General features: G+C 39.6%; 1 protein-coding gene across 1 annotated transcript; it reads right to left on the reverse strand.

The window, feature by feature from the left end:
* Positions 1 to 2,169: 2,169 nt before the first annotated feature.
* Positions 2,170 to 24,047, reverse strand: RCBTB2 (RCC1 and BTB domain containing protein 2). Its single transcript, XM_082493621.1, has 11 exons — positions 23,907 to 24,047; positions 23,276 to 23,426; positions 20,991 to 21,157; positions 20,129 to 20,287; positions 18,461 to 18,568; positions 16,165 to 16,307; positions 14,084 to 14,274; positions 9,923 to 10,049; positions 6,753 to 6,889; positions 6,011 to 6,141; positions 2,170 to 2,491 (listed from the first exon to the last, which is right to left on the reverse strand). The coding sequence occupies exons 1-11, from the start codon at positions 24,030 to 24,032 to the stop codon at positions 2,351 to 2,353; spliced, it is 1,581 nt and encodes a 526-aa protein (XP_082349747.1). The 5' UTR covers positions 24,033 to 24,047; the 3' UTR covers positions 2,170 to 2,350.
* Between the last annotated feature and the right edge of the window lie 48,042 nt (positions 24,048 to 72,089).

Below are 72,089 nucleotides of genomic sequence, written 5' to 3' on the forward strand. Positions count from 1 at the left end.
ATGCTGCTAAAGGAAGCTGTACTAATCACTGAGGGGGTGGCAGAACATGTTTGTTAGCGGTAGATGATCCAATATAGTTCTAGTGAGAGTCTGTGGCAAACGCCTCAAACACATGTATTTTACCACACCATTTTCCAAAATAATTTGCTTATGGCCCTCTTCCAAAGTAAATTCTGCTGTCTGCGTGCCTCACCCTTCCACTCACACCTGCAGGGACTGAAGACAGGCACTACTCACTACTCCTCATCTTCTTCTCCAAGGATGCAATTCTCCTTTTTCCTCCTCCTCCTCAAGGAACAGGACTGTCAGAGAAATGATCCTCCAACACAATAACAAACAGTTATTTCTACTTTCAAAATGAGGAAACGAAGCTGTGATCATTTAAGGGAATTAGGTTCTTAAAAAAAACATTTGAGGATTAGAAAAAGTCATTGAAGGATTCTGTGGCAGAGCAAGGATCTGAAGGACTGTCACATGACTAATTATATTAGTGTACTGAGCCTGGTCATCCAGCATCTTGCCTTCTCTGTTTGTAAAATACTTTTAAAGTCACTTAAAGCCACTTCACCTAGTAAAAATTTAGAGAAAAATAATTTCTCAGGATTAATTCACAGTTGCCTGTTAGAAAATTCAAGTAAATGCTTCATGGACTCAGCATCTTCTGTAATGGGGCAAACCTCCCTCTGTGCAACACTGGATGGAGTTTCATCTAATCATGGAATCATAGAATGGTTTAAGTTGGAAGGAAGCTTAAAGATCACCTAGTTCCAACCCCCCTGCCATGGGCAGGGATACCTCCCACTAGACCAGGTTGCTCAAAGCCCCATCCAACCTGGCGTTGAACACTTCCAGGGATGGGGCATCCACAGCTTCTCTGGGCAACCTGTTCCAGTGCCTCACCACCCTCAGAGTGAAAAATTTCTTCGTAATACCTATTCTAGATCTCCCTTCTTCCAGTTTGAAGCCATTGCCCCTCCTCCTATTGCTACATGCCCTTGTAAAAAGTCCCTCTCCAGCTTTCTTGTAGGCCCCCTTCAGATACTGGAAGGCTGCAACAAGGTCTCCCTGGCACCTTCTCTTCTCCAGGATGAGCAACCCCAACTCTCTCAGCCCGTCTTCCTAGGAGAGGTTCTCCAACACTCTGATCATCATCTTAACTCACTTTAGTCAGTTATAAATTAAGCATCTACTCTACCTTAGCCATCCAGTCTCCTCAATGGTCAGTGATGAGGGAGGGGCATGTCCAGAGGGCAACTCCTCTCACCTAAAACAGGCATGTAGGTAAGTGGCATGGTCACCTCACAGCACTGACCAAAGGAGAACATGAAACAATGTATTTGGACAAGGTGTCCTTTTTGCCACATGCAAAATAATACAAGTTTCACTCTTACAATTTAATTGTAAGACCCATTTTTATCACTTCAAAACTATCTTTGTCTCCATTTTTCTTAAAATGATCTATCTGGGGATAGATAGCAAGACAGGAACAAAAGAAATCTCAAGTGGAACTTCCCTTTCCTTGAGATTTTGTTTGGGTGCCTTTTTCTTGGTAACAAGCAACCACATGATTTTCTGAGTACCAGAACACACAGCACAATAATTCATGTCTAGACAAAGACTGTGAACACTTCCTGGTCCACTTGGGGTGTCAGGGAACGTGCTTGGTGTAACAGAAAGGAAGATTTATTTTTTTTTCATTCTGTCTAGAAAAATGGACGTGAGTGCCAGGAACTCAAAACTAATATCCAGCTGAAGTTCTTCAGGGTTTATGTATTTACACTCCAAATAAACATGAAGTGAAACATGTCCTCCTACCAATCAGAAAGCCTCTCATGCTAAAGAATTTATTACTTTATCATATGTTCAGAAAAACAAGTTTGTATCTTCACCGGATGATAAACCAGGCGCAAAGACGCCCACTGTGGCATATTAACTCAGTTTGGTGATAACAGTGTACTATGAAAGTTTTAGCAGCAAACAGGTCACTGTCCCACAAAATCCAAATGCAGGTTGTTTAAAACAAAAAAAAAAAAAGAAAAAAAGAAAAAAACCTTAGACAAGATAATGATAGCTTAGTTTGCGTAACTTGAAGTGGGAAAGGGTAGTTACTGCATTAGATTTTTGTTGTTAAATTCTGACCGTTGGCAATGAACTCTCACCGTACATCTATGCTGTAGCCATCTTTACAAAACCTATATGGTAGCAGACTTTTACACTTTTCCTAAGCTGATGGACACTGAGCCTTTCTTTCCAAACCTTTGCATGTTCTGACCATGGATAAGTTCTCCAAAGCAGAAGTATTTTTCAGGAGGGAAGAGGACGTGCTCTTCAGCTTGGTGGTAGACTGACCTCAATTTCGGAATGCTCCCACTCTGCTTGCTTTGCTAATGAAGTTTTTCAGGAGGTCGTGGTCCATTTCTGCAAAGCCTTGAGTTTGTGTAACAACAGTTAAATGGTTTATGCAAAATCTGAAGCAAAATTCTTCCAAGTCCTAGGAACAAATTGAGGTAATTTGTAATGTGAATGATTGTTTTTCTGTTTCAAATCTCTCAGAGATTCTGTCAGAGAATATACCAGGTTGTTCACATGTCTAATCCCTTTTCCGATCAGTTTGATTAGATCACAAATTGACAGGATGAAATTTGCTCATACAAACTATTCAATAAACCCTCTCTGAGGAAACAGGAGTAACCACCTAAATCGACTCTAGAACTCCATCACATTTACCGAGCTCATTAGAAAAATTATTAATAAGTGAAACCATCAGCTTTCCCCACATACAACTCGGTAACTCCTTTCTTTTCCTCCCTGCACTGAATTCAGTAGCGGTCCTGTAAAAGACAGCATATATCCTAGTCTTTCCGGAAATAAAAGCAAAATATGATGTAACATTTGATGATGCTCAGTGAACACAAAATAAATGTTAGGATACACACGTCTTTCATGGCGAACCTAGGAATTATGTCCTCCTATCTAGGAACTGGGATTCCTAGATAGCAAAAATGGTTCTGTCTTGTCCTGGTTTTGCTGTAACAGGATGTTCAGATATTCAGCAGTGGATGGGTACAAGGCATTAAGCCATACAACCGTGATTTCACATAGCAAATTTTGCCCACTCAAACTCCTCACAAGAGCAACAATCCTCTCCACGCACTGGGTCAATCCCCTTTAGCTGGTTCATATGCAATAACTTGCTATTGAAGGAAAATCAATCACCTTCTGCAGCAAGCAGAGCTGGAGCCAGCAGCAAGGCAAGTCTAAATTGGCAGTATGATCCATGAGCTATAAACCCTTCAAGGGTTACAGCAAAAAGAGGTCTCTTAATCCATGCCAGTTTTATTCTGTGTTAACTACACAAACATTGCAGCCAGGGATTAATAGTAGAAAGAAATTCAGCAGAACGCCTGTGCATTTCCCTTTGGAACCTTTTCCTTAGATTGAATGTTTCAAGTCTATTGCCCCTGTCAAGGTGTAACTAAAGCTTTAACAGAGGCCAAGCAGCACAAAATATGCTTCAAAAAGAAATAAGGTAGCAGCAATGCACAGAAGTAAACTGTATTTCTCATCAAAAAGTACTGGAAAGCAAGAAAAGGAATGAGAATAGAAAAAGAAATAAAAAAATGCAGAAGATCAAAGACACTGACAGTTTAAGTTTCAGAAGACCTCTGAAATGCTACTGCCAGAACCTGGGTTGCTTCAGACTCAACCTGGGTTACTTAAAAGTCAACACGCAAACTTTTACACTAAAATAAAATGAACAGCAGCTGCCTTTTCTGGTACTGATCTATGGAGAGGACCACAGATATCATGGTCACTAATTTTGCAGTTTCAAAAAACACTGGCTTTTCATTCTGTTATATCGAAGATAATTTAAAATTTGCTAAGGTGTATATTAGAAATATGCTTTCAAATAACTTGTAGCAGCAACTCTATTTTCTGAGGCTAGCAAAGAATATTTTCAAGCATTTTTAATCCTAACAGATGCATACAGTAGCCAAGTCAGTCTTCAGTTAATTTGATATGTTAATGGCTGATGACGCAGCACTATAGTCTTTCACTTGCAGTGTTCACATTTAATGGCAAAGAATTGAATTAGTTCTATCTTTTCAAACTTCCAAAATATTAGGCCTTTTTCATAATCCTTCTTTGGACAGTTTTCTACTGATGTTCTGATACACCGCACATAGTTCTCAAACCAATTTTTACTATATTAATGCAATACGCTAATAGATTCTGGCTTACCTCACGATTTCTTAGACAGAGACTATCCCATGTCTTTGATAAAGAAGTCCTTGCTGTGATTCTCTGAAGCAGTTCTACTATATCCCTTTCTGAGCTGTGGATGTAGGGAGGAGGGCAACAATGCACTCCTGAGTTTGGCACATGCTGCACCTGTGGCAGGTGAACCAATTCATCATCTGATGATCGTGTTAAAATATTACATGTTTTGAAAGAATACTAGGTATACGGAATAAAGCGTTGAATCATAGAAGGAAGAGGAAGTTAACATATATTTAATCATCTAGCCAATCCCTTTTATTGTGTTTCAGCCGTTATAAACTCTAGTACTTTGTCCAGGACAGTTTTACTGCTTCACCCGACACAGGTCAACTAAAGGTACTTCTGCTTTAAAGATGTTAAAAACTGTTGAAAAGCTTGTAAAAGGAAAAACTCCAGAGTAAACTTTTAATGAAAGCTGCTGTTAGGAGACTCAAATCATTTGGTGCTCCCTTCCTGTCCAGTCTTCCCTGATATGCTGGGCTTCTACCGCCACAACACACTGAACGTACAATTCCTCTCTGCCTGTCAGCTGTTCATGCCTTCCGTTGCAGATACCTTGGTTACAACTGCCTTGTAAACAGCATCTGATTATCATTATCTCCTAATCTGATGTTATCCCCTCTTTCGATTTACAAAACTCACTGACTTCCTGCCTCCTCTTTGCAACTCCTACACAAATTTATCTCATCTAATATGCTGCCTCCATACAGCACAGACTACTGCGACATTTTTAACTCAGTTTTTGTTTCAGTCCCTTCTTTCTACTTGCTTCCTATACCTGGAACTGTTTATCAGTCCACCATATTGTACTTCTAGCCTCTCCTCCTTTAAAACTTCATCCTACATTTCACAGCCAGGCAAAAGCAAAAAACCAAGTATTTTTAAAAAACATTGTTACCAGCTATATATTTTGGCTCTTCTATTAGTTTATCTTCTGTTTGGCTATATTAATTTTATTCTTGTAAAGCAGAAGAAATCTTGAACAGAAAGATGAGGACTTCTCAACTAAGATGCTCAGTTATAACAGCACTACTAAGTCTAAAACGCACACACAGACTTCTTGAATAACAAAACCCACTGCATCATTGTTTCCACAGTCAGCATAGCACTAAGAAGTTGAGAAAAGGAAAACATCCTTGAAAGTATTTGTCTGTTTACCTAAAAAAAAAGTGCTTGCAGTACTGCTGATAAGAGGTTGAGTGCTAGTGAAACATTCCAGAACCAAGGGCAGACCAGACGACAGGATATGGCGACAGGAATAACAATAGGTAATTTGTTGTGTGTCATTGTAAACAACTTGGCAAGAGTGGATTTTTTTTATGGAAGCATAAGTGTAAATAGGGATGGACGTTACAGGTAAATTCTCCCACTGCCTGTAAAAGGCGGTACCAGAATGACTGTATCAGACACCAACTCAGGAAGTGAACAGGCAATGCAAAATCCAAAGGTGGAGAAGTAAACGACAGTGAGAAATTTCCATGTTATGCCATGCCAGATGACAAGGCAGGAAGCAGATTAAGAATCCTGACTCACAGGTGCAAAGCAAGCCAGGAAGAAAGCACTAGTAGCTGCATTTTTTTTATAACTTAAAAAGGGAAAACAAACGTCTGGGAAGCCAGTAACGGAAATGGCAGTAATCATGTCTCATCAGTTAAATGCAGTTATGTTTATATTAAATAGTTCCACTTCTCAGATAACAGCTGTTTGCCTGAAGAGAAGTTCTCCTTACCTGAGCTTCATATTTGACAGCGGCGGAAAGAAGAGCAATGGCATTCTCTTCACAAATGCCTTGTTTGATTGTTTGCTGGCAAAGCTTTTTCAATCTGTTTTCTCTATACAGTGTTGCCAAATCTAGCAATCCTGTGAAAATTCATACAGCTTTAACTATCCTGGTGCAAAACATTAATTTATTTTAAAATTAATCAATTACCCTATTGTTTTAGGCTGAATTAATCAAAGACTTGTTATGTTTTTTCCCCTCGATGATGAGTGCATTTTTAAAAGTCCTCAAAAGACGTATAAAAACGGGAGCCTTTTATTACTAGGCAAGTGTTCTGTCGTCTTGTTCACTGTTTTATATCTCATTCCAGGCATCAATTAGTGACTTACATCCCCTTAAATTCATGCAGGAAAGAGCTTCCTTTTCATTCATGATCAAAGCGCCACAGCTACTCAAACAGAAACATTTTAGGATGGCGTTAGTGCCTTTTTAAGGAAAAAATTTCTTAATATGAGAAACAATGAGTACTTCTTGAACATTTTGCATCTTTGATGTTACTGTCTCCCCGCCACTCATTTTCCTTGGACGTTTCCTGCTACTGCATCCCTTCTTCCTGACACCTGCCAAAATCAAGATTTAAGTGCTAATAAAACTAAAACTAACAAGCCCTGCTTTCTTCACCCTGTCATGACACACACATTGAACTTTTCAGAAATAGTAACCTAGAGTTATTTCCATTCATGGCAAATACCTATTGCATCTTCGGGAGGGAGCCTAATGTTGTCTGTATACAGGTATTCCAGGAAGGCTCGGTAAACAGGATAAGAAAATTCACTCATTTCTATAATTTCGTCATCGTTATTCAGTATGGAACGAAAATGTTCACACCTACAAAACACGGACAAAGATCGTATACTGTAAAGACTCAAGCTTGAAAGAAGAGCTGCAGCAAGAAGTTGGTAAAAAAAAAATAAAATAAAAATCAGTCATTACAGACTAAGTATACAACCACACACTCTAGCTACATGATTTCTTGGTTTGAACATGTTAATTTCTTTACGCCTTATAAGGCTTATAAGCCTTATACATATAACTCAATTTTCCTTTACTTCTGTTATTAATATTTTATAGGAGGCTCTATTTCTACTTACAGTATCTTTAAAGTTGGTCCATGTGGATTTGATGTAATTTTCTTAAATACATTACACATTAACTGTGAATTTTATTACCTGGCTTGTAATAGGTAAAGTTTGCAATAAAGTTAGACAATTCCCACATTTCAACCTGCTTTCTCCAACATGATCTAGTGAGGAGGTAATTTAATATTTTAGATAACATTTATTCCAGTGTCAGAGTCCATACACAATTTAGCATTACATTCAATCATTATACTCAAGGAATAAAGTATTTAAAGTGAAGACAGTCTCACCCAGATCTTTCATCTCCTTTTTCTTATAAGCCTGAATACTTTTGTGACAGACAAGAAAAAGCACTGCCTTTGATAGCTGTACTCACAGCAACTTCAACTCACCATAACTTACTGCTCCCTACAAAACATCCTGTAACATTTGAATTGTTTTCAAATTTTTTGCTGATGGAAAACAAACATCACCACCTCAGGTAACTTTTCCTATAACAGTCACAATGTAATTGAATTCTTTTGTACTACACCACTTACTTTCTAACTCTCCCACATCAGAATTTGCTTTTGTTTCACTAAAACTTTCATGTAAAAGGTAGGTTGGTTTCCTTTTAATGATATTGGGACAAGTCCACATCGTAAAGACAGCATAACTTAGATACAAATGAAGAATAAGTATTTATTTTATCACTTAATTTACCTTTTTCACATTTGATTTTGCTGATTACTTAAAGATTTTTTTTATTATTTTTTTTTTAGATAAAATAAATAAACAAGAAGTCAAATTCATAAAGAATTAAAAAGTCATTATCGAGCTTCTGCCACATCTTGTACCACATTCCGCCATTGGAAGAGGTAGACCAAACTCCATTGCTTTGTTTCCCAGAGCCTCATATTAAGTGGTGGTGACCATGCCATCCATCCAGCTGTGGAACAGACCTTGGGAATGGTCTGTTGCCCCAATGGCACCACACAAAAGTAGAAAGTCACAGAGCAGGTGGTGCACATTGCTCTCTTAAAAATAAGTAAGTAAATAAATAAAAAGCAGTTGATACTCATCCTTCAGTCTCCAAAGTACCTTGGAGTGACTTATCCTTTGGAGAGCCACTCTCCCCCTCTCCATCTCTCAGCAGACCGACCAGACACCTAATTTTGGCTGGCTAAATGCAGAGCAGATGAATCCTACCCACATGCTCATATGTATCTGTTTCTGCAGGCAGTATGTTTCTTGGCCAGCCTCTCACCGAGCTGGGCACTGCCCTGCCATTTCACCACCATCACATGCTAATAACCACCAACAATATGATCTAGTCCAACAGTAGGCATAGACCAAGATGGGAAAAAGTCTTCATACGTAGTAAAGAAATGACTGGATAAGGAAAAGGAACTTTTACCAGCACTACATTCATGACAATGTTCTGGAACAGGCTGAATACTGCAAAATACCATGTTAAATACATTATCCTCTGATCCAGTTGCATCATGAGACTATAGATAGGCTTAAAGAAAATATTAATTTTACAGACTGTGCCTGATGTTTTATTATTCCTGTATATTTGGATAATACCATACATTTAAATCCATTTTAGAATTAGACACCTTTCCTTCCCAGAACGCCATATAATCTGAGAAAAGTAGAGCAAGAAAAAAGAAATAAGGAAAAGCTACATATAGTCCTATTATCAGGAAAAAGAACCTCAGAAACATTTTGGGGATACGCAAGTGGAAACGTGGCATTCCAAACACAGAGGGTGGACTATAAGCACGAGTGTAATGTACAAGCAGTGAAACCAGCAAAGGGAAGGAAATAGTAATATAGGTAACTGGAGTAGTAAGAGGAGAGCAGAAAAGACCAGAAAAAGGGCAGGCAAGAATTAACGAGGAACTTTAACTTTATGCAGTAATATGCAAGAAATCACTCATGGAACTCCTGAGCAAAAGTAGGAAGAAAGTGGTAATAAACAGGATGAGATAGCCAAGCATTTTGAGAAAGAAAAGAGAAAGAAAAAACTATTGCAACAATGAGAAGGATGGAGCAGAAGCAGTTTGCAAGACAGAAGAAAACCAAAGCAGTGTGTCTAGAATATCCTAGTAGAAACTGTGTCAGCAATAACAAACTAATCTCTGTGTGTTAACAGCAATCTGATTAATCTCTAGATCTGTGTATGTCAAATCTCACTGTAAAGTGGTGTTAACTTGAAAAAAGCTGTAAAAACAAAAAAAGAAGCCAGCTTAAAATTCAAATTCTGATAAGGAGGTTTAAAATGAGTAGGATAAGAAACTGACAATAAAGCATTAAAAAGATAATCTGAAGAGCATCTACAGAAGTCGCTGGAACAACTGAAGGGTCCTGTAGAAGGAAAGGCAGGCAAGAATTAACACAAAACCCTCAAATCGCACCAGTGGAGGAAGCCAAGCATGTAAGGGAGGAAAAGATGATTCAAACTACTGGGAAGGCAGCAGAAAGAAGTGAGCCTTTTCCTCAGCAGAAAATGGTTATTAGAAATCAGGGCCAAGGCCATTTAGGTAGAATGAATGAGGATACACATCAGATGGAGGGAAGTGCTGAAAAGGCTGGTAGTAAGTAGTGTGTTTTGTAATTCCAAGCAGTGAGGAAATGAGGAAAAGAGAGTAACAGTGAATAATAGCAGGTGAAACGCATTGCTGACAGAAAAGGGAGTTTGTAAGAATAAGTCAAGAATTTTGAACAGTAGTTACTCAGCACAGTGGACTACACCAAACAGTTTAGTTTACATTAAACTACACAGTTTGTGCCTTACCTAATTTTGAGAAGAACTTTATGAACATGAATGTATTTTCCATCCACTAGAAATTTCAGGTCTGCAGTTTCAGGGTTGTCAAATTCCTTCTTTAGTGACTGGGCTACTGTTAGGTGGTCATCAGGTTCTAGAATAAAAATGGGAATTAATAGTAAGCAATACAAGTATCTCTCATTATAACATCCTGGTTAAGTGTCAGCAATTAACACTCTTAATAAATACAACACCTCTTTAAGGCCAGTAAAAATCCACAGCAGACTACATATTCACTATGGTCCCACCAAAAATCAAATGAAGGGCAGCTTTCTTCAGTCCTTACTAGTTGCCTACTCCAAACAAATATCCCTATTAAAAAAAAAATAAGTTCCATTCCTCTAATTCATCTGTATAAAGCCAGAAAAAAAATATTAACAGTCTCAGAAGTTTAATGCTGCATCTGATAGGAAATGCTATCAGTCGTTACTGGGTAAATTATAATAACTAACACTATTTATTTAGAATAAGATACCCAAAAGTTCAATAAAAAAAATCACAACAAGATTTTCTTAAATACTCCCATGAAGAGACATTATCTTACAGCAGAAATAAAGCTTTTACATAACTAGTATATTGGTTGCAGTTAAACTTCCCAGTACAATATCCGTAAAGCTATATACCAACACTTACAAGTTCATTCAAAAAGTGTTTTCCCTAGACTTACAGTATTAGAAATACTCTGTGTGAAAGTCTGCATATTCCTCTTTGTGTCACATGTATGTATAACCCACTGTGCACTTGACACTTGCATTATAAAGTTACCAGACAGCCTTGAAGTCATCCGTTGTCTGCATACAAATTTTTATCTCCTGAACTGTTTTCAAATCTCCATCCTATTTGGTAGCCTCAGAGAACTGTCTTCTTTAATACTACTAAAAAATTAAACCCCCCAAACCTCATTCTTAACCCAGAAAACATTTTGTCTTCTTACCATATAAATACACATTATTGGTTTATACAAATTTTGTGGATCAGTAATAAGCTGCTCTCTACAGAAAATTACATAAATGCTAGTTCCTGTAACCTACCAAGCTAGAAATAGGAATAGTATTCTGCTGGAAATGGAAAGACCTTCACCACAAGCTCTAGAAAAAACTTAACACACACAGTTTGATACCGTTACACTTTGTTTAGCACAATTATTTTCCATTTCATTTAGCGGATGGCACTTACGTTCAGGTATACCCAATTAGGGTAATAATTATTGAAGTGCATCAGATTACAGGTAGAAGGACTGTGAGGGGAGAGAAATCCAATGTAATGATAATTTAAAATCCTTCTGAAATAATGATATTGTAAAATACTCTGCTAGTACTTATTTTGTACGTGGTTTCTTTATCCAGATATCTGCTATCCAAATAAGTAATAATTTTAACAACCAATGCAAAGCTGAAGCTCTCCTTCGAAGTTAACCAGCAATTCAGATGTCCACCAATACACATCTCCAGATGACTTCTACAGCCAACAGAGGTAAACTGAATATAGTGGGGTTCAGTTACGAAATTCTTAGAGGGGAAAATAGGTGCCTTTATTTGTTACAGCAGTGAAGGGGGAACCAGAGGAAGGAAATGAAGCAGTTCACACTGACAAGGCACAAAGCCAACAAAATTCCTTAGCAGTCAGTGCTAAGAATTGTAACAGAAATGTTAGAACTGCTACAAATGGGTAATGAATGGGAATGCCTGGGTGTGGAAACACCAGAATACAAAAGACACAGAAGGGCTGTAAGCATGGCAGATGTCCATGGCACCTAGTTCAGCAGATGTTAAGATCCTAGGACACAGCTGCCTAATGATTCTCACCACACTCAGGAGACAAACAGCAGTGAGTAAAGTCCTGACGACTCACCAAGGTGGGACAGGATGAAGAGACTAGTCACTCTTAGCTCCTAGAGCATGCAAAAAGGCACATCTGAAACCAGCACAGAATCACCCAACAAGATTAAATCCAGGAGACATGATTAGCATCCTTTATCCTGTGGCATCACAAGGAACCCTGCTCAGACCACCGGAACACTTTTTAGGGCCAGGATGCTGGACAGACCACTTGGAACATAGGAGAATGCGGGTTTGAAAGTGCATCTGAAATTAGATTTGTTTAAAAATAAAATAACCTTTTCCTCCTGTAAGGTTTCACCTTATGCTTTGGTACAATGTTGCTACAGTGTTGCAACATTATTTCCAAAGCGACCAAGAAGTCAAGGTCAAAAAACAAAAATAAAAGGAGCTGCTACAGCCAAAAATGACTCCCAAGGTGAGAAGCAGTGCAAAGAGGCTGGGTGTATTCTTCGCAGTGACAATGAAGGTGAAGATAAAAGACGTGTTGGGAAATAGTTACGAATGTAGTCTTAACCATGCTGTGTTAAAGAGAGTGGATATCTATTAGTATTAATGAGCAATATGCTTATTAATAAATGGGTTACTTGGAAGTCTTCAACGTAAAGGTGATAATTACATGAATGACCATATATGATCCTACTCAGGACTCTTTTAGCTGACCTAAAATAGCATTTGTAAAAGAAGATAAGAAAAGGTGAATTTGCAGAAAGGAGCACTGAAAAACTAACAGTTTCAGTCTCAGTCAAGCAGTTGTCTTCTCTGTGAGGAACAAAATAAGGAAAAGGCAGTTTTCGCTCCTTGCCTTCTTCCACTCTTCTTTGAAAAATTCCTCAATACTCAGTACTAAACCAAGAAGAAAAGGCATCAGAAAAAGTGGAGGGGAAATTCTGATAGCATGAAGTAATGTTTTAACTGGGCAAGAAGAAATGGAAGCTGAAAAGCCCCTGAACCCTGCTAATGTACATAAGAAGATACATATAACTGAATTTATGCTTAAGCTACATATACTAATAATGTCCCATTTCCTTCAGAAAATAACTAATTCTTACAGAAGAAAAATCTGAACATACTACAGACACTTTTATGTAGAACTTGCAACTGAGAAACAGGTAATTACATAGAATGAACCACCCCATTGATGGGATTTTAGTGCAGTAACACAATTTACATCTAATTATTAGTAGGCAAATATTAGGAATATCAAGAATTTCCACAGTAATTAAGCATATACCTTATAGTTCTGAACAAGCCACCCTAGAAAGCACAACCGCCTCAACCTAGAGAAAATGGGGGTCTTTGGACTGTGCCCTAAACATGAATTTTTGCAAAGCAGTTTCCTGAGAACAGGATTTTCCATTTAATCCTCTAGTCTCTCAAAACTGAATTATGAGCACTATTAACAGAATTTCCTTACCTTGGCATCCAGAAGGCACCAAGGGGGCAAAGAGTGTTCTACAATTGTCAGACAAAAGCATACAGCAACATAAAAGCACTTACAAAGGCAGCACAGAAGTGGAACGGAAGCATGATGGACTCAGTACAGTTCAAATTACAAATTAACAAGTTGCTGCATTCAAGCTTTTAGCTTAAGCTCCCAGATGACACCTACAGACAACCCCAAGAGTCTGATCTTTGATTAGGTCAGCAAAGCCTGACTTTATTAGCAACCAGTATGGAATTGAATTTGTAGCTGAAGAATGAGCTCTCTGCTAGACAATGCTATATACTTAACTCTTTCTAGTCAAGGCCAGCAAAACAGACCTTAATGTTAATTAAATATCTGAGATCCGGCAACTTGTCTTTTCAGAAGCCCAGATCATGATGACTTGTGTGAGACTCTAAGTGCCTGTGGCCAATTCTGAACATGGGCATTTGGCTCCCTCAATTCTTAGTAGTCTACTTAAGGGCATCAAAGAAAGCTTTAGAGTTCCTAAACTTTCTGCATGGCTCCCTCAAGTTTCCAAATTCAGGCTCAGCTTCTCCACCCTTGGCCATTGTACAGTAACATTCAGTGGTTACACAAAATGACCCCTCCCCAAACCCAAGGCATTTCACCACAGAAATAAACCACATAAGTAAAACAGACAATCATTTAGCACTGCCATGAGGACTTGGCAATTTTTACAATTCCATATCACCATTTACACATATGTAATATATGATTACAATTATGCTTCCCAGTAAAATTTTGGAAAGAAAGTCAGTTTAGGCTCCAAATACATGCAACTGTTTTATGCACTAATAATTCTATTTAGAAGATGTCAAAACATAAAATATTTAAGCTCACCTACTGATAGAAGACGCCACATAACGGCAGGGGTAGCAAAGCAAGCAAACACATCATCAGTGCAGGCAAAGTGAGTGAGGTGGGGAAGGACCACTGACTGCCCACGGCATTGGCCCCACATGTACACCTGGCCGCTCTGGGTCTTGGCAGCCGACGTGTGAGCAGAGTGGCAGGCTGCAATCTCTATAACTCTGAATTTACAAGCAAACAAAGAAAAAAAGCAAGTCACTCTCATAAGAACAAAATGCAGCGAAGCAGCTCACTACCTCCTGTCTTCCTCTGGTGCAAAACATATTTGTAAGCATGCATGCACTTCCAATTACAAGAATGTTTTCTGATCAGACACAGCAAAATCAAAAGGGCTATCAAAGTTTCTTCAAATAGCGTGCACTCAAAGTTTCTCAGTGAAAAAGCATCTTGGCACCTGCTGTATGTGACCCTACTCTGGCAGGGGGGTTGGACTAGATGATCTCCAGAGGTCCCTTCCAACCCTGACCATTCTGGGATTCTGCGAGTGAGGAGACACTGTTGCAGCAGAGCAGTGTATCTGCTGCAGCCCACCCTGTACTGACCCCCTCAGCTCCCTCAAACAAAGCTGTGATGCATTTCAAGTTTCTGAATGTCCTCAGTGGTGTTGGGCAGTGAAGTGAGTGGCTGCATTAAGCTGTAGAGAACAGGTACTTGGAGAAGATGAAGGAAATGAGGAGGCGTTTCAAAAAAAAAAAAAAAAAAAAAAGAATTTGCATTTTGGCTTATGATTGAAAGTTAAAGAAAAACTTTTTCTTGTTTGCCTGTCAGTAACAGTTATAAACCAACAATTTAAACATACTTCTTTTAATTAAAATACTGAAGTGTCATTATTCATACAAGTATTATTACTTACATTTAACAGATTTTCATTTTAAAATTAAAAATTGGAAACAAACAGCACTAAAAGCTGTTTCTAAGTGTATCTTAGCTATGTTAGACTATCTCACTAATCCTGAAGTTGATTTAGGATTTCAAAACTCCCACTGTGTACAACGTTACACAATCCACTGTTTTGCAGTCTGAACTCCTGCTTGTTTACTTGTTTTCCCAGCTGCTTGGGGACAATAGCTGGAAAACAACTTGTTTAAAGCTGTATGTACCAATCTTGCAGGCCTTTGTGAGGTAATATTCTCACTGACACCAGGAATGCATACTCTGGCCAACAAAAGGGAAAGGCAGCATACAACATTAAAATTTGTACTAAAATGTGGTAACATTTTAACTGCAGCCAAAGTGTCTGGAAAAAATTCAGTTACATTTTAAGCAAAAGCAAAACACACACATAAAGCCATAGCAGTGTTGAAAAGCAGGCCATGTCTCGTCACCAGAGAGGAGTTGCCTCTTCCCTACAATAATGTACACAGAAACAAGTTTAAGAGGGACATCTCACTTTTCTCATTATTCACAACAGGACGCCAAACCCAAGATCTCAGTAGTAAGGAATAGATTCAAATTTCTGGCCACATATATACATATATACATGTTAGCAATAGAAGAAACTGCCCCACTACTCATCAAGGACTTACAGGAAAATATTTCATTTGCAAAAATCAAAGCTTAATTTTCAGGCAAAAATACCAAGAACGAACTCCTCCCTTTCTCTCTCTCCTGGGCTATGAGCTGGATTTAATAGCAGAAATAACACAAATTGCAGATGTCCACTCTTCACTTTTTACGTGTGTACTTCTTGTCAAAAGTAGCATATTAAAATGCAATTTATATTCAGAGACAATAAAGCTTTTATTGTTGATTTCAAACAATGAAACTACACCACTGAAGAGAAACTGCAATTAAAGCCTATAAAGTGCAGCGTAAGCCGAAGCAGAAAACAGCACATTTAGGCTCAGAACATCCAGTTTCTCTTTCACAAGGATGGTTATGGGGCAGATTGAGGCACTTTCAGTGAAAATTCTGCTCACATTTAGCAGAAGAATCACTGCAAAAAATGACAGGCTATTTCGTCCAAAAAATAGATTAAAAATGCTATAATTTTCTGTAGCTTTTCTGAGAGTATGCCAACTAGCGTCTGACTGCAAGACTATAAGTATTACCTGTCCTTATCCACAATAACTGTTGTAGGGTAAGACTGGTTACTTTTATTCCCAGTACCTAACTGGCCATATGAATTGGCTCCCCAGGCATAGATCTGACCTTCATCTGTTAGCACTAATGTATGTGCATAGCCACAGGCAACCTATAAGGAATAATAAAAAGAAAAATCTCATTTATATGTAACAGTAAGTTAATACAGATAGATACATGTTATGCTATACGTTAATGTTACTGACCCTATACCAATGTAAGAATTACAAAAATTACAAATACAGATAAGTGTATTAAAAAGGGAAGCCAAGTAGATGAGGTGACATTGAGGAAAAAATGTATCAGTGAGGAACCCTGACAGATAGTCTCAACAGTACAGCGAAAGAATAGCTAGAAATCGAGAAAGAAGGAAAGCTATATGACAAACAGGAACTGTATGGAGAAAAAAATGCAGATTGTCTGTCTTGCACAGACCTTGCTCTACGGGCAACTACTCCAACGCAAATTGCTTACCCCTGTAAAAACAGGTGAGGTCCCCCTATCCGCTCTTCCCCTCCCTGACTGCCAGCCACACAAAACTGCCCCCTCCCTGTGCCAGCTCTAGCGCTCACGGGGCCCTCTGCTGAGATAACTTATATCACTGGAAGGAAACTCTCCACAGCTGGGCCTGAGGACCACCAGTGCTCACATAAGGTAAGCAACAGGAGTTGCCAGCCAGGAAAGAGAGGGAAGAGATTAAACTCTCCATCCTGATGGCAGCACACAACTGTGCCAGCTCATACCCTCTTGTGGGAACCCACTCGGCCCTGCTGAGCTGCCTCCTCAGGTACCCCACATAAGGTTGCTTGAACATCTACTTTACAATCTATACATACAGCTGCACAAACTCATACACAGTGGCAAAATTACCAGCAACAGCCGAGCTCTGCATGAGTTAATGTAACCTATTATAGCTAGACAGCTATCAGTAACCAATTTAAGTTGTTCCAAACTAGCTCATATCTCTTCATACAATCTGCAAAGCAGATACACCGTTGAGTACGTGTAGTCCACTGACATCCATGAAGCATGTGATGTGCTTTAAATGAAATGAATGCGAAGTTCTTTACTGATTGGAGGTCTACAACTTGGTATTAATCAATATCAAGCAAATGAAGTGGATGGAAATAGCATCTAAGTCAAACTTACTGGAGCACTCACTCTCTAAACAGGTGAATAAATACAGGGGAAAATAATATTAACTTCATTAAGTTATTCTTCAACAGCAATTGTTACCAGCAAAACTACTGTCTATATCCTAGGAACTGAATGTAAAACTATGTAATTAAATGAGTTTATTTCAAAAGATTTATAAAATCCGTAACTTCCCTAAATAAATATAATAAATAGGATCCAAAGTTCAAAACACTCTTGTAAATTTCACTAGGTTACAAAACCAACATTTTCTAGCAGAATGTGTGATTTTCCTGACAGTATCTTCTATTTTGGATAAACCAATTAAAAACTTTCAGTATCAGTTCTGCAGTTACTTTAAATATTTCTGATCAAAGAAGTTATCAGTTTGCTAATTACACTGATGGCAGCCCAGCTATTTGGTAAAGTGTAATAACCACCCAACACGAAGACTAACCATGGAATCATACCAACTGTTGACCAAACACAGTGGGAGACAATATGTTCAGACTCCAAACACCAGTTAGTTGCTGTGGCTGGAGTGCAATTCTAAAAGTGATATTCAGTATGCCAGAAAGAAAAAACGCTAAACTGCAGCATTTTCCCAGAACAGAAGACAGGGGCTAATGAAGGATAGGGTAGCCTGTGAAGACTTACTAAAATAGCAGGATTTTTTTTATTATGAAGTTTCACAGGGAAAAAAAAGACCATACATTTCTAATGGCCTAGTCCTCTTTAAGTAAAACCCTGACCTCACTGAAGTCAATGGCAAAATTCCCACTGAATTCCATAGGGTCACAGTTTCTCCCCTACTGACAGAGGTCCATTTTAAGGTACATGGTTTTATTCTGAAAAATGGCACTTTAAACAAAGAGATAAAGGACTATCTCCTTTAAATGTAGAATATGCCTTAGCATATTTTCAGTTGTTAAAAGGGTTTATATGTATGATAATTATAATTTTTATATCATATACATTATATTATCTTTTATGATTATCTATTTTATATAAATATATTTCTATATTACTATTACATATAAATATATAATTATATGTTATAAAATTATAAATCTATATAAATATATAATTTATATATTATAAAGGGTTTGACATGGAGCATCACTCACATACCCGCTGTACACGAATGCCTTGCAAAGCTGCTATTCGGCATGGCGTTGGCTGATTGCCGCTGCTGCCCAGTCCAAGCTGGCCATTGCCATTGTAACCCCAGACATAGACCTTAAAAACAGAGACAGGGAGTTTAACCGGCTGCTACTATCTACTTCTTTTGAAAGCAACATAACTACTTCAGAGTTACAATAATATTCTTCAGTATTTCCTGTCCCCAAAGCTTAGAATTTGTACTTTATATGTAGATACACACAAACACATAGATACATACATATATAAACATACATATATATATATACACATATATGTTTTTGTGTACCAGAAATTTTGGATACTGCTTCTGTTTAAAATACCAACTGCATGCTCACCTAAAATTCTAAACTTCCATATTCATGCTCTTTGAGAGTTAGATTATGTAAGACTACAATATTTTAATATGAAGAGTAAAAATAAGTGATTCATATGGCTGTTTCCCAGCACAGAGCAAATTCAGCATGAACACTTCCCTTTTTCAGAGCTAATTTCTCATTCAAAAATCCTCTAATGGAAAAGAAAGCACACTAAAACAAGTATAAACTGGAAGCTATGGGCAACAGTTTGAGTGGGCTGTTAACAGCTTTATGGTGAACATAAGAAAAAGGGAAAATAGTGAGCTCTGACAATTTCAGTGACATATGTTCTACTGCAAACAACTAATAGCTACTTAGGTTTAAACTGAAATGCTTGGAGCGACAGAGCTAGAGAGGACGTAGGCTGCCAAAAATCTTCAGCTCATACAAACTAAAACAACAAGAACGCTACAACCTTTTTGTATCTTTGCAATAAGTATGAGAGGGACTCAAGGGGTATTGCAAGAGAACAAATATATGCCATGTACTTTTATTTTCTGTGTTTTCTCCTGGGATAAAGTGTGCACATATAAGCACTGAAAATTAAAATAGCATTCACTGATTATTCTCACACTCCTGATACTTAAGATTCTAGTATAGACAATAATTTATTTTTCTATGAATGCTAAAGACAGTAATGGGATAACATATTAATCAGCTCTTTCAGTTTTGCTAGAATATAATACCAGGTCTGAAATCTGTAAATCAGTGATACAAACTTATTTATTTTTACATATGAGAAAACAAAGCTAGTATGAAATGCTAAGTATACGTATATAGGTTTGACATGATTTAATCCCTTAATTTATAAAGATGTCCTGACCTTCACAATGCTGTTTTTACTTCAGAATTGTATTTTCAAGTAAATTTGAAATTTGATACTTGAATTACTTTAACTGAAAGCCAACTTCAATAGTTGATACAAAGCAATGGCTGCTAAATTTTACCAATAATCTCACAAACCAAAAAGCCACAACACAAATGTTAGTGACAATTTTCCCTGTTTCACTCTACCTCCTTTCTAAAGAAGAAACCATAATCAGTATGGATAGGAAGATGTGCTTAAGTATGTCAGAATATGCAGGGCAATTTATTACAAAGGTTTTTACAAGCAGTACAAGCAGGTAGATTTGAGGGACTCTGGAAAGGTATACTTCTTTTCTGAGCAGCAGCTCATTACTCACAAGTTTAAAATGATCTACATCCCATGACATTACATAAAAAAAAAAAAAAAAAAAAAAAAAAAAATCAGTCAGAAAATTCACTTAAAATTTCTTACCTCTCCATTTTCCACCACAGCCATAGAGCACATCTGTCCGCAAGCTATATTAACTACTATTTTATTTTGTAGGCAGCTGGTAACTCTTCGAGGAATTGGTTGATTAGCTGTTGAACCAGATCCAACTTGGCCTGAGTTATTATAACCCCATGTGTATACCTGTTGTTAAAAGAATTGTCATAAAAGAAGGCTCTACAACATACAGTTCAATGTAGATATTCATGAAAGAAAAAAGTTATATGCATAAAAAATTACATTTTGAGCTCAAATGCATGTATTCTTCTGAAGATCTAGGAAGATACATAGGTTTACAATTTAATTGTTTCTATCAAAAATATGCCACTCATAATATTTATATATTTCATGCTTTTATGTTCCTCCAATCCAAGGCAAGAGGGAATATGACAGCTGCATTAATGCTGGAAGAATCCATTGCCAGCTGTCCAGAACCCAAAGTAAAAAGGCTAACTGGACACAAATGGCACCTCAAAGTAAATGACAGAAAACTTTTTACTTTGGTGGGTAGAACTCCTTACATGAACGTGATTTATATTAACGTCAGCTTTAATGCCATTAACCATTTACAGTAGAGTACAGCATAGGAAGGAACTGGCTGTCCTCTATGAAGACATTATAATTTGTTATTACAAGCAGATGTGGAACAAAAATCAGTGTTTTGCATACACTTCAAAGCAGCTAGACCCTAACAGGTTTTCCATTTTTATCAAACATTTGTGTTGCATCCGCACTGTGAGGATAGCAAGAAGCAAGGTCTAATTCTCTAGGTGCAGAATGTTTTTCTGTTTCTCACATATGTGAATTTCATTAAGAGAAAAGAGAGATTTATTCCAGTGATTCTCACCTCTCCATCAGATGTTAACACCATAGAATGATGAGAGCCACAGGCAACTTCAATGACTTTCTTGTTCACCAAGTTAGTAGAGACTTGACAGGGAACGAAACCATGATTTGTTGTACCATTGCCCAACTGACTATAAGCATTATGACCCCATGTATACACTTCTCCTTCTATAATAAAAATGCAAAAAACTGTTTTAAAATCTCTATTTTTCTAATGAGTACACAGCACAAAATTACAAACTGAAAAGTCAAATTCAATAACAATATACATATTTAAGTGTATATATATATATGCCCTTTAGGGCTCTTAAGCCCCTAAACATACCAATGCTACCTTCACGTAGTGTTGACCACAAATCCAAAAGGATAGTATCACCGTAGTCTTAGTAAAGGAAATCATACAGCTAAAAGAAAGGAGATAGTGCAATATAGAAGAGAAAAGGATGAAATGACAATCAGAAGTCTCCATTTCAATTTCTTTGATACTGACAATCAATCAAAATTTCTTGTCTATGCCCTGGCACTGTTTCCCATTTTGGAAAATGCAAATAACAAGCTTTTGTTCCTTTACAATATACATGAAGATGCTTGTAAGAAAAACCTATTATTACTTATTAATAAATATATTATCTATTTATTATTTAAACATACTATACATGTCCTATATTTTGAGAAACACGCTAGTAAAATTAAAAATGCAAGAAATGTCTGACTGGGTTAGACGGATGGTCCACGTAGTGCAAAATTCTGTCTCCAACTGGCAAGATAAAAAACCTGCTGCTTAAGGGAAACCTAAGCCTGGTCGCTTTTTGTGTTTCCCAAGCATTTACAATCACTAGAGTACCAATATTATCAGGTACTTTTGGTTCTCTTTAATGTACATATATTGGTCCATTATCCATGAAGCTAACACCTTTTCGTACTCACTTTATTTCATCTGTTTTAAATCAAGTGTCCTCTAGGTACAGTAGTGCAGGACTTGAATACTTTTCCTACATTCATTTTGCCTATTATCATCATCATAATTTTCTAAACCTATCATCATAATTTTCTAAACGTAAATTATGCTGTTATTGCAGCAGAGCTAGGCTTGACATATAGCTCCATCAAATTTCTAAAGAGATCACCAAACTCTGCATTCCTAAGGAGGGTTCCCCCAGAACTACGAAGGCAAAATGTGCTACACTAAACCAATATTTGTTCACAATAATAGGTTAAATCTAATTACTTCATCTTGTCAAAAGCAAACAACCTTCTCTTCGTTTCACAAACATGAGAATACAAATTTCAGTAAACAGATGAAACAGCCACACAGAAACATACAACAAACTGGAAATGATAGTAATTAACACAAGAATTGCGAAGTATGTAATGGCTGTCTGAAAGGTAAGATAAAAGAATAGAAATTATTAATGTGAATGGAGTTATGAGCAAAAACCATCAAGGATCAGTTCTGGACCTGTTCTTTTGCAATACTGTTTGCAATACCTGCTCATCGTCTGGGTAAGGAATATGAGCATGTCAGCAAGATCTGCAAGCAACAAAGCTCAGAAGAATGCAGGTACATATATAAAAAGCATTCAGAATGGTCTACCCTGAAGACTGAAGAAAATGGTGGAATGTAACCAAATATAAAGAACAGTCACCCATTTACAACACAATTCCCCACACCTACCTTTAGTCATCTAATCTAGACTACTCAAAAAAATTTATTCCCATTAATGGACAAAGAGAGACAAATGTTAACATCATCAGTCAGGCTCTAACAGAATCTCACTGGGAACACAGCATTAGTCATTTGTCTTGGAGAATAATGTACTTAATTATAAACAGAAAGGCTACTAGCATGATGTGGATAATAGAGGGTCAATGAGACAGCAGAATACAACAGGCTGAGAGGCAATATAACTGGTCTTTAAAGCACATCCAAAAGTAGGTACTGGAGGGAAAAAATGCATTTTAGCTGAAGGACAATGTTGTCACAAGAACATATGGGCATAATGTAGTGACTAATGCATTTCAAAAGCAATCAAACTTAACTGCAAGGTGAAAAAACTTCCAAAAGCAGTAACAAGATCAAAGCAGAGCTTGAAAAACTTTGGAAAATAAATAGCTATGAACAGAGCTAGCTGACATGTCATATTCACCAATGAAAATATGCTGGACTTGATAGCCCAGAATGTCAATCCCAATTCTTTCTCTTACGTTACCAGCACAGACCTTTCACATCTGCTGGACTAATTAAAGTGGACTATCTGAAAAAGCAGTATTTGGATCGTACTTTACCTTCTGTAGCAAGAACAACATGAGGGCCACTTCCATAACTCAGACAGGCTATCTTTTTGCCACACAGAGAATCTAATCTCCTTGGTTCAATAGTGCTCTGCATGTCACCTGTTCCCAAACATCCACTGCAGTTCATGCCAAGCACAAACACCTGTTATAAAAGAATCACAGAATAATTTAGGTTGGAATGGAGGACCTCCTCCATAGGTCAACTAGTCCACATCCCTGCTCAACAAAGGTCTAAGTAAATCAGTTGACTCAAGGCCATGTCCAGTCGAGTCTTGAACACCTCCAAGGAAAAGATCTCACAACCACTCCAGGATTTAACTGCTCTCATTGTAATTTTTTTCGTAATATTGAATCAGAATTTTCCATCTCCCAGCTTGCGTCCATTGCCTGTCATCCTGTCACTATGCACCTGCAAGGAATGTCCAATTCCATCTTCTCTTTTCCTCTGATTTTGGTAGGAAGCCATTAATTTGAATTGAAAATGTTTTAGTAGTAATCAAAATGATCAGGCATTTTTGCATGCAACTTTTTCTTCATATACTGTCATAGTACTGGTTTCCAGAATAACTTGATACATAAATGACTAAATATGTCATGTTCATACACACTCTTGGACAATTACCTCATCATTTTCAGTTGCATACAACACTTCATTACCAGCACTGCCAAACACACAGGCTTGACGAATTAACTTGAGCTCTTCTTGGGAACAAAGTGAAAAAATTGGCCATTTCCCAACATCCAGCATCTTCAGGGCTGACAATAATGTTGCCTCCAAGACCTGGTATTATAAAAGATGATATCAAGTACCTAGACAGAGAGAAATGTATACCTTTGCACAGTAAAAAAGGAAAAATTAGAGAAACACCACCATCTCCTTTTTCAACAACAAACGAGTATTTCACTTCTAGAATAATATTTGAAAGGCAGCCATTAAAATAAACAAATAAAATATTGTGATTCAGAAAGAAAGGATCTATATGCATGGAAAAAAGCACCATATAAGAAGTTAAATTGTGTATATTCATACGACATAACTGCTTGCTTATAGAATCCAATGTACAGGAGTCTAATATAAAGTGTAAAGTATACATTCAAAACTCAAAAATAATTTGTGTCTTTTCCTCTGGTGCTGAAATTACTGTTAAAAGAAGAAACCAGAACAAAAATCTGCCCAAGAGTATACTTATCGCTGAAAAATACACACATTTGTTTTCACACATTGAAAATAGAAACTTGAGAAACTTTTTCCTTTCTCCTTTACTTCTGAAATTTACTTCTGTGTTTCAACAATTACTGAATCTTTGGGAACTTCCTAAGTGTATTTGCATTTTATGTAAGTAGACATATAATAAAAGAAAAAAAGATAATTGAACATTTTCCAGCTTATCTAAGGACAAATTACAAGTTTACAGTTAAAGGAAAAGAATAACAGGTCTCTCCCGACATTACAAGTAGTCAAGCTAATGTCTGAATCTCACACAACATGTCTACTGCTTTAACATAGCATAAATCAGAAAAATGTTGCAGTATCAAAATTTAATAGCAAATTTTGCATGGAGCATGCATCAAATTTTCTTTACTGAAATTAAGACAGGCTCTGGACATGAAAGAAATGAAACATTACCTGCCAGATCAGAGGGTAAGTAAGAATAGTTTTTGCATATCACAGACATTATGTAGTTCACCACATTAACAGTGAGGATTGCATCATTAGTTTATTTCTAGCAACGAGCAGACTTACAAAGTGATCTGTTACAGAACATAATTTTTTCTACCTCTGACTGAAACAAAGATGTGAATAAATTCTAGTTTGGAGTCTGAAGCACATTATGTCAGTTGTAAGAATATTGCTTTTTTGATTAGTATCACTTCCTATGAAAAAAATGTACACAGAAACACAGATAACATTTGAAACTACAGAAATAAACCCTAAATTAATCCTGAATTAAAATCTTTGAATAAATAGCAGTTAATCACACATTTCTTTATAATATACTTCTGAGGAAGGGAAAGGAGGGTTGGTCAGCTTTGCTGTAGAGAAGTTGCGGTTATGATCACACCAGTTCTTTCCCCATCTCCTCACACCAAGTAACTGAACAATTTCAGCCAAATTTGCAAGTGAAAGGGAAGTAAGATTCCGCTAACACAATCCATTTGGCAGGAGGCAGCTGGACAATCAGCCAAGTATGTTTTGAAATATGTCAGCAGGCAAGTATGTCGAAGCTAGTCCTAGGAAATGCTGTCCTCCATGACACATAGCAGAGTTATAAGAGCCAAAGGACATGACTCCATATGGAATCAGGCTTCATTCATCTGCTCTTTGCAGAACAATTTATGTCAAGAGGCTAGCATTAATTCTATGGAGGATTTTAGGCACTTTTAAAATATGATAATAAATACTGAAAGCATCACAGACTACTCTTCCAATTGCATCAACAAAACTGCATCCCACTTTTGCTCAAGACTGATGAAGTCTAAGGTTCAAAAGGACAGTCAGGATGTCCTTCAATTGTACAGATTCCCTGTATGGAATAACATAATGGTTTCTTTAAAATGGGGGTTCTAAATTTCAAGTGCACAGTGGGTCAGAACCCATGCATCTCAAATAGAAAAGGTTTTTTTCTGTAACCTCCTTCTACAGAGTGCTCGTGTTCTACCCTCATAATTAACAGGTAAAAAACCCCATCAAACTGTAGCTTCTTAACACTAAATTACTACACTGAAGGCAAAAAACCAAACTACTATTATAAAAAGCACTCAAGGAAACAGTTATGATACTGATTTTTTTTTTAACAAAAGAAATAAGAACAAACTTTATCAGACTAAAAAATATCCATAATCTAAATCTTGTCTCTGGAATTATTAGTTGTAATTCAACTCAGTAAGAGATATTCTCTCACCTTTCACAATTTCTCCCCTCCCACATTTCTCCACTATATTTTGTCCCAAAAATATGAAAAACAGCTTGAACTATCAGCCTAGCAATATTTATGTCCCATAAGTGATCAGTTCCCTCATTACATTTGCACAGTCATGAGACAGAGTTAGAGCAGAATTTTTAGACTAGAGATTTCATATGGTCCAGCTACCTATCCCAAAGGTGTATCAGTTATGCTTCAGGAATTCCTAAAACTACTACACCTCATTTGACCTCAGCAATCAGTTTGAAAGCTGGTTATTGAGTTTTGTCATACAGATCACCTTAAAAGGCATCATCGTTAATGAAACATCATTCAGATTTTGAGCTTAAGTTTTACACACAAAGTGTTCAAAGAAAATAAAAGAGAGTGACGCAAGGAAGTTTTGGCCTCAAATTATGCTATGAAAGTTAATTCTAACAAGTTTATGTTGTTGAAACATTAGACTGGAACATGTAACTTTAGACTTAAGACTAAATTAAACCAGCCTTGTAAGGCAAAGGAGCAATTCAACCTAATTAAAATGAATATATTGCTATTCTAACATTTTGTGGATCACATAAGCAACATTTCTTTTGCTAGTATCATTTTTCTACCTATAGCTTTGGTTTCCTATTTATCTTCAAAGCTACTCGCATGTACTAAGCTACTGCTAAATGGAACCAAGCATCTTCCTTTTGAGTAGAGCAGTATGGAATTCTCAATACCAATTCACACTCTGACCTTGACACTGACTCCTTGAGAAGGTGGAGGTTCATCCTCCATATGGATTTGCACTTGTGTCCCCCTGCAGAGAGAGAACTGTGGTTAAAATCATCATATCATATTGCAGCAACAATACTTTATGGAACTATACACACTTAATATTAAGCCAGAAATATTTGCTTCTGTGGGGTGAGAAAATGAGAAACACAAAGATGTCAACTTTGGTTTTATATTCAATTGTACAGTGACCAGTAGACTCTGCTCTTCTGTATTCTTACCCAAAATAATAATACTTGGACAAAACTTGTTTGTTTGTTTTTAAACAAGTAGAAAAATTAATCGGACTGTGATTGGAAAGGACGAAGTTTTATTAAACGTAATACTCCAATGTCTTTTTATGGCAGTAAAAATAAATTTAGAACCTTGCTGACATAATTTTGCAAGACATTTTTATCAGCAAACAGAAAGCACACTGGTCAGAGCTTTCTGTTTCTGGCTTAAGCCTTCAAATGCTCTTTTTTTCCAGTTCCATTCTGAAAACCAATGTTATGTTAGAAGAACATTTGGGTCTTTTCAGGTTTACTGAGACTTGTTAAAATATTCACTTTGCTTCAGAAAATACTGCCAACCCTGTAAATTACTTGTGTAATTTCTATGACATGTATTATCAATAGAAACAGATTTTCAGATCAGATATTTCTTCTATCCTTAAATTATTTCCTAACATAAAGCCATGCAACTCCATTTTCAGTAAAACTGCAAAAATGAGTAAGCAGCTCTGAAGCTGTGCAAGCTTCTTTTACTCAACAAGTGAAAATGTTGAACACATTGTTTTCTTTGAGGTACATTGGTTCAGCCAATGATAAACATTTGTTTACTACCTACTTAAAATTAAACATCTGTAAAAGTCTGACTACAGGCAGAATAACATCCAACAAACAAGATGCTATAATTTTACTTAGTTACTTTTCAGAGGAGTATCACACTAAAAGAAGTATCAAATGTAGCTTTATAAAACTACCTAACTTACTACTAAATGTGACTCCTATGTAAAAGACTTTTATGCCATAAGACCTAGGCCAAGAATATAGAATACATAAAATTAATATGAGTTAAATATTATAAATGTTAATGATTTCACAAATATAATTTAATTTATTGAATAAACAACAATTATTTTTTTTTACTGAAAACAAATAAAAAACCAATTGCCACAGCTCAACTATACTGAATGTGCACTGTTAAGCTTATGCTTTAACAAAACCCACAAATCTATATATACACAGTGTATATAGTGTATTTTATACACTTAGTTTAAGACATTAAATGATAAATTCAGCTTATGTGTGAAAGTCCAGCTACTCTCTTGTCCATGTTGACTTTGAGCTTAAGGCTCAAACACACAATCAGACTGAAATAACTTGAAGCTAAGTTATATTCCCTTTCAACTAGGAAAGATGAAATGGCCGATTCAGTTGCCCACACATTAGCACCTACAGCTACTTGAGATGACCTTGTGGATCCTCGATACCAAACGGTGCTGGTAGATATAAACCAGGACCTATAGGGTATCCATGCCATGCTGGAGTAACAGCTAAGAACTAAACAGCACTAGACAGTTATGTACGTGCGCTGAACAGAGCCCTGAATAAGCACACATAGCTATTATCACCCTTTACAATTTAATGGATACAGGGTAACCTGTTAAGCTCTTGCTATTAAGTGATTTGTTATTTTTTTATTTTCTTCAGTGTACTTACTTGTTCAAACAACAAGAACGCAACCAGTTGATTTTGTGTACATTATCTCTAAACTAGAAACAACTCACCTAATTAAGGCCTTTGGTATGACCACAGCCTGAGCAGGACTGTATTACTGAACTGCAGTTCTGAAATGCTTAATTTCAAGTATGTGAGTAGTCCCCCTGTGAAACTGATTATCAGGGATATCCAATATTTTGCAGCATCAATTTCCAGCACATCCTAGCAATGCTGATATATGTTACCTACTTCTTGGCCATCCTTAGCCTACACTCAGCCCACAGGGCTGACATGTCCCCTAAGAGAACAACTATTAACTAATTTTCTAATTTAATTCTCTACTTCCTTCCTCAAGCCATTTGATACATAACCAATACCCTTGATTCTTCAAGTTCTAATATTTCAATTCAATTGATTCAGTTTAGATAAAAGCGTAGTTTGACTTTAAAAACCGTTAGTATAAAGAAAGATACATTAGGATCTAACCATCTCAGTTACCTAACAAAAGCTTCTCCAGCCCACTGCTTTTCAGAGTCCCACAAACATGCTGACAGTTTTGCCTCAACTCTTCAAGAACAAAGATCACTTACGCATCCTTACACCTCAAGGGTTATAACATGTGTTATCTTATATATAACTAAGAAAAAACTCAATTCTTCAAGCTGCTCTGCAAACACAGACACCTATTTTCTGAGCAGCCCTACAGGAGTACATGGGATGGCTCAAATTACACTAGTTTATTCTTTTATTCAAATTCGTGTATTCTAATAAAAGTACTCACTGATTGCCACAGGTCTGCGTCTACAAAGGTGTTCTTTCTAAAAACCTGTAATTGATTTATGACACATTCACCCTGGGATGTTGAAAATAAAGACAAAACAAAATTATGCCTGTCTAAGAATCATTCTTATCTGCATATCTTTAAAATACTAGTGAGGATTGATATTTGCCTGCTCATAGGAATTTTCCCTCCAGAAAAATAACCATTGCATATACAGAGTGAAGCAAAGGTAAAACAGTATTTTCGTAAAAAAAAAAAAGACAAAAACCTGTATATTTGAGTACTTCAGGTACAGAAAAAAAAAAAAATATTGGCTATTTCAGGTAAGTTATTGGGGTTATAACATGCGCACAATTGCTAAGAAACCTTACTTTAAAATAGCTAGCCACTACATTTAAAAAAAAAAAAAAAAAGCAATACTTACTTTAGAAAGCAAAGGTAAGCAAGAAATATTTCTCATGTATTAATACGTCATATACATTTTCACTAGCTGTGTTTCCAAAAAAATTCAAAAGTACAGGTCTAAAGGAGAAAACTTGTTATAAACATCCATTTCTTGACGAAGTGCACAGCATTTTAATACCAAAATATTTATAATAAGCTTGCACAAATCTCTTATCTGGAATTCAAGTACAATTAATAATCTGAACAGCATACCCTGGCAGTCTGAGTTTAGGTCTTGGAATTTGAATGTTCTGACCCTGGTTTCAGTCCAGCCATGATAGGCCTTTGGGTAAGATGCATTTGCTTCTGCAGTACAGATAAGACTGAGTTAAGGAACACAAATACCGGTTCTAATAGCCAAGTTCTATTAGCAGTCTAAGACCACTGAACGCTAAATATTTAAAGAGGTTCACTGACTCATTCAAATGTAAACATTCTTGTAGATTCTCTCTCTAGGAACTTGGCAAGCAAACAAAAATTTTCAGAACTCCACTTAGTATTTCCTCCCACTTAATTTCAGCATTTATGAATCTCATCTGCTGAATCAAAGGTCTGTCTGGAGCTTCTTCCCCAAGGACTCTAACCACAGACTTAGGAAAAATTAGGAGGAAAAAGTCACAGAAAAAAAGAGACTTGCTGACACCTTTAGGAAAGGAATCTAACCTTCTCTGATATTCTTGATTTCTCAGCAGTTTCCTACCGGAGTAGTCATGAAATGGTGTTAACTTGTCCAAGCGATCTTGCAGGAGAGGACAGACCAGTAATATTGTCAAGTTATTCCTATTGAACAGATCGCATTCCCTTTCTAGGAAGACTATTTTCAAAATTGTCTTCCTTGTTCATGTACAGTGAAATGTCACTACTCCATCCAGTGCTGACAATAAACTGACAGAATTCAGCTTCTCATTCATTCTTCCGTTTATTCAGCATTTTCCATTACCAAGAAATTGCAGACCTTGAGAAACAGTTAGTGGCTCTTTGAAAAACTAACCCCAACTAAAGCACAGTCTTCTCTCCTTCCCTTCTTGCTTCTTGACAGAAGGCTGTGACTTCTCAGCTCCTGAGGCAAGCTCCACTGGCTGCCTACTAACTGCTAAAGCAAATCTACACACAGTGTAGAGGCTAGATCCAAGAAACTCTGAAAGACTGGAGTATTTAGTCTGAAAAACTGACATCCTCGACCTTGCAAGGTAGGTAACTGCTACAGAAATTTCTAATTGAAATTATCTGAGATAAGAGAGCTTTATTGTCTCAACCTCCAGAGATAAAACTTTAGCCAAAAGCATCTTGTCAGACGCCACCTCTCTTTTGGCATGTCATCCAATTCCATTTGTTGGCTCCAGGGATGGACCTCCAGCAAGTTTTCAGAGGTTCATCTACATGCAGTATGCTGTATTGGAGCTAGATGCTTGAAACCTATTCGCAAAGGCCTTTTTTTCAGTAACACCATCACCCCCAAAAAGAAATTGGTTGCCAAGAATGAAAGCAACGAAGGATAAAAACACACAAAAGAAAACATGGGCACAGGAAAAGCAAGGAAGATAGTGGTTATCCTGTTCCGTTACCCATGCTTAGCACCATCCCTCATTACAGGTTCAATACCACTGCAATAAAAAGCAAATACATCAGGGAAAAACACTTGGAAAGAAGTGAGAATACAGGAAGGAAAACAGAGGGCATGATTTCTCAACTCCCCAGTGGTTTAAAAATAAGCGTTAGGGTTTGATGTGAAATTTCTGCCCTAAGTGACAAAATTGCTTTGAAAAATCATATGTAGATTCCTGGGACATCTTCCCCTCACCTCCAAAAAAACCCACCCTGGGGTTTTGGGCTAGCAAGACAATTCACAGAATCATAGAATCACAGAATTGTCTAGGTTGGAAGGCACCTAATTCAACTAATTTGATTTTTATAAAATCATCTAGGACTTTAAAAAGTCCTATATGATGGTGAGACACCTGCTCATACTACGTTTCTTTATTTCTCCCATTCCCATTCCAATTACTTTTTTTCCCCTCTTAGAACTGCTGTCTATCATCATCATTGATGTAGAATGGCGTATTGTTTACCAGCGAGCAACGTGAGTGGAAGTGACTGAAAAAATGCAGCATCACCCACCAGAGGGACAATGTTTAAAGCAGAAGAAAAAAAATCTCAAATTCTTTTCTCATTCTACAAAGCCTACAATCACCCTGAAAAAATAATTTCAAAGCTTTGGCTATCCAACTACTTGACTTTAAAAAAAAAAAAAAAAAAAGATTTGAATAAAGCAACTAACAACTAATAAGAAAGAGAAACTACATAACAAACTAATGAAAGCCAGAAATACAAAGACTAGAAAATAGTAATGAAGTTTATACTAAAATTATGCCTCTAACAGACTTACTGAAATGTCAAGGTCAGCACCTAAAAAAGCCTGATAAGAAGGTGTCAGTCAAAAAATATTGTCACTTAAAAATATTTACACTTCTTTCTACGAGTGCAAAAATACCTTTTGAAGGCAATCAAGCATTTCAGATCATGGAAACAATGCAAGAAATACTTTCAAAGCTGAAAAGCATTATAGGAGGATGCTGCAGTCATTTTCACATAACTAGTGTTTTACTTCTGCAGTAAAAGAAAAAAAAATATAATAAGCATTATCTCCAGACCCTGAAGTATATTAAAATAATCAAATGTTTTGTTAGACAGTCTCTTGGGAACAGGATGTCACTTCTGTATCTACATCTAACTTAATGTACACTGTTGTAATCTAAATCTAACCTGAGATGCTGAAAAAAACACATTTGTTTGCATTTTTTATGTGGTTGATCCAAGATTTTCAAAAAATTAAATTGAAAAGCTTTTTCTTTGCTGAATTGTGAGCCAAACTCTAAACACACTTCAGTTCCTGCAATCTGTACATACACACAAACATAAAATACAACTGATGCAATTGTTAGCTCTTGTCTATTTTAAATGCTACATAAAATTTAATTTACTGTATAACTGATTTGGTAGAATTGAAACTTATTCTTCATTTTGGCTTTCCAACATGAGAGTTCAAGGAACCAGCTTTAGGGAAACAAAAGTATTCCAAAGATTTGGTTTTAAAAGAACTTTATTAAAAATATTAACCATGTAACAGAGAAAAATAATTCAAAATAATGCAATAACTATGTGAAAGAAAAAGCTATTATATTTTTATAAACTTAAAGAATCTTAGTATAGAAAATATTAAAGCTTTAAAAATTTAAGTAACTTTAACAGGTCATAAAGTTCACAGAATCACAGAATCATCAGAGTTGGAAGGGACCTCTAGAGATCATCTAGTCCAACTCCCCGTTGTTCAGGATAAACCATGTACAAGCTTCAGATGTTAGGTGGCATTCCACCTGCACGTGGGAGCCTGACTGGACTCAGTTCAATGGTTCAATGCCATAGGAGCAGCATGTCTGGGAAGAACCGTTCTGTTACCATTCAATCATAAATACATTGCATTAACAGAAAAACAGCACACAAATGTATCCTTTTTGTTATGCCCCCCTAAGTAGATCTGACCTAAATTATTAGCAGTCTGCAGTTACCTGATCCAGTCAAACGCTGAACCATACATCAGGTCTAGCTGTTGGGTCTTTGACCTCACAGTCTGCTCCAGCAATTAAAGAAGAAATATTCACAGCTTCTAGAGTTCTAACTTTTAATCACTTCTTTGGATGCCCAAGGAAGGTCATTTTAGCCTTATTTAGACTAAAAGCTTTAATTTATAAAATGTCTCTTCTAAAACATTCTAAGCCTTAATAGAAAACCTAAACATAAGCATTACTAAACCACACCTGACTTCCTTTTCTACACTCCTTGCTTACTTCAGTTTAGCAGTTTTTCTGCATATCAGACCCTTGGTACATGATACAGGCTCCTGCTTACAGCTAAGAGGGCTACACGTTGGGTCACCAAGACAAGAGTTTTTTTCAAGATGATGTCTAGCACCGTTCCAGTGTGAATGTGGCTGTAGCAACACTTCCCTGTAACATAAGCACTTGCCAAGCACTTCCCATGACCCCAGCACGCAATGCCTGGGCAGGTGGGAGGATCATGCAATCTTTCCCTGACACAAAGTCAGAATTTGCCTAGGTATATACATTAAATACACATATGTAAGTGCATGCCTAAAAAATATATATAAATATATATACAGATACACACACATAACAGGTATTATAGACTTGGAGCTGAGAATTCTGACAGTTTAAACTTTTATAGTTATAGCTGTCTACATAAAAAGATACTGTATGTTTTAGAAGAGAGAGATAACAATAGTAAATAGAACATGTATATGAAAGAAAAGTTAGCCCACTTCCTGTATGAGTAAATGACTGTGTAACTGTCCATTGGAGCATTTCTTTAACAGTCTCCTGATACTGGAACTGACCAATGTTAAGTGGCAAGAGCATTGCATTAGACTTAACACATATAGGCTTCCCAACTCTTAAAAAAATAATTAAGGGACAAAATGTAATTTTTTGTGGTATAAGTTTAAGCATCTAATATGAAATCTACCCCCTACAGCAGCCTCCTCCAAACTGCAACAGATTGTATGCATCATGATGCCAAGGTTGTTTTACCTCAACCTGATCACTCAGTGGTCTTACTTTTATTCTTGTTTTACTTACATGATCAAAGAAGCTTTAAAAATCAATTGCCTATAACTAACTGAATTTTGTCAATTCTCACTTTAGAACTGCACTTTCTCCCTGATATTTTTCTTTGCTTATCCATTCTTTTTCTATTTTTTTTTCCTAAAATCCTTTCTGAGATGGATAAAAGTTCTTTTCAATAGACCTTTTCTTTTTGCATATAAATTCCAAATAGATTCTACCTTTGGCATAAAACAGCTTCATACCTTCTTTGCTTCTAGGGCCCTCAGGACTCCAGTACAACTAACATCACTATTTAATTTTAATTTATTTATATTTATTTAATCTAATTAAAAATGTGATTCAAGATCACAAGCTGACTAATAAACTAGCTCTTCTCAGAATTTTTCACACTACTTAGCGTGCAATTCACACTACTAGCTATTCAGTGCTTATCTGGTAAGCTTAAGGCAGTTGTATGTAAGAACAACTGGGTCGCTATATGCCCTTCCCAAATGATGCTGTTATCTGTATCTAAGAAGGAAATCTACCTGTGATAGAATTCCTCATAGTATATCTCAGTAAGCAATATCCTCACCAAAAAACAAGTCTTGTTGGACCATCAAAAGCTCTTATAATTTTCTTTTCTTGAAGCAGTGATACACCTTTTTTTTTTTTATCCACACAATCTCTTCCTGTTACTTTACAGTCCATCAAACCATTCACACCCTGTGCCATTCTGTCACATTTATTTCTCGTACCTGGACAGTATTAGTTCTCCTACCCCACATTCAGCAGGATGATTCTTTCTCCATGTTTCCCTTACCCCAGGTCTGCTTTCACATCCTTCAACATTAGTTCAGCCTGAATGATTTCTGATGGTGTACAAACACAACTGTCTACAGACCTTAGTTCATAACCGGGAGTAAAATCTCTTTCCTAGTTGTGCCCTCTCTTTTTTATCCATCAACATTAGAAATTTCATCTCCACGAGTAAATACAATGCAAACCTCCCACCTGCCACACATTAACCATCCTTGGTTTCCCAAGTATTCTTTCTCTGCCTTAAAATTGTAGCCAGCCACCAAGCTAAGCTTGCCTAATGTACTGCCAGCTTCACACTCGCGGACACAGCTCTCCAACACTACACAAATTTAACTCCCGACAAAAGTTGCAAATCCTCCCCCCCCCCCCCCCCCCCTCCGATCAGCCATTTATAAACCAGGTGCCTGGAAAACATAGCCCAAGGAGACGCCAACACCACACCGGCCCAGCACAAACAGAACAGGCCACAACGCCCTTCCCCAACCCTTCCTCCCCACCCGTACCCCACGGGTGGGGTGGCTAAAAAAGCGGCACGGGGAAGGAAACGCCACCTCGCCCCCTCACCGGCGGGCTCCCGGCCCAGGCTCCGGTAGGCCGTGGGCCGCGGCCCTCCCGCGACGCCCGCCGCCGGCCCGCCCCGCCTCAGGGCCACAGCCAACGGCGGCGGCCGTTGGGCGGGAAGCGCTCGAGCGCACCGCCCGCTCGCCCCTCCCGCCCCTCCCCTCGCTGCTCGGCGTAACGGTCCCACCCGCCGCTCGGCCGACGGCAGCGCGGGGCGCCGGCGCTGGTCTCCTCAGCGGAGAGGCGCGCAGCGCTATGTCCGCCGAAAGGCGGTGGGGGAGCAGGCGGCGGCAGCGATCCCCTTCCTCCGTAGCTTACCTTCCCCGCAAGCGGCGGCGGCTCCTCCCTCCAATGAGGCAAGGGAAGATGCCGCCGCCGCGCTCAGGCGCCTCCTCAACCGTGAATGGGGGGAGAAGGGGGGAGGAGGAGGAGTGAAGGGTGTTAACGCCTCCCAGGGATCCACCTACTGCAGCAAGAGCGGGGAAAGCGGCGGCCTCTCGTCCTCCGAGCCCGGCGTAGGTACGGCTGGTGAGGAGGCAGGCCCACGGGGGTGGGCCCCAACTGCAGAGCGGCTTGGTTTCTAGCACAGAGTGCTTCTCCCCCTTCTCCCCTGCCGGGCTGAGGCGAAGAGAGGCCAAGAGGACGCCTTCTGTATCTTTCGTGCCAAGGCCCGTCTCTTTTGATGAAGACTCTGATGCGTTTGAGGGAGATAATACCGCTTCCCACCAAGCCTCAGGCTGTTTCCTGGGCCTAAATACACGTGATGACAACACGTAACGAGAGACACATGGGCAAAGATGACTGTTAAGAGAATGTCAAATATTGCTATGCTGTTCCAATGTGCAGCTGTTTATTTTTTTCCCAAGGGAAGTGAGTGGTTATACATATTTTTCTATTTAATAGATTCACAGAATAGTTAAGAGTTGGAAGGGACCTTAAAGATCATCTAGTTCAAGGCCCCTGCCATGGCCAGGGACACTTCCCACTAGACTGGGTTGCTCAAAGCCTCATCCAGCCTTGCCTTGAACACCTCCAGGAATGGGGAATTCACAGCTTCCCTGGGCAACCTGTTCCAGTGTCTCAGCACCCTCAGAGTAAAGAATTTCTTCCTAATATCTAAACTAAATCTACCCTCATTACTCCTGAGATTTATGTTTAAAATTATGCATTCCCAAAGAGGACAGACTTGAAAAGTTTTCCTAAAAACAACTACTTCGTTGTTTTGCTTGGTTATGTCTCTTACCTCGAGTGTGATAATACCCTGCTGTCTTGCTGTGGTACGTGTTCAGAGACTTTTGCTGTGGTATCCAATGATATTGTTAGGTTATTGCTGTAGCAACCTTATTCAAAAGGATAAAAGTTTGGTTTTGGGCTAACTGACTTTCTATTGAAATTTAAATTCCTTTATCACCTAGGGGAGGTCTCAGTTTTTCCTGTGGGAATGACAGCCTCATAAGGATGTTTCGATATTTTAAAGATCGATGTACTTGTACAAAACTGGATGTCCAAAAATGAGGTATAAGTACCTAAAGTGGCAAGAACTTGTCCTCATAGTTACAAAGGAGTAGACAATGTTCTCCATACTTGCTACGTTCTGCGTTGTATGACAGTTTCATGTGATACCGTGCATGTGCCTTGCATCCTGTTCTTCACATACATAATACATGAAGTACCTGTATCACTGTACCAACTACCAATGCTCTTACCGAATGTGCTCCCCTAATGCATGCGTGTTCTCTGCCACTGACTGTAGCATTCTGTGGAGTCACTATCTCCTTTAGTTTCTCAACTTTTTTTTTACACTTCAGAATGCAGGAAGTTGAAACTTCTTGTCACAGAATCGCAGAAGGGTCAGGGTTGGAAGGGACCTCTGGAGATCATCTAGTCCCAGAGCAGGGTCACCTACAGCAGGTTGCACAGGATGGTGACCAGGTGGGTTTTGAATGTCTCCAGAGTCAGAGACTCCACCACCTCTCTGGGCAGCCTGTGCCAGTGCTCTGCCACCCTCAAAGTAAAGTCCCTCCTCATGTTTAGATGGAGCTTCCTGTGTTCAAAAGTTTGTGCCTGTTACCTCTTGTCCTATCACTGGCCACCACTGAAAAAAGACTGTTCCCATTCACCTGGCACCCTCCCTTTAAGTATTTATAAGCGTTGTTAAGATCCCCCCTCAGTCTTCTCCAGACTAAAAAGAACTAAGTCCCTCAGCTATGCATGCATCCTGAATGCATTGTAATCTGCAAAGGATATATGTTTTCTGTTTTGTTCGCTCAGTCCCTTTGGTTCTTCCAGTTGAAAGTACTTTTTGCTAGGAGTGGTTTCTTTGTTCAAAAGAGATATCCATAATGATTTGTGTAGAGTGTGGGATGGAAGATGTTGAATTTTGGGGGCACTAGGCTCAATAAGGACTATATGTGGTGCCCGATACTTTTGTTTTCTCTTTACATAGAATGAAATGATCACTCTATAACACAAAACAACTTATTGTCTGTTACCACGTTCCTTTCTCAGTTTTCTGTTTTCTTGAATGCAGTTCAGGGGGAAAAAACTTGCTGGATCTCAGATGCATGTGTAAATATAATAATATACATGAGCAGACAGTGGTACCAAGACCCAGTGGAAGTTGAAGCTATTAATTTTTAGACTGGCAAAGCAAAGAGTAATTGTCCCCTAAACCAAGTTTCATCTTGGCCTATGAGCTGTTTATTGATTCTTCAGTGCATGTTTTAAAACAGCATTGGATATTTTTCTAAAAGTTATGCTCTATTTAACTCAAGGAAGTGCTGTCTACTGTGTTAGGCTGAAGGTCACGCTTCAAGTCAGTGGAACAGATGGTGTATTTGACCCACTGAAACAAAGTGCAGTTTAATTCAGTGAAGTCCTTAAATCTGGAAGCAATGGATGTAGAGCTACAAGTAGGGAAACTCTGTTCTGGAACATTTAGCTAGAGGATTGAGGTCAGTGAACAACAACTGAAAGCGTAATGCCAAAGGATGTAGAAATGAAAAAGTCATTCCTGAATGTATAAAGATGTCATTCCGGAATGTATAAAGAGAGGGAACAGTAGTTAAAAAGTAATTTGCCTCCAGTAATTAGTATTTGAAGCCAACTGTGTGAGACTGCATATAATGCTATTACACATTTTGAAAGAGCAGTAAAAAATGGGGTAGGCTGCATGAAGATGATCAATGGTTTGAAAATAAGAGATACTTAGAGTATTTGTTTAGTTTATTAAAAACAGTTTAAAGGTGATCACAGTTTATAGGTTCTTTACAATGAGAAAATATTAGGTACTGAGTGGCATTTTAATTTCATAGAATCATAGAATCATAGAATGGTTTAGGTTGGAAGGGACCTTGAAGATCATTGAGTTCAAACACCGCTGCCATAGGCAGGAACACCTCCCACTAGACCAGGTTGCTCAAGGCCACATCCAGCCTGGCCTTAAAGACCTCCAGGAATGGGGCCTCAACAACTTCTCTGGGCAACCTGTTCCAGTGCCTTACAACCCTCACAGTGAAAAATTTTTCCTAATGTTTAATCTAAACGTGCCCTCTTCCAGTTTAAAGCCATTCCACCTCGTCCTATCACTACATGCCCTAGTAAAAAGTCCTTCCCCAGCTCTTCTGTAGGCCCCCTTTAGGTACTGGAAGGCCACAATAAGATCTCCCCAGAGCCTTCTCCAGGCTGAACAGCCCCAACTCTTTCAGCCTCTCCTCATAGGAGAGGTGCTCCAGCCCTCAGATCATCCTTGTGGCCCTCCTCTGGATGCGCTCCAACAGGTCCATGTCCTTCTTATGTTGGGGGCTCCAGAGCTGGATGCAGTACTCCAGGCGGAGTCTCATGCGAGTGAAGTGGAGGGGCAGAATCACCTTTGATCTGCTGGCCACACTTCTGATGCAGCCCAGGATGTTGTTGGCCTTCTGTGCTACGATGATTGCACATTGCTGGCTCATGTTGAGCTTCTCGTCAATCAGCACCCCAGGTCCTTCTCATCAGGGCTACTCTCCAGCCATTCCCTGCCGAGCCTGTATTTGTGCTTGGGATTGCCCTGACCCAGATGTAGGACCTTGCATTTGGCCTCGTTGAACTGCACGAAGTTGGCTTTGGCCCACCTCCCAAGTCTGTCCAGGTCCCTCTGGATGGCATTCCTCCCCTCCAGAGTGTCTACCTCGCCAAACAGCTTGGTGTCATCGGCAAACTTGCCGAGGGTGCACTTGACCCCACTGTCCATGTCGCCAACAAAGATGTTGAACAGTACAGGCCCCAGTACCGACCCCTGAGGAACACCACTCATCACTGCTCTCCACTTGGACATCGAGCCATTGACCACAACTCTTTGAGTGCGACCGTCCAGCCAGTTCTGTATCCACTGAGTGATCCATTTGTCGAATCCATGTCTCTTCAATTTAGAGACCAGGATATCTTGTGGGACAGTGTCAAACGCTTTGCATACGTCCAGGTAGATGACATCAGTCGGTCTTCCCTTGTCCACTGCCACTGTAACCCCTTTGTAGAAGGCCACCAAATTTATTAGGCATGACTTGCCCTTAGTGAAGCCATGTTGGCTGTCACCAGTCACCTCCTTGTTTTCTACGTGCCTCAGCAGAGTTTCCAGGAGGATCTGCTCCATGATCTTTCTGGGCACAGAAGTGAGACTGACTGGCCTGTAGTTCCCCGGGTCTTCCTTATTTCCCTTTTTGAAAATAGGGCTTATGTTTCCCCTTTTCTAGTCAGCATGAACCTCACCAGACCACCACGACTTCTCAAATATGATGGCTAGTGGTTTAGGAACTTAATCTGCCAGTTCCCTCAGGACCCGCGGATGTATCTCATCAGGTCCCATGGACTTGTGCACCTTCAGGTTCCTCAGGTGGTCTCATACTTGATCTTCACCTACAGTGGGCAGTTCTCCATTTTCCCTATCCTCGCCTTTGCCTTCTGTATCATGGGCAGTGTGGCTGCAGTCCTTGCCAGTGAAGACAGAGGCAAAAAAGTGATTTGAGTACCTTACCATTTAATGGAAAAAGCCATAACAAGAAGCAATGAAAGCCACAGGAATTCAAATCAGAAATGGAGCACAAATTTCTGACAGTGAAAGTGGAAAGTGGTCTCCAATTTTTTATGCCTTCACGTAAAAACGTGATGCAGTTATTTCTGTCTTTCATTACATTCCAGTTGTTCTACGCATGCCTTATTTTTTCTTCCTTTCATTCGAGCTGTCTCCAGTTTGCTTTTCTTCTTTCCTAAATGCTAGATTTAGAACTGAACAGCACTGAATGGAAGGAGATATGTGCCTCTCTCATCTTACAAACACTCTTGTGAGTATTACTTTTGTATTTTCCTTTTTTTTTCCAGTAGCAATGTATTGTTGGCTTCTGCAGTTTAAGCTTTGAATCTCTTTCTTAATTTACTTTTCATTTGAATTTCTGCATTTCCCCTTTGTCTTTAGAATAATGTTTGATTGAAGTTGACCTCATTTTCTTTTCTGATTAACTGATGTTTATTTTACTTTAATTTGGCAGGATTTTGTATGCTGTAAAAATATAATTAGACATTAAATGGGAATGTAGCAGGAATCATAAACCATTGTAAATCAGTGAACTGACTTATTGGTCCAAGCACCAAAGTACTTCAGGCAGGATTTCTGTTGCTTCTCTTCAGCGCTATGTCTTCATGATGTTGTTTATTTTTCAATATTTAAGCACTACTTCAGCACACCAGTTGTTTTTCAGGATGCAAGTTCTCCAAGCAGGGTCACTTGCCTTCACAGAATGTGCATTCTGCAAGTCCTCCAGGAGTCACTGGGCAGATCTGTAGGCCAGCCTGAGCTGCAGTAAATGAGTGCCACAGTCCAGTGGTCTGGAGCCTCCCATGTGGTGCTTTTGGAGATCATACTGTTCTGTGACTATAAAACTAAAAGCAGCATAGAGCATGCTGTTGATCTTCTTCAGGACTACAAAGAAAAGGAAGGGTTTAGCCCATGTAGTTCATGCAGATTTTGCATCCAAACACTTGCTTCATAGTACTCGGTCTGCTACACCTTGGTATAATCATGATACCACAAGCAGAAGGGTGGAGGGATTACTACTAAGGACCAGAGGAAGCCAAAGAGAGGAAACAGAGTACAGCAGGTTCTTTCAGAGACACAGACAGTAAAAGTGGAGATATTTGGAGATAGTAATATTTTTTTTTTCAAAACCATTTAATTATTATCTGCAACATCTAAATGGTAGCTCTATATTTTTTGAAACATCATCTCTTCTCACATGCAAACTGTCTTCCCACAGTAGCATCCAGAGCCATGACCTGCCCCTGTCATCCGATGCTCAAAATCAACTACAGAATTGGCCAGAGCATGTCAAAACATTGTCTTGAATGCTGCCTCTGCCATCCATCCAGCTCCATCAAATATAGTTACAAGCAGACTGAACTCACAGTAATTAACAGATCTCCGTCAAGTATTTGAACCACTTGGAAAAGTTTCTGTACTTCCTAGATGACAAGAAAGCCTGGAACTGACATATTTTAGGGCTTGCTACAAAAACATGGACTTTTGTAGTTCTCATTCAGTAGTTAGCATTTCTGTACTGAGCCCAACTACTGCACTGCTGGGCAGGGGTGGCAGAGGTGCAGACTTACTTTGCAAAATAAAGGTGCTAAGCAAACCCTTTGTTGTGTTGTTTCTTAGAGAGTCTGTCAGCAGGAAGGAAGTGAGAAAGCTAGGAGTCCATTCAGGTCAAAATAAAACCAGTTTCTGACCTCAGTAGCAGGGTTCCCATCACCTGTGTTGTCATTTTGGGGAATGACATTTCAGTAGTGCGAACCTTTCTTCAGTTATTTTTGCTTCTAACCTTCCAACTGAGATATATATGATTTGACAGCTACACCAGTCAAAACCAGAGGAGTGGAGAGATTTCTGTAGCTTCTGATGATACGTAGGACATTTCACATCAGAATGTCTTTCATTACAGACACTTTGAATCTTGCTCAATTACTAGAAAGGCAAAATTAATTGCCGTATGTGGTGACAACTTTTTTCATAGTAGTTAGCAATGATTCTATATCCAAACACATGTATTTAATAAACCTCTATAAAGTCTTTCATGGGTCCAGTTCCTTGGTATATTTTCATTAATGACCCAGATGATAGTCATATTTTTTTGGTTGATATGAAGCTGGGAAGGACTGGCAGTGCACTGGAAAGCAGTCTAATTTTAGCTAGTATAGTAGCATCATGTTATTGCAAAACAGGTAAACATCATGCTAGGATGTTTAAACAGAGTATCTTAAAATAGAAAAGAAATGTTGACCTTTTCTTGGTCCTGAGAATGTTTCAAAGGAATATTGTTCCCAGTTATGGGAGCTGCAGAAAGTTGTGGAACAGTTGTGGAAAGTTGTGTTTCAAGAAAGTTGTAAAGCAATTAAGTAGTTGAAGGAAAGTTAAACTTAGCAAACAATTGAAACAGAGCTGGAGAAGGACTGAAGGAATAGGGCTTCTTAGACTGAAGAAGAAAGGACTGAGAGAAAACAACATTCTGAAGAATGTAAAATGCTATTGCAAAGAGGAAAGGGAATTTTTTTTCCCCTGCATGATCAGGAGAAAAATTGAAGTAAAGGCGATTCAGCCTTGCCAACAAGAAAAACTGCTCTCACAGTAATAATCAGGAAGTTGGGAATAGATTGCCTGCTGAGATTGCAGTTCCCATCATTAGAGATTGTATATCAGAAATAAAATAACTTTTGTTGATCCTAATTCAGGTCATGGAAGTCGATCAGATGACCTGTTGAGGTCCTTTCCACTTTTAGGATTCTGTCATTAGTTCCATTTACTGTGCAGGAAATTACAAAATATTTACAATAAAAATTATAATAAAAATAACAACTTGTAGTTAAATAGGAAAAAAGAGCATTTTTTAATCAAAGCTAAATGTCTTTCATGTACATGTTGATTGCTAAAAAGATTACTTTACAATAACCTAAACATTCGAAATACTCAAGTAGTTTTGGTGGCTGAATTCCCTTTAAAAATCTATTGAAGTTCACTATTCTTTTTTAGAGAATCATAGAATAGTTAGAATTGGAAGAGGCCTTAAAATCATCTAGTTCCAACCCCCCTGCCATGAGCAGGGACACCTCCCACTAGAACAGGTTGCTCAAAGCCCCGTCCAGCCTGGCCTTGAACACTTCCAGGGATGGGGCCTCCACAATTTCTCTGGGCAACCTGTTCCAGTGCCTCACTGCCCTCACAGTAAAGAATTTCTTCCTAATATCTAATCTAAAACTTTTTTGGGATGGAGTGTTTTAAGCATGGAATAACAGACTACAAATTAGTCTTCACACAGCTTGTGGAACAACAAGTCTAGAAAGAATCATATATTTTGCTTCCATATTCAGTAATGTTTTATAGGTTGGTCCTGGCAAATCTTTTTTTTTTATATCAATATGTCAGTTTTGTTGCGATTTTGTGATAATACCCATCATGTTTACAACTGATCAGGTTTTTGCTTATGGAAATATAATTCTTCATAGTTTCTGTTTTGAGTAAACATGTCAGTAGAAAATCTCTGGCTCCTCTTCCCCTTGAGTAAAGCTCTTTTGACATCTTCAATAGTATTGGTTTTCAGTCCAATCAATCCTTTTTGATCTTTTCAAGATATACTAACAGAAATAATGTTTCACTATCAGTCTATGAGAGAAGGAGCAGGGCTTCACTATTTGCACGATTACATCACTTAGATACTACATATGAAAAATTTGCTTTAAATTATTTTTTACCGTTTGAAGTTCAAACCTTAATGAACGCCCATGTAACTTCTGAAAGCAATTTTCTTAAGTTACTTCAGTACAGAAACTAGAACTGTGATTATTACCATTTTCTATAAGTACTGTTATTTAATTATTTGCAAAGATGCTATTTTTAGCACCACAGACGTTCTTTTTCCCACAAAAAATGTTACAGACAGGAAATGTTTTGGGTAGCGTAACAACATTTCCTGATAAACATTTTATCACAGCTTGATAACCATTTCCTGTTGGTAGGATTTGTTTTAACTATTGTCATTTTGTTGTCTTTCTTGCTATAATTAACACACATATGTGATCTGGCTAAGTGTGCTCATCCTGTCTAGCAAACATTTCAGCAATTCAGACATTTGGTTGTAATGTGAGGCAAGATTTTATATTATTAATTTCCCTTCATTTAAACTTTGTCTGGAGCAGTAAATGAAATAGCAATGCACGTGCAGTATTCTGGGAACCGGCAATTCCCAGAAGGGTGGAGGTTCCTCAATATTTCAAACAGAGCATTGTCTGCTGTGGTCTCAGTGATTGCAGTAAGCTTCTAAAATAGCTTTAGATGAGAAGGTGGGACTTCGTGTAGGATCTAAGTGTTCAATGCAAACTTGGACTTGAATTGTCATGAAAAGGTATCAGAAGAAATTTGGCACTTTCTAAGGAGCATTAAAGCGTTGTCCTTGCAAACTAATATTAATATGAGACTATGTTTAAGAATTTTACTCTATCAAATGTCATGTTTTCAGTCAACAGAACCACTTCTGCCATTTTTGGAGTTACCTACTTAAGTTAGTGATAAAAGACAGACAGTATCACTTACAGCTGATTCGGATTCTTATTCACACAAAGATCATAGGCATATTTGACTATGCGTCTACTAAATAGTAGATGGCCAGGATGCAGCCTCTGACCCTGAAGCCTAGAGGCATAGCCTAGCTCGTGTACGTATCATTTAGTGCTGTATTTCCCTTAAGATTGGACTGGCCAATTGACACTACATAGCTCTTGGCCCTGGAGCTCCTCTGTGCTGTTTTAACATCCTGTGGCCTTCAGACATGATACTTAAAATGTCTGTTTTTGTTTTTTTTTTTTTTTCCAGTTCATTGTGTTTGAAAGTGACTGTTTATTGCCTTTTATTTAAAAGTTTTGACTCCACAGTTGTCTTCCCCACAGTTTTTCAAGAGTCCTTGTCTCTAAACTGGACAGACACAGATTTGAAGAATGGACCACTTGGTGCGTAAGGAATTGGCTGGATGGCTGCACTCAAAAAGTTGCGGTCAATGGATCAATGTCTAAGTGACAACAAGTGACAAGTGGTGTTCCTCAGGGGTCGGTACTGGGACTGGTGCTGTTGAACATCTTTGTCAGTGACATGGACAGTGGGATTGAGCGCACCCTCAGCAAGTCTGCTGACAACACTAAACTGTGTGGTGCAGTTGATATGCTGGAGGGGAGGGATGCCATCCAGAGGGACCTGGACAGACTTGAGAGCTGGGCCCATGTAAACCTAATGAAATTCAACAAGGCCAAATGCAAGATCCTGCACGTGGGTTAGGGCAATCCCAAGTACAAATACAGGCTGGGCAGAGAATGGACTGAGAGCAGCCCTGAGGAAAAGGATCTGGGGGTGTTGGTTGAGGAGAAGCTCAACACGAGCCGACATGTTCGCTCATAGCCCAGAAGGCCAACCGTATCCTGGGCTGCATCAAAAGAAGCGTGGCCAGCAGGTCGATGGAGGTGATTCTGCCCCTCTACTCTGCTCTGGTGAGACCCCACCTGGAGTACTGCATCCAGCTCTGGGGCCCCCAACATAACAAGGACATAGACTTGTTGGAGTGTATCCAGAGGAGGGCCATGAAGATGATCAGAGGGCTGAAGCACGTCTCCTATGAAGACAGGCTGAGAGAGTTGGGGTTGTTCAGCCTGGAGAAGAGGAGGCTCCAGGAGGACATTATAGCAGCCTTCCAGTACTTAAAGGGAGCCTACAGGAAAGCTGGAGAGGGTCTTTATCGGCGAGTGTAGCAATAGGATGAGGGGTAATGGTTTTAAACTGAAAGAATATAGATTTAGATCAGGTATTAGGAAGAAATTCTTTACTCTGAGGGTGCTGAGACACTGGAACAGGTTGCCCAGAGAAGTTGTGGAGGCCCCATCACTGGAGGTGTCCAAGGTCAGGTTGGATGGGGCTTTGAGCAACCTGGTCTAGTGGGAGGTGTCCCTGACCATGGCAGGGGGTTTGGAACTAGATGATCTCTAATGTCCCTTCCAAGTCTAACCATTCTGTGATTCTATGATTCTATGAAAAGTGAAATTAAGGCACATTACTGAAAGCATTTGAGGGTGCACAGCAGCAAAGCAGATAGCATTAAGGGATTCTGCAGAGAGCAGATTTGAGCAGTGTTGTCCATAGAGTCGACTGGAAAGGGTGCTTGGTGTGCACTATCCCTGAACTGTGCTAGTTGGCACAGGCCAAGTCTGCCAGGAAGTCAGGTAACAAGCAGTCTGTATGTTCAGATGTCAAGTGTTCATCTGTGCATACAGATATGATGAGTTTATGGAATCTAACTAAGGTCAAGGCTTTAGTCAAAGGTACATGTGTAGGGCTAAATTTGAAAAAATATAATTATTGGTGTAGTGTGAGTAGGTATATTTGCATGCACATCCTGAAGGTATCCTCAGAACAATATCCAAGGAAACAGGATCTGAAACAGAGTGAAAGATTTTTTGTTGTTGTTTTGGGGTGGTTTTTTTTTTGTTTGTTTGTTTTTTTTTAATTAGGCTAGAAGAGAGTGAATAAAGTACTCTAGCAAAGAGTTGGTCCAAGTCATGCAACCTAGTGCTGACTCCATAAGCTATTCAGGCATCTGAAAGAAGGTGACATTGATGTAATCATCTGTTTCTCTTGCTGAGGATGTGTGTAAAAATTTGAAGTGTTTGTGGAACAGGAAAATGAACTCACATCCTTGATTTATGATTCCAAACCAAAACAAAATTGGTGACACTGAATCCAGTAGATTGATTTTCCATTAATGGAGTCCAGCAATAATAAGTAAGGCAACATGAAAGCTATATATGGATAATGTATCATATCCATTATCATCATCAGCTTTCTATAAAGCAGATATCTTAGACACATTTCCTTTGACCTAATGAATAAATCAGTTTTATGGTTCTGTGTTAAAAGTGTAAAAATTATGGTGGCCTATGTGGGATGAGGTGTAAAATTTTCACTAAGTTGCCTTTAGTTCTGTAACTGTTATTAAAATACAAGGTAATTGCTAATTTTAAACAAATGCTTTAGCACTGGTCTTAGCTTTCTGGCAAGGAATATATACAGTAACCTTATAACAGATAATGACATTGATATCAGGTTTTGTGGGATTTATATTACTTGGCACAAATGTCTTAAAAACAGTATGCATTTTTTTTCACTGGCAGTAATTTGCAAGTCATCTATGGGATGTTGAAAAGCTAAATAAAATCAAGCAATTGCTTTTTGAATACGCATTAAAAAGAATGATATAGATGATAGGAGCATCCTATTTTATCAGAAGCCAAGAGCAATATTATGCTATTTACAATCGCTATCAAATTGTGAACTTGTAAAACTAATTGTCAGAAGAACAGACGACTTCTTTTTTTTAATTCACAGCATTATTCCTAAGAGTTCAAACAAAAGAGGTTTTCCTTTTGCAATTCAACCCGCAGAGCTTCCTGTTACAAGATTCTGCAAGTGCTTGAAGTTTGCATGAACAAGTCAAGGGAGAGCAATCAACTGAGATTGCTCAATAGTCTCCAGCTCAGGAAGTCTCTGAGCTACTAATATTCAAAGGCTAGGATAATATTTAAAGGAGGTTTCGTATTTACTTACCCCATTCTTTTCTAACACTCTCTGCCAGGGAACAGATTTTGTTAGTGCTGGAGAGAAAGCTCTCGTTTTGGTAAAACTTTGGCCTGACCCCTTATGGCTCTTTTTTCATTCTGTGTCCTTATGTAGAGGATGTTTAATTATGCATCTAGCTTTTGAGATAACACTGATATGCACTTTTTACTTCCTGTGAGGAAATGCTCAATGCTTTCTGGGATTGGGGTTTTTTTGTGTGTTTTGTTTTTAACGGAAGCATCGCTGCTGGTTGTTGATGAAAGGACTATTCTCTATTAAGGTCAGAGGGACTAAAGATTTTGTACTAGTCCAGGAAATGTGATGCAAGGCTAGCTGGGCAGGCAGGCATGGCCAAACCCACACTGAATCTAACATTGAACATGTTTTATATATACTATACAAAAACATACAGAAATTAACAGCTTAAAAAAAGAAGCATACCATATATTCTGTATAAATGGAAATTATTATATCGCCATTAGAAATGTTGCAGTATTATACTATATACACATTATAGAGTATGTACACCATATATAGATGATGATACACTTAAAATACTACACTAATCTGTGATAGATCAGCTCTAAAAATGTCTTACAGAGTGCCATACATGAGGGAAACACGGTCATATTTATTAAGCAGCAATGTCAAAAAATAAAGCAAGAATTTGAAATTAAGGTGAATTAATTAAGCAATAAGTCTGGGTCTGCTTGAGGAAGGGAACATCCTTAAGTAGCTATCTTTATCATCAACCTTAAAGTTGTTATTTTTCCAGCTTTTCCATAGCCTTATTAACCTGCATTTTGAGAACAAGTGAACAGGCAAAGAAGACTTACCTGCTCTATTACCTTTCTAACTTTGTATACCTTAAGCATGTGCCTTGTTATGCACCTTCTGTTTATGCTTCAGGATCTTAATATATCCAATGTCTACTTATGTTAAATCTTTTCATCCTTTCCATCAATGACTTTAAAATATTTAATTAATTCAAATTGTCCAATGTCAGCAGAGGGCTATTGAGTCAATGTCTCTATACAATATTTAGCACGCCTTAGAGAACATTTGATACAGAAAGAGAATTTCTGATTTGCTATTAAACTCATGGTATATTTTCCCCAAGTGGTGTGTAACCATTAGTTCTCACAATATATGGGGAAGGGAAAATAAACAAGTTGCTCAGGGAAAAAAGCTGGAACTATAAGACTGGAGTTCCTCAGACAAGCCACAGACATTCTGAGTTCTCGGCTTCATTTCAAATATCGCTGAAACCCTCCCTCTTTTCCAATGACAAGGGTCTCTGGACCACTACAAGGTTTCAAATGTTCTTTTTTGTAGTCTGCGGAATAGCTCACACTGTGCTTCATAGCTTTTTCCTGTGTTTCAATAACTGCAAGTCATGGTGTGTGACAGTTCATCAATCTCCCTGTCAGTTTCTCTTATGGAAATATGAAGATGACTCTAAAAAGTGTGATGGAAGCTCTGCCATTCAGGGGAGCACTTGCTATCAGGAGAGAAGTTGAAAGAATGAAGAAGCCTTGCCAAAATCCTCATTTTGTCCTAATTCTAATGTCAAAACCATTTACTTTAAGTAAAATTAATTTATTGGAGTCATAGATACAAATTGTGCTTTGCGGTTTAGCAATGGAACAGGATAGTTAATCTGATTATTGATAAACCCTGGTATCAATATAGACTGATTGAGAGCAGCCCTGCAGAGAAGGACTTGGGGGTACTTGTGGATGAAAAGCTGGACATGAGCTGACAATGTGCTCTCGCAGCCCAGAAGACCAACCGTAACTGGGGCTGAATCAAAAACAGTGTGGCAAGCATATCGAGGGAGGTGATTCTGCCCCTCTACTCCACTCTGGTGAGACCCCACCTGGAGCATTGCATCCAGCTCTGGGGCCCCCAACATAAGAAGGACATGGAACTGTTGGAGTGTGTCCAGAGGAGGGCCACGAAGATGATCAGAGGGATGGAGCACCTCTCCTATGAAGGCAGGCTGAGAGAGTTGGGGTTGTTCAGCCTGGAGAAGAGGAGGCTCCAGGAGGACCTTATAGCAGCCTTCCAATACCTAAAGGGGTCTTATAAGAAAGATGGGGACAAACCTTTTAGCAGGGCTTATTGCAACAGGATGAGGGGTGATGGTTTTAACCTAAAAGAGGGTAGATTTAGACTGAATAGAAGGAAGGAATTTTTTGTGATAAGGGTGGTGAAACACTGGAACATGTTGCCCAAAGAGGTGGTAGATGCCCCATCCCTGGAGGTGTTCAAGGTCAGGTTGGACGGGGCTCTGAGCAACCTGATCTAGTTGAAGATGTCCCTGCTTATTGCAGGGGGTTGTACTAGATGACCTTTAAAGGTCCCTTCCAACCCAAACCATTCTATGATTTGCATGAAAAGTGAATTCCACCTTTTTTTTTTTATTCTACTTTTGACCTGTTTGTCTTTCACGGCTATAGTTTTTCATTACTGCTACACATTTTGTACACCACATGTTCTACAGTATTCCTGTCATTCTCTTTCCCCCAGCCCCCTTCCCTTTGTGTTAGCCATGATGTTTACAGTATCCCTGACATTACTTAACCCCATCAGATAGGAACAGCCCCCTTCAGGAACATCAGGACACAGCTGGCGCACATCTTGCTTTGCTCCCTCCTGCCAAGTCCCAGGGTCTGGGTGGATGAGTTGCAGCAGGATCAAGTGGCAAAGAAATGCAAAGCTCTCATTTGGAGGAAAGGGGATAAGCAACAGAGCTGTGCCCCACTCCAGCTGCTGTACTCTAGCCACTGCCATCAGGCTCTTCTGGGATCTTCATCCTTGTATGTATGGGATGGAAAGGGTGCGAGGAGAAAGGCTCACTTGGACAATGGCCACTAGCCAGGAAATGCTGGGGCTTCTTTGCATATTCAGCTAGAGAAACTCTCTCATGAGACCAGTGGTTCCTCCCTGAGGAGGCTTCTCTGTCCCCAGGCAAGGGGAAGAATGCTTTTTTCATCTCAATAACTTCTCAGTATGTGAACAAAGGTCTAGTTTCTCAAGGGCTTGACTGTATTTCCCAACCTGTATATCCAAATGCCACTTCCAGATCACCAGAGTGCCTGTGGGTCCAATGGCTCTCAGTCCACTGGCACCTGGGCCAAAGCAGATCCCTCATGTAAGCTTTGTGCTTGCACCTGAGAGAAGGAGGTCTGCTTGGGAGCACTGTAGGGCAGCACAGGCTGGAGACCTCTTTCCCAATGTCAGGGAGCCAGACTTTGTCTATCTTTCATGCCTACTGCTACTTCCCTTTTGGGATGAGATGAACAAAGCAAACCCAAAGAACCCCTGAAATGACCATCTGGAAGTATGTACAGCACACCAGTCCATCTTTGTCCTTATGAGTGCTGGTCAGGATGAAAAAACAAATGAGAACCCAGGCCTTTCAACAGGGTATGTATCCAGCTGAGCTCATTCCCCCAGGACACTCATGTCTGAGGCTGGGCACTGGCTTTGTGGCAGTTTTTGTAATAACTCAGAGTCAGGAACCTACATTCCACCCAGGTCCCAGTATGTAGGTCCTCTGAGGTTCTCAAAGTTAAGTGCTTGTTACTCTTTCCCATTCATCATTAATGGAAGCACTAGTTTTATGCTTCTTCCTGCAATAGTTTAACTAGCCAAGAGAATAAAACAATATTATATCAGCATCGCAGGATTTGCTTAGTGAACAAAAAAAAATATTGAGATGACATCTATTTTTCTAGACAGATTTAAGGCAGCACACCAGTAATTAGAGAATAGAACCACCCTTCAGAATTTTTCAAAAGATGTTTTTTTATGTTTTGGAAGAGCAATTTGTGGAGTGTTTATGTTGTACTGCTTATCCATAAAAAGGCAACAACTGCTCCTCACACCCCTTTCAAAAAAAACAAGCCCCCACCTGAAACAGAAAAAAAGAACATACTGTTAATGGAGAAATTCCAAGCTGCGATTGGTATTGTTGCTGTACTAGAAGCTTGCACTGAAATATCACATAACAAGTATTGCGCATGTTACAGTCACATAAAAATACTAAGTAAAAAGTATTTCTAAATCATGAGTCTGATCTGTGAGAAACTGAGTACCATCAGTTGTCAGATATCAAGTCCTGATCACCTCACAGTTGTGGCCTCGCTGACATTTTAGGGGACATAGGTAGAATATACTTGAAGAATGAGGTTGGATTAAGAGGGTTAGGCGCAATGAATTTACGGTACCTAAGTTTCAAGGTTAAGGGGTGAACACCAAACCACAGCCTCTCAAAGCCTTGAAAAACCACTAAAGATCTCTTAAGTTTCTGCTGCAGTTCTGAAACTTAAATAATTTCTGAAATCTCTCCCTGAACATCCACATTTCTCCCATCCTAATTTAAGGCTGCTTATGCTTCCCATCTGCCCTGGCTAACAGTAGGGTCAGTGGTCGTCCAGGAAAGACCATGGACTGCTTTGTCTCTCAGCCATGTGATCTACGTGATGTGGTTTGGAGAGGTCAGGCACAGCAGGACTGGTTCATGGAGCTGCTAAACATCTTGAGAACACCCTGAGAAAGTAGGTGTGGTTTTCCCTGGACATACAATGTATATTGCCTCTGAAAACTTCCACAGGTTATTATGAACAGGCAGTAAATCCAGCCCCAAATTGGATTTAAGTTTGCTCTTGCAGAGCGGTGCTGATTAATGGGGTAGGATCCAGCTCCTCTCACTATTTTGATGATGCTCCCACTGGACTCTGAAGTGTCCTGCTACTTTTGTCTCTCTGCATCCATCATGTTTAACACAGCTTTAAATCACCCCAGTGCTTATCAGGTTGGAGGCAAATGCAATTGCATAAGTGCTACTGGAGTTAAATGGGAGTACAAGAACATAACAGTGAAGAATGAGGGTACTTAGGTTGAATACTGATGCTTCTTTTGATACTTTGGCTTTCAGACCATGAACAGGATTGTATAACCTGCTTACCAGGTTATACAATCCTGCCATCATTCAAGATGATTTAGTGACCATGGAAGTCCTTCAAGACTTCCGTTCTGTGGTCATAGCTTCATCTTCCTTCATGCATGATTGTGACATGCAGGGTGGCCATTCTGCAGCTGCCATCCTTGCTCCAGTGTAGCATCCTACACACCGAACACTGACATCATGGAAAGGCTGCAGCCAGCTCAGTAGAGGAACAGTGCTGGATGTGACTCAATCTTATTTAAGCACCTTCCTTATCATCCTGACCAGTGTTATTTCTTCCAGATGGAACCAGTCAGGATGTGTCAGCCATGAAAAACAGTAACAATCAGGAGAAGCCCAAAAGCCAGAACTTGTCATAAGCAAATCGAACTGAATAATCAGAGAAAACTTCAGCTTTACTTTGAATATATAACCTGATGTCTCCTTGCTATTTTTTTTTCTTGTCTCTATCACAGCCTATTTGTTAGGTCTTCTTCTAAGCACCTTTGGAAAGGCAATTCTGAAAAAACCTTTCAGCCAGTGGAGCTACGTACAGTTTTCTATAAAAGCATAAAAGAAGGAAGAATGAAGCCCAGTGGTCTCTTCTGCACTATAAGGACAGCAAATCAACCATAGAGGATTGTCCACATCTCAGTCTCTGGTTATCCTTCTTGGTAAGCACAATTTTGTGTCTGTCTTAAAGTACCTTATGTCCTTTCCCTTACAGAAAATGTTCAAGGAAAAGAAAGTTTGCCCTATGGTTCAGTGCCTTGGTGTTGCCAGGACACAAGTCTATGCAAATAAATGTTAAGCTCTTTAGGGCTAAGAAGTAATTATCCAGCTTTGCCAGCTGACTGGTTGACTTGCTGCCAGGGGACTGAAGCAAGGCTTGCAACTTCTAAGTGTATTGCCTGACAAGTGACAGAACATGCAGCGGGGATAAGGGTACAGATTAGCACGGTTCAGTGAACAGAAAAACAAGGAAAACGGGGCTAAATGGGGTGTGGTCAAAATAGATACTTATTCATCTGGAAGCCATCTGGATTTCTGGGTGCAAGCTTCATATTGCGAATGCCGGGATGGAACTAATCAGAATTTCAAGAGGAGTTTCTCCCAGCTCCAGTTTACCAAAAGTATTTCCTTTGTGCATTTTTCTCCCCTGCAGGGGCTTCGTATATAGAGAGTTGTTCTTCAGAACCTCTCTCTTTGTCTTTTATTCCTTCTTACAGGAATTTCTTTCTGAGGAGCTACGGTTACAATCCTATCTAACCCAGTTCTCTTCTATCCTCTACCCAGCCCCTGAAAAGAAAACTTTAACCTTTTTTAACTTCTTCCTCCTGGTTCTTTGAATCCAAATGGCTAATCAAACCTGTAAGTTAACGGAAAAAAATAAGTTACAGTGAATGCAAAAACCAAACTAATATTGGTTTGCCCTTTGGAGATAATAAATTAGGGATGCAGCTGAACTTCAATATCACAGCCTAAATTAAGGAAGTTTTAAATTCTATTTGAAGCTTCAGTTTGCTCCTTGCTCTTCTTGAGCAACAGGAACCTTGATAAGGTGGAGTTCTATGAAGCAAGATAATTAAGAATTAAATTATGAAGCAAAAAGTACTGTTCAAATCATGCCTTAATTTTCCCAGCACATGCATGCTTTGCCATCTATTCTACAGGAAAACATTTCAGAGACAGACAAAAATTACATAAGTATGTGAAGAATGCCAGGCTAAAAGTGAGTCTTTTTGTAATGTGGGATATCAAGAAGAATCTGGCTCAATTCCCCATAAGCAAGGGGCTTCATAGAAGTATAGATATCTTCCCTCTTTAATGAATCTAAAATATTCTTTCTTTCATGCTGTGAAAAGTCATGATCTCTTCACCAGGGACTGGAGTTTATATTGCTGTGAGCTGAGAGAAATGTCTGTGTTCCTCAGTGGGGCCAGATCCAGTCCCCACACAAGCAGGCATCATAGGTGGGCACATCTTTCCTACCTTTAGGTGTCTACAGGGTAGACCTATACAATCACCCATGTATTCTTTATAAACAGTGGAGAATAATCATCATTTTGAGGGGTGATTTATTTTATTTTAGCTGTCTGCTGTAGGACAAGGTGAATTAAGTCCTGGCAATGTCTCCTTCTCTCTGCTGATTATAGTAGGAATTTAGGATGGTGACTGGCACAGAAATCCTTGTTTGATGGAGTAAATCCGTCACTGGCTACTGGGCTTCATGGGCACATGGCTGCGTACAAAATGAGAGCATGATAACTTGCTGAAATGTACTGAGCTATGGGATGATATTTTGATAATTATAACTTGACATTGTCTATTTGGAGGTGTGTGTAGAAATACCACAATACTATAGTGAACTAAATATGATATCTGATGTTTTCAATTGATTTTCATCAGACCAAATAGCTTTCATTCACAGTTAATTAATTTTTTACCCTGATTTGTACAAAGAATTCAAAATGTCTGTTGTCTTGCTCCATCAGGAAAAGCTGAACACAACGTTTGAGCACTTCGGTTTAAATTTAAATCAATAACTTTTCTGGACATTTAAATTACAATTAAGCTATTAAACAACATAAGTTTAAAAAAAAATCTTGATCTCTTTTTAGAACAGTGACATAAAAAATAAAACAGAAAAGACATTGGATATTATTAGTTTCAGTATGTACTGGATTACTTAAAATGCAAATTGCCTTCTGAATCCTTAAACCTGAAGGTCTAATTACTGGTATCTATTCTTGTTACTGACTAGCTCTCTCTTTTCTGGTCATGCTAATAATGAACCTAGTGCTATTTCTCTCTCTGTTCCTATTTTATAGGAGTTCCTCACTATCTACATTTTCCTCATTTTTTAAACCAGCATTTCTAAAAAAAATTACATCCATATGACCATATGATCACTTCACTCGCTGACCTTTCCCCATCCCATCTTCTAAGCAAATGACTTTTAAACTCCTTGTCCTGTTTCAACCAAACGAAACAGAGGGATCGAGGTTTCCAAAATAATTATGCTTCTACCACATTTGTGGAGACTGACAGCTAGATAGAGGAGAAAGCTGAATAAAAGCCTCTGCTGATGGACAAACAAGCAGACCTGGGTCGTCACACGTTGTTTCTGTCCCAGCGTGCACTTTTTTGTGGTCCTTGGAGGAGCCCAAGGGGACTTGGGAAGGATTTGGGTTGCTGTAGAATGAGTACATGGGTACATGGGTGCAAATGAAAGGTGGGGACCCAAATCAGGAAGTCTGATTTACCTATTAATTGTGACATTCATGAAGCAATTTGTCTGCCTTCTCCCCCCCACCCCCCGGTTTGTTTTTCTTTGCTTTACCCTCTTTGAACAAACTGATAAGAGCTTTCTAAACTTGTCTAAATATGCAAACAGACTGAAAACAGAGTTCATTTGACCTTGGTTCACTGCCTCAGAATAAGGTTTTCAGGATGTTTTTAAGAAAAGTATGTAAAATTCCAGGAAAAGTGATCTACAATCTTAGAGTTTTAATCTGAACTCCTTGAAGTCAGAAGAAGGGCTGCTATTTCTCTGCCAGATAATTACACACACTTTGTATGGGCCACAATTAGTGTTACATTTATTCACATGTAGAAGCCTCAAGTGGGATTGTGGCCTCTTTGAGCTTGATGTTTTCCAAGTGTATATGCACCAGAGAGAGAATGAAACACAAACCAAAAGGAAAAAAAAAATATATCAATAAAGCTTTCTAATGAAGATTAGAGATGGCCAAGAACTTTTAACCAAAGCAATTGTCATCACAAAATGCCAATTATTTGAACTGAAAACTCTTTTGGCAAGAATGCATTTGTTTCAGCCCCATTTTTGTATGAGATAAGTAGTCCTGGGCTTGGTCTGCCCTACGCAGAAACTGGTTGCTGTCTGGAGAAGCACCAGGCACAGGCACACATCTGTACACAGGGTAAAAACCTCTCCGGAAATTCAAATACTGGGTGCTGAAGCTTTTATGGTCAATCCTGAAAGCCTTATCACAACCCCTTGCCCGGATGTCCTGTTTGTGGAGTGATCCATGAGAACCTGGTTGTGGGAGCTGCTCCTTGGCAAAGCATGGGATGGACTGCCCACAGCTCCTCAAATGGGCACAGTGACACCTCTGCTCTGGGGCTCAGGTTCTAACTCAGACTGGGACCTCACTGTGAGAGGGATTTCCCACTTTGTAAGGGGGAAATCATGATGCATCTGGCGCTTTTATGATTTTATACTAGCCACAGGGTAAACTCTGAGCTTAAGTACAACCTAAATTATTAATGCTCCACTACAGAACATTCTTTACCCCATCTTAGCTGTGATAATTTGATATGTTGGAATTCCCACTTTGTTACACCTTGAGGCAATGGGAAGAGACAAATGATATTCAAGAAGAATATTTGTTAATCATCGTCACATATACAGCCATGAAACTTATTTCTTAAAAATTCATAATCAGGTTATTGGGGTGGACTGAGTTATTTGCTGAGTAGCATCAACACAATCTTTCAATAAAGTGATGCTGAAATTTGAAGATTAACTACCTTTTTACTATTGTTTGTTTCTATGAGTACTTACAATATTTTTAAACACAAAAACTTGTGTTTTTTTCTGTAAATAGAAATAAGCTTTTTTTTCCTGCCAGTGTCATATGTTGTAATTACTTCAACCACCAGCCTTTTATGTTTTGAACCACAAATTGCAAGGCAGATAGTTGTGTTTGGACTGATGGACACCCAAACTTGCAGTGAACCAAAGGAGGCGGTGTGCTGTGTCCCTCTTGCCGAATGGGTTTCAGACCTCAAAACTTACCTCTTTAGAAAAGACAGCCTAAAGCAAAATTAGAAGAAAGAGTTAGTGTGGATTAGTCTGTTTAAAATAGAGCAAAGATTTTGGAGAAAACTTCCTAATTCAACACCTCTTTGTGCTGGCAATTTTGTTTCAGGGAATGGCAGAATTGTGTCCTGCTCCTGCAATGTTCAGCTGACGTTGGCTTAGTACTGCAAATTAAAGCAGTCTGCAGACTAATTTTAGATGTGTTGAGAGTAAACCAAAGAATTAGGAAGTTGTTGCTTTCAATTTTGGGTTGAACCTATTCTCTCTTAGGGACGTCAGGTTTGGTAGGCAAGCAAAGCACATGCTATTTTTTCACTCATTTGTTCATAGCAAAGTACATCAGATACATGGTATTTCATTATATCTGGTCTCACAGGCCCCCTGCCAGTGAAAAATAATTATAGAGATTGTTTTTGATGGCATTTATGCCCAAGATGCTAGGCCCAGTCACTTCAAATATAATGGAAATACGCTGACAACATCCAGGACTCTCTAGGTTTTTCTCCATCCCAATGACAAAAAGTAGTCATTAAGCCAGTTTAACAGTGCAATTAGGATAGATTTCTGATTGTATTGGATGGCTGAAGGTAGAAAAGCAGATAGGGTGTGTTGGGAATCTGCCCTGTGGCTGTCCACCTTCTGCCTCTGTTGTCTTCTTTTATCAACACAGGTCAGCTCCAAACGCCCACCTGCAAGTCAAACAGCAGCAGCTATAGCCAGGCTTGCAGGGCATTCTGTCACGGTGAGCAATTTCACTGACAGACCTTTTGCCTGCCAGAGATGCACCTATTAAGCTGTATGTGCCATAGTGCAGGGAAAAGATGGGTTGTTGGAAAGTATTACTGGACATTGTTTCCATATGTTTCTCCAAAGGAAGAGATACTGCAATGTGTGAAAATATGATTAGGAGCAAATGCTGACTAGTTGCAGGGAAGAGTGTTCACAGGGGAAGGATTTATTTTGGCTGCTGCTGAGAGCTTTTCTCTTTGAAAATCAGACTAGATACATTTGCTTTGTGAAGAAAAGGTTTTGAACTGGTTGTGATTCTCAGAAGCTCTGAAACCAATACCTGGTTTGAATTTAGCAATATAGAGTGTAAGAACCTGGAGATAATTTTTTACTGTTAAACTCCTCCAGATAATCCAAGAGAGGTAATGGTTTCTTCCTGCAAGACCGTGAACCGACATAAAGAAAAATAAGACCATGGCTGTAATAGCCTTTCTGGCTTTCCTGGATTTTAGGCCATGATGTGTGAGTGATAAAGCTGTTTCTGCTGCTGAACAAACAGGCATGGAGGGATGGAAAGGCACGTCTCATGGGACTGCACGGCTCATGGGGTCACACATCGAAGCAGCTGTGTCACCTAGGAGAAAAGGGGGACCTCGTTGTGTCCTTGCAACCAGCAACAGTCCTGTCAACAGCAACGAGTTCCTGTGCCTTGGACTCTGCACCCACGCTCTAACTTTGCTCTCAGCAGGTTGTATAGACACAATCAAACCCTTATTTTCATTTAGGTATAAGTTTTTCATATACTGACTTTTTAAGCAAAACCTTTTGGGTAGGATCCTTCTGATCAAATTGGACAGTGTCGTGTCAATGTCTGTGTCTGAGCTAGTTGTGATATAGAGTCTCTAGAGAGGGTCAGTGGTGTTAGGGCATGATTCCTTTTTAAATGTATGAAATGGGTTAGGTACACTGCCTTAGACATACCTGCTTGCTTCCTTTTACTATAAAGAAAGCATGTGATGTAAGTAAAACTACACAGATTGTAAGTTATGTACAATTTGGCATGAGCAGGAATTCTATTTCTATAACAGTGCCACCTCACTACCAAATTATAATTTTTAATATTACTGAAATGATGACTACCAGTTTTCTCAGAATTCACGGCAAGATACTGTTTAGATAGGAGTTACCACTTAGAATGAAAAGGCACATTGAGTATTTCCTATTACCTTAGCCAATGCTATATAAACAGAATCAGATCATGGATGTAATAAGATATCCATTTTGAAATGACTGAAAACAGAGCAGTGCCCACACTTAGAGCTACTGCAGAGGAAGAAATTGCTGAGTTGGAGCAAAATGTTTTCAAAGTTTGACTTCTGGCCACAAACTAGCCAGTAATTAGACTGCGGAGACAAGTTTTGACAGACCATGGATGGATGTAGATTTGGAAAACAAGTGAAGGAAGAAGGCAGCCTTAATTTTACTAAAGCTTCAAGGGTATAATTGATTCTAGATTGTATTCTAGATTGCCTGTAATTGATTACCTGTAGTTTGCAAAAGAGGCACAGTAGTGGTGGCGGAGAATGTAATTTGGTAATTCCTGTTGTGTTCCTGAAAGAGCGCAAGAGAGAGCATAAAACAGGTAGGCTGCCTGACACCGTGCGTTGTGACATACAGCACTGTTTGCTATACCAGTCTCTGGGTGTCATCAATTGTCAATAGCCGTAACTTGTAACTCTGACCACTTATATATGACAGGAGATGTTGGAAGTGGGAGCAAAATCCTCTTTCCTAAAGTATCTTTTATGCCAGTGAAACTTCACCAGAATAGCTTAGTATAACACGGCTGTTTTCCTAAAATAACGTTAGTAACTTGAAGATTTAACTCAAATATTCATACTCCAATGTGTAAGTCATTGCAGCAGCTAATTCCCTTAGTAGAGAGGAGTATAGGAAGAATGATGCTGTATGCAATTCATGACAAAGACAGTGATACTTACATAATTATAGTCTATAAATAATGTTTCCAAATATAATTGTGTATGTTCCGGATATGCTGTGATGTGGCTTTTCCACCCAGAGCTGCAGGAAAAGGGGAAGATGAGAAGCGGTACCTCATCGGCAGCTCTGGCCAAAGGCATTTTGCTGTGAGGTGCTGCTGCAGGCTGAACTTTTCTGTGGCTTCTGGGAAAGCTCCCTTTGAAGCTGCTCAACACCACTTTTTAGAGGTGTACTCTACATCCTCTCTGAAAACAGCCTAAACTTGAATTAGGGGGCTTGTCTGTAACCTCTTTTTCGGCCTTACACAGGGAGTATCTGGGTTGCCTTTAACACAGGGGCAGAACAGGGAGGGAGGGGGCTGTGGGAGCCACATCCCTTCATCCCACGCAACCTAAAGACAAACCAGAATCCAGACATGGCAGAGATATTATTTCCCCTAAAAAATCCTGTTCACTTCAGGTGCATTTTGATTACCTAATTCTCCTCCTAAATATACTGTATATTATAATATACTTGTGTGTATATATATGTGCATATAAGCATACTGTGTTTTAAATAAGAGATTGCGTGATCTAAAACATAACTCACAGGTTCATTGAGCATTTCTGAAGTTTAAAGAAATCCTGTATCCAACCAAAATTGAAAATGGAAAGGTAACGAAGAGAAAGAAGGCAAAGTATTATCACCAGCCTTTGATTACCATTTTGGCCAAGAAGCATATTTAGAGCTAGCAACAGAGATATCCTGAATAAATGAGAGCTATCTACACATCTTGCGCAGCAAGCTGTGCGAAAAGAGCATGAAGGCTTTGGACCCAAGCTCTCAAAAATTAGAAAATGCCAGAAAACAGTTACACAGGCAACCTTAATTTTTTCCCCTCTGTACAGACATGTTATAATACAATCTTTAGCTATAGGTTCCCCTGCTGGTTTTGCTCCAAAGAATTTCTGCTTTAATCTGCACAAAGAGGAAGAGCGCTGCTTGTTCAAGAGCAGTTTGTTTTATCCTGCTGTAGTCGTCAGCCTTTGGCCTGGTTTACTGGCACTGAAATTAGGGGACAGTTGTCCAAAGCTCCCTCTGGAGTCAGTGGAGAGACATTAGCGCTTCCTCAGGGTTTTTCAGTTCAGTGTAAAATCTGAGTTACTTTCTGGAAGCATTTCTTTCCTTTCTGCAGCAGGGAGCCAAAGGTGATTAAGTGCCTGTATCATGCACTTTAAGTGAATATTTATTTAGGTGAAATAAAGGTCATCCATAAGCCTTGTTTACAGCACCTTGTTTTGCTCCTCTCCCCTAAAAACAATGCTTAATTTCCCTATGTGATTTGCCATGATGCATATTACTTCAGTGTCTGAATGCTTTGCAAATTGTAACTTTTTTTCAAGATCCTCTAAAATGAGGGGACAGCACAACTCCAATTTGTCTGTTGTGAGCTGAGACCCTGAGTAACATGAAAAAAAAAAATCTGCTAATTTTGATTTCAGTGTTTTTTGTGTTATATATGGATTAAGAGGGAGCTCTCATTGCCTTTGGCTGTAGCTTTGTGTAGATACATGATCTCCAGATCAGCTCACAATATCCAGGACAAGCCCCCCAAAAATGCACTTTGTGAGCCTCTATGAGGGGTCTGGTGTAGGCGACCAGTCCAGGACCTCGCAGGATGCTCTCTCCTGGACAGGGCAGTTTCCTTCTCCACAGCAGCCTTCAGTCAGCTGAACCGCACAGCTGTCTTCTCCTTCCCTTGCCTCATTCATCAGTCCTGCTTACAATTTCTATCAGCCCAGGTGCTCCTGCTCCAGGTCTCCCTTCCTCTTGGCCCCCTTCGCTTCCCCAGTTACCTCAGCCTGGGCTTTCATTCCCCTAAGCCACATCAGGGACCTTCCCTTGCTCAGCTACCTCACTCCAGCGCAAGGGTCTCCCAGGAATATCTTTTTACAGGAATCTCCTTAAGGAAGACGTCTTGGCAGTGAGTAACCATCTTGGCTGATGTTTGAAGCTACAGCTGAAAGGTAGCACATCCAGCAGCGCACAGGTCAGCTCCAGCGCTGTGGTGGGACTCTGGTTCAGACAAATTACTTTCCACTTGCAGTAGTTTTTCTTGTAGCATTTTGGCTTTGCTTGTAGGTTTCTCATCCAAAGAAAAGCCTGACCTAATTAAAATATTGGCCCTATGGGCTTTGTGTCATGTCATGAGAACTATTATTTATGCTTACCACAGGGAAAAAAGCATGCCAGCCTTCAGAGGTAGAATCAAACATGACTGCCAACTTTCCTACATTTCTGGTTTTCCATATCAACATCTTGACTCAAGTCTGAACGTTATGAAAATTCAGAGGCCAGAAAGTCTGGAGTCCACTTTTGGATTTTAATTTAATCCCACTGCTCTTGGAATCAAACACACAGATTTCCATCTGATTAGACTGAATTTGGGCATAGTCCAAATAAATACTGCTTATTTTGTTTTAGCTAGGAGTGATTTGGATCACTTGCCCTGAAAGCGTAACACTGGAGTCGTAAGCTTAGTTAAACAGAAATCAGGAGGTGTAGTGTTAATGTTTATAATTGTTAATATATATATATATATAAATATCACAAAGAGCAACTTTGTATTAGCTTATTATGTTATTCATGCTCAGAACCTGCTTTTCTGGCCAGAAGTAAAGAGCAGATGTAGAGGCAATGAGTTTAGGGGGCAATTCCAAAAGCATTCCTCAGTCATTGCCTTTTAAATCCCAAATCATCTAATTTACAGTACATTTTGTTTCTGTGTCCTGCTGGCCAAGCATCAATTGTTTATATCTGCATCATTATAGCAATGCTGTACCAAGATTTTGAAAGGTCCCGGTGACCTTACACATATCTCATCAGAGCTGCTGGTGCCGCAGCCACTCCAGCTCTCAAATGCCTTATCACAGCCTGTGCATCACGCAGCGTCAGACATTGTGATCTCTCTCTAAATCCATCCACACTGAGAAATCAATACATCACAAAACTTTCTTGCTTTTTGTCTGACAGTCTCCTTCCTCTGTTTTAAAGATAGATTGTTAATACTTCCCTTACAAAAACCGAAGTAAGCTCTCGGCCACTTTGGCCTCTTGAGCTGCACTCTTTGCACCACAGCAATGACCAACTGACATGGTCAGCAGCGTGCAGCTCAAAACCTTATCAATCCAGTAATTTGGCAACCACAGAGGCAGATGCATCTTTCATACTTTCACTCAGCTTCTCCCATATTGCTGGTAAAACAGACCCTGGTGTTTTTACGAGTTTATGACATGACCTATACAATGACATTGTTCAAGGCTTCTGCCATGAGTTTTGCTGGCTCCCCCCATGAATGAGTCAGGCACTCAAATCACATGTAAGTCCTCTGTTAAATAGGTGTGTGAAAGATCTCCCTATTTAGGATGGTATTGAGAGCAGCCCTGCAAAGAAGGACTTAGGAGGGTACTTGTGGATGAAAAGCTGGACATGAGAGGACAATGTGCTCTTTCAGCCCAGAAGACCAACCGTAACCGGGGCTGCATCAAAAGCAGTGTGGCAAGCAGATCGAGGGAGGTGATTCTGCCCCTCTACTCCACTCTGGTGAGACCCCATCTGGAGTACTGCGTCCAGCTCTGGAGCCCTCAGCACAGGAAAGACATGGACCTGTTGAAGCAGGTCCAGAGAAGGGCCACGAAGATGATCAGAGGGATGGAGCACCTCTCCTATGAAGGCAGGCTAAGGGAGTTGGGGTCGTTCAGCCTGGAGAAGGGAAGACTCCAGGAGGACCTTATAGCAACCTTCCAATACCTAAAGGGGTCTTATAAGAAAGATGGGGACAAACTTTTTAGCAGGGCTTATTGCAACAGGATGAGGGGTGATGGTTTTAACCTAAAAGAGGGTAGATTTAGAGTGAATAGAAGGAAGGAATTTTTTGTGATGAGGGTGGTGAAACACTGGAACATGTTGCCCAAAGAGGTAGTAGATGCCCCATCCCTGGAGATGTTCAAGGTCAGGTTGGACGGGGCTCTGAGCAACCTGATCTAGTTGAAGATGTCCCTGCTTATTGCAGGGGGTTGTACTAGATGACCTTTAAAGGTCCCTTCCAACCCAAACTATTCTATGATTCTATGACCATTTTATCTGGATGATCTCCGCTGGAACCATAGATTATAAAACGTCTATGTTTTGTCTTTTCTCTTTCCATTTCCGAGTTCATTTTGGCAGAACAAATTCTCTCAGAGCAACATGGATGTGCAGGCAGGTTTTGAGCTCAAAAGTCATGGCCTGTCTACTCCTGTGGAAACATGCTAGACATTTTCTACCAAAGGTATGAAATTTGTTGACTCAAGCATACAAAAGAAAAAGAATCAAACTGAGAGCCATTTGAATCCAAGCTGATATCAGATGGAGTTTAAATCTTTCTTGAGAGGGCATCTGCTAAAGTCTCATGCCCTTGAGTAGTCCTTTTTAGGGGAAGGACAGGATAGTTCATTTCTTGAAGGCGGAGCTCTGGAAAGCAGTCAGTTCTTCTGTCTTTAACAAACAACACACGAAGGAGAAGAATGCAAAATTAAGGAGGTGTGTGTAGAAACACAGCTTGGGTAGATACTTTCAAGAAATGGCAGTCGTAGATGAGAATTCCCAGCTAATAGGTTATCCTGGATAGCTGATCCTCTGGTTCCTGATGATCAGGCTAGTTTGAGCTGTGCTGTGGCTCACCTAGCTTGGTCTTTCTCCTGCATTGCTCTGTTAGCAGACAGGACAAGCTTCAGCTGCTGTATCTCCTTGTTGCACTAATGCCATGCAGCATCTCCCTCCTAAGTAATGGGGAGAGACTCCATGTGTCCAGTATGCACCTGAGTGGTGCCTGTCATGTCAGAATACAAGGTTTCATTATGTCCAAAATGTCCATGAATCCCAGACTGTAAAGGTACCACGAAGAATTTCTACAATAAAGGTACCACGAACAATTTCTTCTCAACATACCAGCAAACCCAGTGCAGTTCTCCCACCTTTGTTCTCCCATCTGGAAATGGTTCCTCATCTGCCCTAAATGGCCTATTGCATGTGGCAAAGGAAGAAAATCCCCATCATTTTCCCTGTCCAAAGCCTGCCTGGCAGCAAGCCATAGTCACACACCCCACTGTAATTTGGGGCACTTCTGTCAGCCACATGCAATGCCTCACTGTGGTCCTCGCAAACAGTGAAAGGGTGAGCAGCAGCTGCCTAAGTCAGCCCTAAGAATCCCCACTTCATGGGGGGGACCTCATTCAGGAACTGAATCGTATGAAAAATATGGATAAAACCAGGATAAAAACACTTTTAAATATTTTTAGTACCACCGAAGCTTGGAAAAGTGGAGAATACTCTTCATTGAAATGTGTCCTTGTAATTCGTAATGATCCTGGGGATGAGAAATGCCCCTTTGCACTTTGTAAACTGGGCTGAGCTGCTTTTTATGCTCCACTTAACTTTTATTTGGTGCGTATTTTATTCCTCTTCTAGATGGCGCCAGTGTGTCATTACTGAGACGACTCCTTTCTCTACGCGGATCTTATTTTCACAATTTTGTATTAATGACTGCTTGTGTAAACCACTGAAATAGCTATTTGGCAAGACCCGACTTTGCATCCCCTTCTGCTAACTTTTGCCAACTACTGTTGTTTTTCATACAGTCTTGACTTTATGGTACGGGATGGTTTCTACGAATGTTCCTTTTTATTTTTTAGTATTTCTTTTACATCTGTTTCATGCTTTCTTATTGTTATATGGAATACACAAGTTTAGATGAAATATTGTTTAGGCAAAATTGGCTACTGGGGATGTGGGGGACTGCAGATGGGATTGACAGATGCCTCCCTCTACCCCTCTTCAGAGAGAGGCAGAGGAGGGAAAAAGAGACTTATGAGTTTAGAAGGAACTAAACTACTTTAATGAGATATTAATAATAAAAGAAAAAGAAATAATGAAATATATACAAACCTTATCAAGCTTCCAGGATGATCTTATCACTCCCAGGTCTTTTCTGTCTGAGAGCGAATATTGTCTGCACAATATGCAGTTAATTTCAGTAGTTAGAAGAGGCCCAGATAAGAAGCAAAGTTACTGAACAAAATTGGTTCTGTTTTACCTCAAACCAGGACATTCCACCCCTTATTCCATACCTTTTGCATCTTGCTCAGATTACTATTACTTTTATGTATCAAATCTATACACACACACACACATATATATATATGGATACATGCAGGTCACTCATCTACAATTTATGTTTATGTACAAAAGTTTAAGTCCATTTAGTTCATGATTGCAGGATCTCATCTCAGGGCAGGAAAGATGGTACAAAATTCATTGTGGTTTGTGCCCATGGATAGTATGTTCATCTTGAAGAGCTTGCTGGACGCCACAAATATAGAAGAAGATTAAAGATATTACTCTAATGTTTCTGTACTCCCAGAGTGCTCGGGAGAGCAGCCCCATAGTAACAGACGCTCTCGAAGAGCAGAACGGAGCCTGTGTGTAATGAGTCATCCCAGTTCATGTGTAAGGAAGAAATCAGGCATGCTGCTTGGTTCACCTCCCTAAAAAAAAAAGAGGTTGTGGTGCCCTTTGACATGTAGCTGGTGCAGTCAAGTTTGTCTTCTATATGCCACTGTATTTTTAAAACTCTTTAATGCCTGATGTCAGTCAGTTCTTCCTGAAGGACAGATGTCTCTGGTTACAAAGAAATGAGTTTTCCCATGCTCCAGCTGTTTCAAGAGGAGCTGATGGCTTTTACTTTCAGATGCATCATGCGAAGATCCAAGAAAAGGAGCTGTTAGTTGAAATGAGCTATTTTTTAATAACTATTTTTATTGTAAGGGTTATATTGCTTTGTAAAGTATGGACCAACTTTTCTTTTGGTCTACCCTCCCTGGCTGACAGACGTTTTTATTATATTGCTCTGCTAGTCAAAATCCATATCTGTCACAAGGTTTTCTACAGCATGTGTCATTCAAAAAACCCAAGTGCCCTCAGCAGAACTGGGATTTTCTGGCCTTTCAGGTGGGAGCGCTGAAAGAAGAAGGAGGATTTTGCAGCGTACCTGAAGGTTAATCACAGTTTGCATCATTTTGTTTTCCTTCAGGATCTCGTTCCCCATCGGCAACGCTGAACTGAAAACATCTGTCTGTGACTCATTGTTTTGATGCAGAGATTTGTTTCAGCAGCAAGCAGCTGCCTGGGTGGTGCAGGGAGGTGGAATTGCTGCAGCGGGTGTATGTGCCCTGGACCTGTTGCTTTTCTGCTCAGCTTCTAGTATGGGTGTTGCTCTGCACCTTCAATGCCACTGCCTCGGTGACACCAAGAGCCTCTTATTTGCAGCCCTGCAGCCTGCCTTTTACTCACAGCCCTGCACCCTCCCACCAAAGCTGCTGTGCCAGCATTTTCCAGAGCTTCTCAAGCAGTGGTTCTCCCTTGTTGGCCTCATGCTTTTGTCATTTTTCATGCTTTTTTCATGGCTTTGCACCTGCAAACCCAGACATTGTTATGATGGGTTTTCACGAGAAACAACTACCACTGGCATGAGGCCAACACCTTTTTTCCCCTCTTTCCTACCTCTCATTTTGTAGACTTTTAGTTCACATTAGAGAAAAGCAAAATATTGTTTGTAATAAAGCAGATGATAGAAATAATTTAAATACTCCATCAACATTGTCCGATAATATACATGCACAGAAATTTAATAACCAGCAAATGTGCCACACTTGCACCTAATGGGCATATTCCCATCAGCACTAAGAGCATCATGAACAGGAACAGGTAATAGGGTGTTCAAGTGGGTCCCAACCTGTGTAGCTGCGGGGAAATAACACAGTCATCTTTGCTGCCACTCACTGGATAGGAGACCCAGAGGAGGATGCTCATCTGGGTCCTCATCACTGCTCTTCCTGCCCAGTCACTCAGAAAATTACTTTCCCCCTCTTTCTCCTGTTTTTTTTTTTTTTTTTTGTTTGTTTGGGTTTTCTTGTTTGTTTCTTTCTTTCTTTCTACAGTAACTTTCAGCATTAAAGTGGTTGTAAACAGTCAGCTACAGACCTTGCAAATAAAATTACATGTGCACCCCTCTGAACATCCTTTGTGCAACATGGGGAAAATACAGTTGTCTGCCATCCTGCGGTGACACTGGTCTCCCAAAAAATAGCCTATATGCTTGAATTGTATGGCATAACAAGACTCCCTGGTCTCTCTTTTGACATATATTATAGAGAGAGAGAATACACGTGTATATAAAAGGAAGTTCTGGGTTCAGACTGAAAATGGCTTCATTGAGGGATTTTATTCCTGGGGCCACTTCGGTAAACAAAAGGTACTGTTTTAATCCAGATAACTGCCAAGTGTCGTATGAACCACTCTACAGGTAACGACTTGCTTTCCTCCTTTAACAGGAACTGGCAGGGATTTTAGCAAACTGTGTACATATAAATGGAGATCAAAGAATGCTCACACCCACAGCTTGCACAGAATTCAGTAATTCAGTAGATTACTGGAAAGGTTAAAAAACCCTCAATCAAATAGCAAATGGCAAAATTATATGACAAATAGGCATCCAAAGAACTCATTAAGAAGTAGTGCAAGAACCAACGTGCCTCAAATTCTGCTCTCTATTCACACTAGATCAATTCGCTTTGCAAACAGCATTGACACCTCTTGCGGAAGTGATTCCAAGTCAGGTTGTAGGTATTTTTAGTATTTTTATAACACGATCACTCGTTTTTTCCAAACACACAAGAGAGAAGTCTGACCTTTTCAAAGATGAACTGAAGCTTCACTATGAACAGGTCGGTATAATAGAGGCTTTGCCATCCTGTGGCTCATGGTACATGGAATCTGTTAAGAAAAGCTATTAAAGCCAGCTACAGAAGGCGGAGGAGGCTTGTGGCTAATGAATTACCCAATTTTATGTGAGGTATTTAAGCTTGTGGGCGCTGTGGCTGGATGTGCAGGCATTCTGGCTGTATTTACACTGGTACCATGCTGCCGGCAGCACCCCAGACCAAACCCTGAGCCATCCCTGCTGTCCCAGTGCTGCCGCACACTGGGACGGCTGAGCTACCTGCTGCTGCTGGCAAGGACTGGTTTTTCTGGCCAAGACACAGCTGGCACATCTGGTCTTGCTCAGACCTGGCACCACCCTGCCAGGGCATCTTCTGCCTCAGTGCTTCTTCCATGCCAAGAAACTCAAATTTATCTCACAACAGGTATGTACCTGAAGAGATTTTATGCTTGAGTAGCTGCTGTTCACAACCACAGCCCATCCTGTCTTGAACATATGTCAACATCAGAGGGCTGGAGCACCTCTTCTATGAAGACAGGCTGAGAGAGCTGGGGTTGTTCAGCCTGGAGAAGAGAAGGCTCCAGGGAGACCTTATAGCAGCCTTCCAGTACCTAAAGGGGACCTACAGGAGAGCTGGGGAAGGACTCTTTATCAGGGAGTGTAGTGACAGGATGAGGGGTAAATGTTTTAAACTGAGAAAAGGTAGATTTAGATTAGACATTAGGAAGAAATTCTTTACTGTAAGGGTGATGAGACACAGGAACAGGTTGCCCAGAGAAGTTGTGGAGGCCCCATCTCTGGAGGTGTTCAAGGCCAGGTTGGATGGGGCTTTGAGCAACCTGGTCTAGTGGGAGGTATCCCTGTCCATGGCAGGGGAGTTGGAACTAGATCATCTTCCCTTCTAACTCCATCTATTCTATGATTCTATGACCTCCCCACATCTTGGCAGAAGCAGCCCACATGGACAGGCCTTTGGGCCACAGAGTATTGCAGCACATGGTTAGATTTAGATGATACATGAAGATAGAAAATCCAAACAAGACCAGTCTTAACAAGAAGCCCTGATTTTGCCTTCATGATTTCCCCTGGAGTGTGGTTTGGGTGTACAGGTGTCTGACTTTTCCTGCATGTCCCACCTGGGCATGTGGGGTAGCGTGCATCCTTCTTTCAGGAACCTCATTGTGGGGCACAGTGAGGACTCTCAGGCCACAGCCATGAAAGCTTCTCTTGATATTACCTGTCTCCTACTGAATTGCCCTGGGGTGGCTTCCCTTGTGCGCTTGGTGTCTGAGGATGCCAGACTGCGGGCAGAGGCTTGTGTGGCTTCTGCAGGGCTTTCTCAGGAGACTGCTGTGAGAGCCTCGGCTTTGCCTGCTGTGTCTGTGAGTAAGGAGAGCAGAGGCAGCAGAAGCAGAAATAAAATGTGTGTTGCATCCTGACTTGTTGCAATAAAGCTCCCAAATCCCACCCTGCTCCTTCCTCAGGCCCAGATATAAATCCCCAAGGACAGTCGTTCCCCCTCTCCCATAGCCCAGGAGAATGGTCTGTAGTGCCTGCGGGTGCTCCCCAATGGTGCTGCTTTTGTCTGAGGCTCATAAGCTCCTTCTGTGGAAGAAGGCATTCAGGGCTTTCCTCCATGCCAGAGGAAGTCCTGAGTGTGCTCGTGATTTGGCTGTGATGTCTGCGTTATCTCATGGACAGCTGTTCTTGTTCTCTCCTCTTCTGTGACAGGAGGAAGCCACCTTGGTGAAAACAATGATCTCGTACGCTGAGGTACAGTATGAGCTAATGGGGATGGAGTAAGTCCTTCCCAGTACTTCCAAAAAGAACTTAGGGGTTAGAATTTTACTTGGAAGCTGTACCTACTTTTTGTCAATGGTGTTAGTAGATGCTGGACAAGAAGCACATTTGACTTTTAGATATAGCATGGACAGCTTCAACTAAATTTACGCTCAAACATTGACATTATAAAGTTCTTCAGAAACTGCCTGACAGTAACAATCCAGTCTTAAAACTGAGAAAGAAGAAATCTGCAATGACAAGTGGAATGGTGAGGGAGGTTTGTAGTCTTTAACATCTTTTCTGAGACAAAGCCGAAACATGTAATAGCTGCTAGGAAATAACGCACTTACTGACCAGGTAAGGAAAATAAGAGTTCTCAGGACTACCTGAGTAATCCAGAATTGTTT

This window comes from Vanellus vanellus, assembly GCF_965231255.1.
Source record: "Vanellus vanellus genome assembly, chromosome: 1".
Classification (NCBI taxonomy): domain Eukaryota; kingdom Metazoa; phylum Chordata; class Aves; order Charadriiformes; family Charadriidae; genus Vanellus; species Vanellus vanellus.

Excerpts from the sequence above, each read along its gene's own strand:
- RCBTB2 (XM_082493621.1), bottom strand. The coding sequence starts at position 24,032 with ATGCTGGATGTTGGGAAATGGCCAATTTTTTCACTTTGTTCCCAAGAA. Across the intron at positions 23,427-23,906 it reads ATGCAACTGAAAATGATGAG|GTGTTTGTGCTTGGCATGAA; the intron begins GTAATTGTCCAA and ends CTTTTATAACAG. Across the intron at positions 21,158-23,275 it reads TGTTGTTCTTGCTACAGAAG|AAGGAGAAGTGTATACATGG; the intron begins GTAAAGTACGAT and ends TTTTTATTATAG.